At 36.6% G+C, this 72089-nt stretch overlaps 1 protein-coding gene across 1 annotated transcript; it reads left to right on the forward strand.

Moving 5' to 3' along the window:
• Positions 1-14488: 14488 nt before the first annotated feature.
• lrrc4cb (leucine rich repeat containing 4C, genome duplicate b) lies at positions 14489-45095 on the forward strand. The gene is made up of 2 exons (XM_051900917.1): positions 14489-16212; positions 40656-45095. Exon 2 carries the CDS (start codon positions 40706-40708, stop codon positions 42599-42601), a length of 1896 nt encoding a protein of 631 aa, XP_051756877.1. The 5' UTR covers positions 14489-16212; positions 40656-40705; the 3' UTR covers positions 42602-45095.
• The last annotated feature ends 26994 nt before the right edge of the window (positions 45096-72089 follow it).

Below are 72089 nucleotides of genomic sequence, written 5' to 3' on the forward strand. Positions count from 1 at the left end.
ATACTGTTAAATTTACAGTTTTTGGAAGTGAAAAAATAACAAGTCATTGTATAATTTACAGTGAAAAACCGTAAATTGACATTCCCACTTCTTAGTTTTTTCTAATCAGTACATTGGGGTTTTATGTTACATCTAATGTTGTTAAATTAATGTTTATTGCATTGTTGTGTGTTATGTGTGTTACCATGAGGGTGTTTAGTGTTTGTGTAAATGACACTGTGTGCACCTTCTGTATATTAGTATATATTAGTATATTAGTATAGCATATATTAGTCCTTCTCAGCTTGTGGAAAAGCTGCTTGTGATTAACTTTGATTCATCATGTGACTCTCACCACCACTGTGTTTGGTGGTTGTCAGTGTATTACAAAGGTACAAAACACATATTAGTACTTCAAAAGGTTGGTAAATTAACATTATATTAGTTAATGAAATACATTTTTTTTACTGTAAATTTAACAGAATTTTTTTACAGTGAAATAAACAGTTATGAACCGTAATTAATACAATATAAATCTTTAAATTATATGGTTTTGTACTGTAAAACAGACAGTAAACTAAGTGCTGTCCCGTAAAACCTAATGCGTTGCTACCGTATTTTTTATGGTAAAGTTCTGGCAATCACAGATGCTGTTTTTTTACCGTAAATTTTACGGGATTTTCTTTACAGTGCTCTGTTACTTTTACAAAAGCATGCACTGTATAAAGGTCCTAGATCACATGTAATTTTCACAACAACATTCAAAACTGTTTTATTGAGTTTTTGGCTACAAAAAGTTTTTGTGGAAAGATTGTTCATCAGCTGAACAATCAGCATGTTGTTAAACAACAGTACAATACAGTGAACACTGTACTTCTCTCCCTCACAGCGTTGTTTTCATTTCTAATTAAATATGGTACTGCACTGACTAAAAGTCTATTCAATATTACATGCAAAAGTATGTTCATTGTTCATGAGAACTTTTGCATACGCATTGAAAATGTACATAAACCGGAAACGATAATGTGTGAGCATACGTATGCTGTGCATTTCATCTAATTTTGAAAACTCAAAATAACATGCAGAGCCATCAGAAACAAGGCCAGTTAATAGAAGTCAAACAAAAGCAGTAATTGAGCCCTGTGCTGTGATTCTATGAAACGCTAAGATGCTAGAACAGGCCAGGCTGTTTATGTTGTGTGCTGAATGATAAGACAGAGATTGCTTGGCTAAATTAGTCTATGAATTTCTTATAACTTTAGGAAATTGTTCTGCAGGCATTTTTCTTCATTCTGTGGCTTTGTGCAACCCGCTTAACAAGTGCAATAAAATGGTGCATTTCCACAACTAATATTGAATTACTTCTGAATTTGCAGTTACTTGTTCCAACATAGGCCACAGTAAATCATTTTGCACTGTGGTGTGTTTAGAATAACGCTTCATGATTCATATTCAAGAATAAACTGAGGGGCACACATTTTTCAGTACCTAGTGGTAAAAAAAAATGACATTAAGTGAAAATGTCATGGACATACAATATACAATAACCATATATTTTTGGTTGTAGTGATACTTCCCTCCACAAAGTCTAAGTGCTCCATGGGCAACTCTCAAACTCTCTCTTAAAATATAACTTGTTATATGCCATTTGAAGTTCAAAAGTAATTTTTATGAAGATTGATGTAAAAATGTACGCTGTTCTGAGATGTTGAAGGCACGCTACTGGTTCGATTTCACTGTTGTACATCTGTCGTTTTCCAACCTGCTGGGCTGATTTTGAAACTTGCTGTCAGTTTATGCCCATGTCATTTATCTTGAACTGTGTCACCATCAGGTCTGATCAAACTGATGAAAGAGTCTTCCGTCACCAGTCCGTCCTTCCCTGTCCAGACTGAGGGGAAATGGGGGAAGAATGGGTGCCTGTATCTTGATTTAGGCATGATGGCAGTGGGAGGACCTGACTGAGTCTCTGGGCTTTCAAGAGGCCAAGGAGGAGGACATTTATCATCTAGCACTGAGCTCAGCCGGGGAGTCTCTCCTCCAGCCACTCCATGCTGTGATGGATGAGCATATCACATAGGATTCTTATTATTTCAAAAGAGGCCAAAGGAAAGGCCAGTGAGTTCAAATACTGAGCGATCAGTCGCAGTGGTGGATCAGAGTTTTATCTCAGAATCTAATCCATTTATGGGCCACTTACACATTCTTGTAGTGGTAGTTGGTTAAGGACAGATATTGTGTGCCGAGGGGAGTGAGAGAAGTACAGTATTCTTCTGAGAAGAGGAACAGTGTCAGGTATGGGCCAATGCTCCCTATAACACCACTGTGTATGGGCTGGGACTGTGTTATTATAGGTTGAATGTAGTTTTTATTTCTAATTTAGTTTGTCTTTCCATTTTTTTTTATTCTATGACTACGAAATGTATTTCTGTCATGACAACTCTCTGAGAGATTGGCATGGTAATGGATATGGCAATGTAATGTATTTGGTCTTGGCGGAATCGATCTGCTTCACTGCCGTTGATTATTGTTGCTGCTACTGCAGAGCAAGTAAGACTTGCTACTGCCAATACATACACAGACATTGCTGTGAGCATGTAAGACATGCTGCTGCTGCACATATAACATATATGAAATAAACCCCATAGCAGATCTATACAGGTGGAGCTGGGGAAGGTGAAGAGTTTCTGAAAGCGCACTGCAGACTGCTAACAGCAAACAATGCCAAGTATTTGAATGACGTACATTTTTATGGACGTACTTCATATTATTTGGCGCCGTGATGAACATCACAATGCTGGGTTTGCTGACACTGCCGTCGCATTCTTCGCAGCGTCTGGATGAAGAAACAGAGCAGAGACTGTGCAGCGAGTTGTGTCGACAGAGTTTAGCAATTTGGTGAAGAGAAAACTTCAGAATCATGTCACGGAGTTCATTCATAAAGTTGTGTAATCAACACACGGCATCCGTGTGTACGTCCGAGCACATGTGCACTTTTGAAATAATGCGATTAAGGTGTTTACATGCCTGTATTGTGATTAAAATAGACGTACACCACCTAGTTTAATGCAATTATGCTTACTACGATTATGAGCTTAATCGCATTTCTTTAATGGAAGTATTGCATTTACATGAGGTAAACTTTAATCGTAATATTGCCAAAATCCCATTATAATCACATTATGAGGGTGCATGTAAAAGCACTGAATGAAATGAGTTAAGGACCTATCAGCCAGCGCCATCTAGAGTTTCATGCCAGAACTTTGTATTTTCCCCCTAGTTTTTAGTTTTTGTTCATTTAGTTTTTATTTTAATTTTTCAGTATTTTTGTGCTGCTAGAGTTAAATATCTTTTGAATAGTTGCATTGTATTTCTAAGAGCCATATATTGTTATTGAGAGTGTTATTTAGTGACATTTTCATGTTTAGCAAAGGTTTTGGTAACACTTTATTTCGATGGTCCACTTCAGATATTCTACTAACTATAAGTAACTTTGCAACTACATGTCATCTAACTCTCATTAGAGTATTGGTAGACTGTCTGCTTCATATCTGCTAATACTTTATTTTGACAGACCTCCAAAAGACATTCTACTGACTGTAAGTAACTTAACTACATGTCAGTGTCAACTTATTCTACTAACTCGAACCAGAACACCTAACCCAACAGTCTGATAATACTGAGAGTAAGTTGACATGTAGTTGCAAAGTTACTTAGTAGAATGTCTAAAATGGACCATCAAAATAAAGTGTAACCAAGGTTTTTTATTTGTAAAGGTTTCTCTTTTTTTCCAATATATTCAGTATATGTAACATGTATGTTCTGTTTAGGTTTAGTTTTCTCTCTGTTTCCATTTGCCTGTGTAGTTAATTAATCCCACACCTGTTTCTGTTTTTCCACATATCTCCCTGTTATTTAAACCCTGAGTGGTTGGGTTTGCTTTATCTCCTGTGTTTCCCCACTGTGGATTTAATAAAGACTGTGTGTGTTTGGATACTCCTTCATTGTGTGCTTATTACAGCCACAACTTGACAGTATAGGAAACCTAAATTTATGTGTGGCTGTTTTTTTTTTTTTATTATTTGACTTAGTTTTGGGACTCATGAAAATATATGAACATATCTGAGGGTAGCTGAAGTCCAGTGGACTAATTAGCACTTACACTATGTGGCATCAGTACTATAAAAATAGACTATATGTGCTCTAAATGAGGCTCTTTATATTATTCTCCTGAGTCTGTTAAACAAAACAAAATAATAAAATATCCTAATTGAATTTTGTTTGCAAATATTGTTCTTATTTTTCTGACATAACACAACATGGCTGGGAGAAAACAAGCCGTAATTGTGTTTGAGACACATGGGCCACGGATCTGATTTGTAGTCTAGACTGTCCCCTCGTGTCCTCATATGTTCTTGATGAGAGAGCGAGCAGCATAGAGAGATAGAAGGGAGGTGATGGAGAAGGTTGGGGGTTTGGGGCACAATCCAATGCAGCACTATGTCATTTATCTGTGAAGTGCTTGACAGAGAGCTGTGGCATTCTTTACTGCCACAGTACTCGGGTAATATTATCCCATAGATCGGACTACTCCACGGTTCAGTTTGGCGAGTACAATGTTCCTTTCTTTCACATCTCATTTAGTCTCTTCACATGCTCAAATGGGAATATCTTAGGACAAGTGTAATTCTGAGCAGCAGCAGTTCTTGTTATCTTGAGTTGTAAGGCTGTGTCACCAGAGGACTGCTTTTTTGGGGGAAGTGTTCTTTGATTCTAGTCACCATCTGGTATGCCTTCATAGCCTGGGGATAAAACTGATAAAAGGCACCATCCCAGATGAAAGTTTCATGGGCTACTGTACCTGGACGGGTGAGACAGAGAAAGAAAAAGAGAAGAGTCCAGAGAATGATCCATGCCCTGAGGTAAAGATTTGAATGATTTATTTTGCCAGTCTATTTAGTGGAGCGGAGAGGCCTCATGGATTTCTTCAGGGTCTTTGTTGTGTTATTGTATGTCCTTTGCTGATGAAATTATATTTGAAAGAACATGTTCAGGACTTACTAACTTTTGTTTTTGAACATAGATATGCTTTTGATTTGGAAAAGAAAAAAAAAGTTACCTCATCCAATTCTGTTGAGAATTTTTAAAGTCTTTTAAAGAATTGTATGCTTTCAAGATATTGTGATTTTTTTTTTTTTTTTTTTTTTTTTTTTGTTGAATATTTAAAGCTACACTATGCAACTCCAGCAGTTGAGGAATGAAACTACAAGTTACTTGCAGAGGAACATGCATGGGTGATGTCCGCTGTGCCCATGGTTACAGGTAGATGCAGCACTTTATCAGCGAGAATTACATCAAAACTCCCCCATTAACGAAAGAAAGTCAGATATCTTAAAAAAAAATTTATGAGTATGTAGGAAAGTAGCTTATATGACGCTGTTGTTTTGACTTGTTGTTTAAAAATAACATTACAAAAGTTTGGCAAAGCTGACATTAGACAAAATAATTGATATTCATATCAGATACTGTAAAACAGTCAAAACTATTATAATTTGGCTAATAGACTATAAGGCAAATAAACAAAAGTAGTAACTAGTTTAGTGACTGGCATTGTTACCAACATAAACACTTTTGCGAACCTTGTCATTGCATAGCAAATGTGATGCTATGTAAACAATCTGAAAAACCAAGCCAGTGATGAATTGTGTTTTGTTATGGACCATGTTTATTATTCTTATTAATAATAATATTATTATTTACTCCTTTCACTTTGAGGTTAAAGGGTTAGTTCAACCAAAAATGAAAATTATCACATGATTTACTCACCCTCAAGCCATCCTAGGTGTATATATGACTATCTTCTTTCAGACGAACACAGTCGGAGATATATTTAAAAATATCCTTGCTCCTCCAAGCTTTATAATGGTAGTGAGGGGAGGGGGGGCACATTTTGAAGCCAAAAAAAAAAAAAAACTGCATCCATCTATAATAAAAGTAATCCATACGACTCCAGAGGGTTAAAAAAAAGCCTTCAGAAGCAAAGCGATAGGTTTTTGTAAGAAAAATATCCACATTTAAAACTTTATTAACTATTATAACTTAATAACTATATATAAAAACTTAATAACTAGCTTTCGGCAGACGGCCGTAAGCATCGATTTGCGGCAGAAGAGCAACCTCCGACCCGACGCAATGATAGAGCAAAACAAAACACCGGTCACGAATTCTAAAAGTCTAAAGCAAGAAATTTTAAAGAGAAATGTCGGATGATTTTGATATAAGAGAAGAAGAGCTTGAGATTGCTGCCCAGCCCTATTTGTTTGAACCGCAAGAGGCGTCTAAGCTTACGATACTCCTACATCCTGCGTCATACTTAAAGTTTTATACATTTTTATTACAAAAACACATCGCTTCACTTCAAAAGGCCTTTATTAACCCCCGGAGCCATATGGATTGCTTTTATTATGGATGGATGCTTTTTTTATTTTCCTTCAAAATGTGGCCATTATAAAGCTTGGAGGAGCAAGGATATTTTTAAATATATCTCTGATTGTGTTCGTCTGAAGGAAGATAGTCATATACATCTAGGATGGCTTGAGGGTGAGTAAATCATGAGATCATTTTTCATTTTTCAATTCATTTTTGGGTAAACTATCCCTTTAATTTGTTGTGACTTCAAGCTAAATTTCCACCCCATATAGTAGTAGTCTGCACATCTTTAATTAATTTATGGATATGATGTAACCACGCCTGGATGAATTACATTTTGTTCATTTTGAATAAAAATGTTACATAATGTAGCTTTAAAAAACATAACCTATTTGTGAAAATAATAAATGAACACTGATGTTGTTTTCAGTTCTATCAGTTCCATTTATCCATTCATTGTTGTTGTCTAACTGTCTTTGGATTCTTGAAATCTCATTTTAATGTTTTACCTGACTTTACCTGAATTAATACATTACATCATTTTGGTAAAACTTTACTTAAAGCCTTTATGTATAATGCAGTATACAGTAAAAATATTTTTTAATGCATTAATTATGCCTTGTAATGCATCCCTTGTATGGTCTCATGAATAACTGTAACCACAGTTATAATACATTATAATATGTATGTATTAATTGAACACACCTTTAGAAAGTATAAGGCATTAAAACACATTACAAACAACCAATTTCACATCTAACAAGGATCATCTGAAAATATTACAATGCATTTTAACTTTGGTTACAATTATTTATGAAAAAATATAATGCATTATAACGTACATTGTGAATACCCTTACAATGCATTATACATAAAGGATTTAAGTAAAGTGTTACCATAATTTTTAACCCAACAAGAAATTAATACCAATCAAGCTAATTTGGATAGGCTCCAAAGCTTAACAGCAATTACTGTAAGCATCAGAAATCCATAGATACAAAACATACCTGGGTTAAGATCAATCAAACTTTTCCTGCATGTATTACGAACACAGGCTAGAATAATTCCAGACGATGACCAGAGAGCGGCTCACATGTGTGAAACATCGGTTTCACAGCCCGCTTGTTCCATAATACATTGGGCACCTTTTTGAATTGGAAGGCTGATTGTGTGGTACTTCTCAAGGCAAACAGAATAAATCAAGTACTGAGAGATGGAAGGTTTGCATTTCTTTTTAATGTTGCTTTAATTTCATGACGCATGATCTCTGGGGATGGCAAGAAGTTTTACTGCAATATAGAGCAGTCTAAACCCTAGCTGGTGACTGAAGACAAGAAGCTAATGCTCTTTTCTTTGCTTCTTTTCTTGTTATTTCGTTTTGTTCATTTTGTCTCTATGCTCCAGTAGAGAGGTCACAGCTGCTGTAACTCTGATAAGACAGAACGATCAAAAAAGGCGACACAGACAACATTAAATCTGCTCAGTACTAGCATGATGCAGTTATTTTTAGGACAAATCCACTAGAAACTTAGTTTCAGCTCAGATAAACCAAAATAGATTGTCCAAACAGCACAAGCATTGCTTTAGAAAATACCAAAGGAAACACAATGTGATGATGTTCAATACAATAAAACAGTTGACCGATTAGATGAGATGTACAATGCATTGAAACCTTAAAGTCCCCCTGTAGTCAATAATTTTATTCCTAAAAACTCATCTTTGATCACCAAAATGACATTTAAACATTTTTTTCTGTGGAAAAAAAAATCCTCATGCCTTAAAATAGCTTGAATGTAACTCTACACCCTTGCTTCATTTAGTATATGCAGATTGCAAATTAGCCCCACCTCCACTAGCTCACGCCAGCTCGGAGATCCACTCTGTCAACTTACTGAGGTAAATGCTGCACAATGATAACGCTCTTTACAACTTCGGACACATAACGGTAATTAATGTGATTAGCCTTTTGCTTGACTACGTTATCAAACGGCTGCTAATAATGTGTTGCTAATGTTACACAAACCATATTCCCATTCAGCATCCTTAGAGTCAGCTGCTGCCGTCTAAAAATCAGCATCCTTAGAAATGCTTTGAACAACGCAGAACGTCAGTGGAGAAAGTTCATCGTAACATTGTAATATACACCATACACCCGCTATATTGCTAAATCTACCTAACAGAAAAATATACTGGGATAACCTGGCTTTTCTTGAGACTCTCTTGCTTCAGAGCGGTCATTAATGAATGATATGCTAAAGCCCGCCGGCACATTGATGTTTTTGGATACAAGGTAGTTTGCGGTCTTTTTTTTTACTACAGTTTTAAAGAGAAAATACTGGTGTTGACTTATGAATTTGCACATGGTTTGTCTTAAAAGACATATAAACAACATTAAAAACTTGATTTTCACCACAGGGAGACTTCAAATTTGAACCTTACAATACACATTATGTAATACAAACATGAAGATTAAATCTAAACCATTTTTTTTTCTTTTCTTTTTTTCAGTTTTTGTAATTCCAACAGAAGATGATTTATATAAAATTCTAAAAGGAGCAACATCAAACTTCAAAATCTCTTAAAATTTATTATGCAATGTATGCAGTGAATATGCAAAAGACCCCGGTTCAGCAAAATGAACAGAAAGGCCCTCTAGGGTCCGTAGTCTGTTAGATCCAGTTCTCCATCACGATATGATTAGAGCAAAAAGCCCTGCGCTTAAAATTCCATACTGGTTTTATTTTGGAAAGTCTTTGGATTTTAATCAAGTTGCTAAATATTTGCAATGTTTGATAAAGCCACAACATATCATTGGCATTCCTCTTCCACCTTAGCACAACTTTACCCTGAACTTGTTGAGAAGGATGTACTTTGCCTTTGAATGAATTATAGATGAAGTGTTTGGTTCTTTTGATTTGCTGCACCCCTCAGTGCTAATATGCTGAATGAGGCTGCTGTTTTCATTTGGTTCAGTGCTGTACCGCTTTGTGCCTTTGCTTTCCTCCTATCGCTAAACTCAGACTAGACCCCAAAAGAGCAACTTATACCTTATAGTGTGACTATATTAAATTACATCACCACCATTATGCAATCTGTGATTTCCTTAATTATCTCAAACTCTTAGTGGGATCTACTTTATCATTAGAGACTAAAGATTTCTTTCTAAACGCCAAAAAATGGCTGACATATTAGTGTTGCATAATCATGAAAGCCCATCTGAAGAGTTAATGGCTTATTACAGGAGGAGACATATAAAGAGAAAAGGGTTTCATTCTCCACTGAAAAGTCAGTCAAGTCTAGTAGGGATATAATTAATTTCGGGCTTATCCACTTCAACCAACTTCAGCTTAACATCACAGCTAATTACCAAAGTAACTCCTATGAAGCATCACATCCAAACTTTTGTTTAAAAAAAAAAAAGGTAAAACAGCTGAAACTCTTATAGTTTTACTCAGCATAAATGATTTTTACTTAGATGAGTACAGTATTAGAGTATCTGCAGTGGATTGAGACATTTCTCTGTTACCCAAGTGATTATTTTAATGTCAGGGCAATCTTTCATTGCACAATTACTGAAAGTGAAATGTCTATGCCAGTGCTGCAGTATTATTTTTATGTGGCATATTTTCAAAGCCCATTTTTATGTTACTTATAAATCAATGTGATTATGATAACGGAATTAGTGAATATAAATAGCATTTTTAAAACGGTGAATGGTAGAGCTCAGTTGTTTATTGCTAAAAAGCTCATACAGGCACTACAGACAGAAACAGAAAAAGACACTTTTTCTGGTATAGCAGTGGGAACTGAATCAATTTACTGACTGAAGTACCTGCATTCAACTCAAAGATGTGCACTATTTAATTGTTTGGTTCCTTGTTTGGGTGTATTAGTGCACTGATTTAAACCCATATGCCTCAGAGGCAAGAAAAATCTTTGAGCCAAAGCTACAGTAAAAAAAAAATGAAAGAAATTTTAATAAATTATTAAATTTATCACACTTAAAATAAATTCATTTATCGCAAAAAGAGAAGCAATGATTTAAACTACGTCCTAAAGCAATATTTTAATGACACATTGAACAATTCATTGTTTCTTTTTGGAGCAGGGTTATAAACTTGACTTTGTATTTCAGAACATGCGAGCATGCTAATTATAAAAGGCAGGGAACTCCAAGTGAGAGACTCTTTTCAAGTTTAAGGGCTATACAATAAGTACAAAGACAGTTGTTCATCATGGTTAAATTGCTGCTTCTTTGTTTTTTTGTTTTTTTTGTTTTTTTTTCTTAATTGTCATGAGGTATCTGAGTGCACAAAACTAAAATTATTTTAACTTTGCTCACTCGCAAATCCCTGCTGGTGTAGGTAAGTGACCTGCTCATTATTTGGCCTTTTAGGCTCCTGGCCAAAACTGCACAGTGTCATTAAGCATTGAATGAAGTCCTATCATTTCCCACAGGAGAAACGTTTTCTTATATAACCAAAAGAATTATTACACCAATCGTAATTTTATGCAATTAGATTAAGAATAAAACTAAACACATCATCTTTTAATGGCCTCTTCCTCTTTTTTCATTTGTATACATTTATTTGGTGGAGAAAGGTGCTCCTCACAAATATATTCTTCAAGTTTGTATAGCTAGGTGATATGTTTTGGTATATGTATGGTGTAAATAAAGTTGGCAGCCTTGTCTCTGATGCGTGGTCCTTATTATATGGATATTCTGTTGAAGTATAAGTCATTTAATATTAAAGTGAGACAGGAAAAAACAAGAGCAGTGGGACAGCAGTATTAATGATTTAAAGCTATAGCCTTAGTATCCTTCGAAAGTCTCTCCTCGTGTCTTTCTTTCTACTTTTTTGAAGTCTGTCCCAGAGAGATGACAGGTTTCTGAATGCAAGCTCTGAACTGCAGATGTGTGGGATGTAGTGAAAAAGAGTAAAGAATTAATTCCTGAGGTACAAAAATGCTACAATCAAACAAGCAACTGCTGGAAAATGACAGATTTTACAATCCATCCATCCGTGCAGCTGTTCATCCACATCTGACAAACTGCACTGCACCACATAGCAAACTAAAATCATAAACATAGCCTACCTGCTATAGCATTTTCTCACACTATAAAGTTTTATCAGGAAATTAATTCATTCATTCTGTCAACATATGCATAAACTGCTGAGCTTCAGAAAACAGAATCAAAGAAAGCAAAATAACTCTGCATTTTGAATATGAAGTGTTATCAATTCAAAGTACAGTCTTATTGATGAATTTCATTCAACAGTTTGCTTTATGCGGTATGTCTTCTCCCTCTACTACAGGTATTAGAGCCCACCTCCCACCCCCACAAAGATTAAAAAAAATACAAATCTGTTTATTTGCAAAGCAGATGAACCATAATAGTTGAGGCAGTATTTTCCCACCATCTTTGCTGGCAGCAGAACCAGCAGAAAGGGAACATGCCTTATAGCTTTTCCTATCTATGAAATCATTATCAGCAAATGAAAGAGCAACAGGCGCATAAGACAGTAGGGGGTAATGAGGCTTGATGTATTATGACTGTCACCCACTGGCCTTCACTTAGTGTGGGGGCTGGGGGCAGAAAAAATCTACCCCCGACTTCATGAAATCATTGAAGAGCTAGTTACAAACACAATATTAAAATAGTTTGTTTCAATATAAGCTGCAAATACCTGAAGCTTCATACCTGAAGCATTCAAAAGACTTATTGCAGGGATTTGCTAATTAACTTTAATTTCTTTGTAATTTGAGGTGTACCATAAATCGTACATGTATTTACACAACAACATTTTGGAAATATGTATGTCACTGTCCAGAATTGATTCCTCAGTCTGTTGTAATTACGAGGTGATTCAGGCAAATATATCAAACAGCTTTGGCGTCTACGCTCTATGGCTACAAATCATCATCATTATTATGCATTCTCGTTGGTTGTTCACACAACTATTCATATGACGGACAGTTGCCTGATATTGTTTAAAATCACCTAAATGCATCTGATGCCAAATTAACTCAATTAAACCAAATTAACACACAGTAAACAATAACTGTATACTATTATCATGTTTTCTCTAACTTTGAAAATCCACTGAAAACATATTTGACATACGTATAGTACACATTATCTGGACATGGATTAAAACCATATAGCTAACGTAACTGTTCAACATAATGACAGTTTAAGCAGAGCTCTTAGTGGAGTTCAATCACAAAGAATGATCAGAGGATGAATTTTGTCTACAAATAAGGTAGAAGTATCTGTATAATTTTAAATTTACACCTGCTATGGTGTTTCATCTGTGATTTTTATCTGTTGAATGAGTTTGTTCTAAGCTGACGCACTGCACCTCATTACAGTTAACTATCTGCATTTGTTTGCATCATGGACAAGGCAAGTGGGCCATTGGGACATTATAGCACACCCAGATGAAAAAGTTACCACTCAGCACTGGTTGTGTACCTATGCTGGAATACAAAATGTACTAGAAATATATACCAACAACGCAAGGTTGTTGTAAAAGTTTGGAGTGGTTGTATTGCTTTTTCTTTTCTTTTTTTATTGTGATTTTTCTATTTACATTAACTGCAGTGACAGTCCCCCCCAGTTAGCTATGGTTGAGTGCCTTACTCTAAGCCATAATGGTGATAAAGAGAGTGCTATCAGTAACTCTCCTTTCATTAGATCACAGAATAGTGGAATAGGGTGAACAGTATATTGCACTGATTAGACTGCAGGCTCATCAAATGGACCATGTCACTACAAAAGACTGCTGTTACAATTTAAAATGAGGTGAACTATGCAAAAGAACAGTTTCAGGTAGATTTGCAAAAGAGCACTAAAACCAAGCACTATATTCTCAGCCTATAAAGTTTACATATGATGCCACATCCCTCCTAAAATAAAAGTCTCAAACCAATATAATGAGGCCTGACAGGGCTAACAGTGCTTGACCTGGTATGATAGACTCTACCACACCGGGTTAATGTCTGTCCCAGTAGCCTATAGAAGCCCAACTGATCAATAATCTAGACCAGCAAATCACTGGCTTGGTCGAAGTCAAACCAGCTGCCATCATAAGCTGCATTTTCCAGAAGGGAACATGAGTGTGTTTTAGCACTGCTACAATTAGGCTATAATAGCATATTTGGAATCTTCAAGCTATATGACATGCTATCTCCTATTAGCATGATAATTATCAGAACAATTATACAAAGCGTTCCACTTTGTATTCTTTATATATTTTTTAAGTCCTGTAAGTTGAGAGGTGGGGCCACCATGGATCAGGGTTGTTTGTTCAGCACATCCCACAGATGCTCTATTGGATTGAGATCTGGGGAATTTGGAGGCCAAGTCAACACCTCAAACTTGTTGTTGTGCTCCTCAAACTATTCCTGAACCATTTTTGCTTTGTGGCAGAGCGCATTATCCTGCTGAAAGAGGCCACAGCCACCAGGGAATACCGTTTCCATGAAAGGGTGTACATGGTCTGCAACAATGCTTAGGTAGGTGGTACGTGTCAAAGTAACATCCACATGCATGGCAGGACCCAAGGTTTCCCAGCAGAACATTGTCCAAAGCATCACACTGCCTCCGCCGGCTTGCCTTCTTCCCATAGTGCATCCTGGTGCCTTGGCCGCCCATGACCCTGTCGCCAGTTCACCACTGTTCCTTCCTTGGACCACTTTTGATAGATACTGACCACTACAGACTGGGAACACCCCACAACAGCTGCAGTTTTGGAGATGCTCCGACCCAGTTGTCTAGCCATCACAATTTGGCCCTTGTCAAACTCGCTCAAATCCTTACGCTTGCCCATTTTCCTGCTTCTAACACATCAGCTTTGAGGACAAAACATTCACTTGCTGCCTAATATATCCTACCCACTAACAGGTGCCGTGATGAAGAGATAATCAGTGTTATTCACTTCACCTTTCAGTGGTCATAGCGTTATGCCATAATGTTATGGTGTATAATGTGAGGGAAATTTTTTTTTTTAAAGAACTTTAGGATACTTCTTTAGCATACCTTTTCCTAGTTACTTTCGATCACTTTTGTCATTTCATTATATTTCAATATAGACCCAGAAAAAAAAAAAAAATCCAATCCCTACTTATTCAAAAATTATTTGGAAAGAGCTGTAGTAGTTTTTGTTGCCATGCAGTGTTTTAGGAGAAAATTACATCCAAGGTGCCTTTTATCCCAATGGGCCTTTAGTCATTCATTCTACCCCATCGAAAAGAGTATGTGTGAGGGACTAAATCTTATAGAAAATAAAGTAAAATAAATTGTCAAATATGATTAATGGATTCACAAACAATTAATTAAAGCTGCATACAGTACCTTGGTAAAAAAAAAAAAAAAAAAAAAAAAAAAAAATCTTTAAAAATTCATTTTTGTAAAAAAAAAAAAAAAAAAAAAGATAAAAACCTAATTATTTGTGTTTATAATAGTAGGAAGGGAAGAATGATACCTACAACGCCTCTCTGCATATAATATTTAGAGATGTGTTTTTGGTGATGGTTGGCAACTTGGCAGTGAACAGAAATATCGAGAGGGCGATGAATGCCGGTAGGTGGCAATCCCACATCAATTTGTGCCAAAAAAGAGGGGGAAAAAATCACTACGGAGAAAATCCACACATATTAATAAAGCCAAGTTTAAATAAAGATATCACGCTGTTCTTTTGGCTTTGGACGAAAAGAGCAAGTAAAGACTACGCGCGCGCGCGCGCACACACACACACACACACACACACACACAATGATGCGCATCATTCAGCAACAGATGCGTTTCAAACGCGCAGTGTCAGGTTTAATACATCATCCGTCAATCGCTGCAAATATTCCGTTCTCCTGAGCCACATTTTCACAGACGGTGCCTCTTTCCGTGTGCTTACACTTTCTATTTACATTTTCTGACGAAACATTGAGCTGGCCGGCGCAACAACGATTTGTAAGCAACACGAAAGAAGGGGAAAACTGCAGCGCTAAACAAACGTCGCTTTAAATGAGCCCAGACGTTGTGAGCTGAGATTCACGTAGGGACCGTATTAAGTTTAATACGCTGACATTAAACGACAGAATTAGCTAGAAGATCCCTTACCAACACGAATTAAAATGTTATTGTTGGATGTTGAGTCTCATGGATTCAGTCGAGCCGATTGTTCAACTTTGAGGAGGCTCTGCAGTGGACATCGCTCACGAGAAATGAAGGCGAGAGGAAGGAGTGCAGACTCAAGGAAGCTGTGAGGTGATGCTGTAACACATTCAACAGCATTCAGCGGACTCAGCACGTTATGTTACATCTATGGACTGCGGTGGTGGATGTGGGCATGATCTGAGGAGCGTGGGGCCAGTATGAGTTGAAGAACGGCGGTATATGGCAGTGGTTTTAAAGGGCACATCTCGATCAGAGAAACCTACCAAGTACTAACTCTACTGGATTTTACCCAAAGGGAGGCTGTTGAAAACCCATGTGGTTTAGACATTTCTTTCCCGGATGTGGATACTGGGCTTATTTATGTGTCCAGCAAAGAATACCATCGGTGGTAGATTTATTGCCCTTTTTCTTTACAGATTTTGTAGAAGATCTTCCAGCCCCCCTCCCCCTTTTTTGCACCTGCTTTGCTTTGTCAAAGCTCACCGAGCGCTTTAGAGCGCGCTGCTCTTACTTGCATCTCCGTACATCGTGCATGGATTCTACATGAACTGGGGTTTTGTGAGGGCTGCAGTGATGCTCCCATTTACTGATATCGCCTCACAGCTCGCATTTCTTGACAAAAATGGGTAAGGAACTGTAGCCTAATCTAACCGATCTGTGTAAATCTATTTTAAAGGGAACCTGATTTTTTATTATTAAGTTGACGCTGAATGGATGCATATATTTTTGAGCATCTATCTATCTATCTGTCTATCTATCTATCTATCTAGGCTGCAGGGAGTAATTGTTTGCATTATTTCTATGGCTGTAATATGGTAGATTGTGTAATATTCATGCATCTGTCTTATGCTTTTCTGTTGCTCTACTTACCATTACTTTTGCTAGAATATGGCGTTGGGTCATTCATATTCTGTTCACATGTGCATTGCTATGCTCTAAAGAGACAAGGGGAAAGAGGCAGCGTATCCATGATGGTCGACACAATGTTTCTCATTGCTTCTAATAGACCCCAGTGACTTTTGAGGCTTCCTGAAGCTTAGTAGTTAACACATTGCATCATAACCCATTTTATAATGAATTTGTGATTTAAAAAAAAAACTCCCAGCAGTGTAGTTCCAGAAAGGCTGGCATCTCGCACTGGTGCTAATCTGCATTTAACATTCAACCCTCACAAGGCTTTAGAACTTCACTAGGTAGAGACTGAGGTGCTGTAATGGACACTATAAGCAAGTCTGATTCATTGGAAAAGCTTCTGAGCCATGTATTGGTTTTTGAGAGAGCTTACGTAATTTATGATGGATGATTCATGGGTTCGTGGGTTGTTGCTTCACCAGAGATGTTGAGGATTGAGGAGCTGTCTTTTTTGGGGAAGGTGCTGAAAACCATTGCTAGTTATGGCAGAAAAGAACATTATGAGATGACTACCTCAGAGTAGCTCAATTACAGTATTTTAGAGAAAATTCATTCTCTAAAATTAAAAAAAAAAAAAAAAACAACCTTTTGGGGTCACTTAAAATAAATCATTATATTAATTTGTAGTTTGCAAGGATGGAGTGATACTGTTTCCAGTAAAGTATCTTCTGATAACCATACCTTTCTGTTGTGAAAACATTCTTATTCAGTTGGTACTTATCAGTGTAATCAAACAAATTGGTAAATTTAGTTCTATGAAAAGTCCTGTTAAATAAGTCTCAGGCAAATAGGCCATTTCGGAGAGGCTAGCAATAGCAAGCTATAGCTTTGAAAGCATGAGGTCCCACCTTCCCTTCAGAGCGCTCTCTCCAAAGCCACACCTCCTCTAAAACACATGAACGCACACAGCCAGAGCAGAGTCTGCGAAGCGTCATGAGAGATTACGTTTATGTCTCAAAGTCACATAACATTACAATAATAATGACCGTAAACAACTTAAAGGGTTAGTTCACCCAAAAATGAAATTTCTGTCACTAAGTACTCATCCTCATGTTGTCTCAAACCCATAAGACCTTCGTTTGTCTTCAGAACACAAATTAAGATATTTTTGATGAAATCTGAGAGGTATATAATTCACACATAGGCAGCAACGACATTGCACCTTTTGAGGTCCAGAAAGGTACTAAAGACATTGTTAAAAACTTTTTGTGTGCAAAAATAAAACAAAAAATAACTTTATTTAACAAATACTGCTACGCAATTTTCGTTGCAAAGCTTCAGTGTTTACGTCCGAACGCACATAAAGTATTCTCGTCGCTTCGTAATATTAAGGTCCATCAAAAATATCTTAATTTGTGTTCCAAATCAAACAAAGGTCTTACGGGTTTGGGACGACATGAGGGTGAGTACTTAATGACAGAAATTTCATTTTTGGGTGAACTAACCCTTTAAAGAGCTCTGACTTGTACCACCCGACTGCTGCAGATTCATTTCGGCATTGACAGTGTTGCGATAGAAACGCATAAAAACGAGTCTGTGGACATGAACCGCTCCAGGTAGAATGCCACGAGTTGACATCTCTTCATTACAATTACAACATGGCGTGAAAGCAGCATAAGCTCGCTCGCTGAACGCACTGATGACGTGTGATGTCTGCGCAAGCAGGGTGCAAGGTATGGAAATACATACAGTATGTTGACAGGCAAGTAGGACATCATAGCATTGCATTCAGACTGAATGCAATGATTGGACAAACATTTTTTTTTTTTTTGGTCCTGAGACTTTCACAGAAGAAATATGTATATGTTTTAATAATTAGACCACTTCTATTACTGATTGCTATCAGGAGAGTTTTAACCTGTAAAAAAACAGTGTTTATGAAAAACATTGCCTACCCTACCTTTAAACAAATGAGCTAATTCATGCTTTTTGTTTTTATGGGTGTCTTTAATACTTTTCTCCAAGCATTTTTGTTCTCCACCTAAGCTCCTAAAGAGTAACAAATAATAACAGAACAGCAACAATATTTGACAAGTTAATGCTTGCAGATATAAAAATGATTCTCAGTGTTTTAGATAAATATACTAGATGGGCTTTAACTTTGCCTTTCACTGCAAATAATCCATGACAGATGTTCTGAGCATTTTCAGTCCACTGTGGACCATAATCATCTTAGCCAGCTTAAATGAAAGCATCAAATAGCTTAATTACAATATTTTAGAGAAAATGAATTCTCTAAAATTAAATGTGTGATTAAAATCGCATATCCATTGGGGTCACTATTTAAAAATTTATGAATATTAATTTGCAGTTTGAAAGAATGGAGTTATACTTTTTCCAGGAAAAAATATCACCTGATAATCACACCTTTGCATTGTGAAAACATTTTTCTTTTCTAAAAGATTGTGGCCTGAAATTAATTCCTGGGCTGGACATTCCTTATCCCCTCTTTTTTGATTGATAATATGTCAGCAGTTCAAAGAAACAAGGTTCGATGCGTGATGCAGACACTGACGTGCTGTCATGAGGTTGAGTGTTAATGTATTGAATGTGTCTGCTGGGCCAAAAAAATGCCAGATACCATTCAGTTCCCCCAAGGCAAGGAGAAGCCTGTAAACGAGAGCATTTAGCCAATATCACACATATTAACCTCAGTAATCTCTGCCATTTAGAGAAAAATGAAGCAGTTCAAATGCTTCTGCTCAACTTGGTGCTTCATAAAGACCATCTCTGATGTGGGTCAGGCTTTGCAAAATTAAAAAGTTTAATGACACATACTGAAGGGATTGTGTGGACTAGCTTCTTCAAAAATGCAAAATATGTGCTAAAAACAAGGACGATTGTGCTCTAGCGAAATTTGTAAATGCTTTTTTTTTCTCATTGCTGGAGCGTTAATGCAGTGAGGTTGAATGAATGACCGCACCGTACTGTTCTCGGGTCAGAGGAAGTGATGTTAGACAAGATATAATCCAGCCAACAGTGAGCCCTGCTTCTGCCAAGCACAGAGCCTCACCGGCTTTCTCTTTAAAAAAGGTGTTTTATTAATCGTGTGGTGTCCCTATTACTCCATCCCAGCAGAATTTAAAGTAACAATAATAATAGAATATTAAGTAGGATAAATGTCTGACTTCCTCTTTAGCTAAAATGACCTTTCCTTTGGACCATTACTGTAGAATCGATAGCGCTTGTTAGATGCATTCATGTTTATGTCAGCCATTGTGAAATGTACAACAACAAACATTCAATTATTTTGTGGTTATAGATGAAATCTATCTGTTGTGTTTGAAGACAATATCAGCTTACGCTATACATCACTAATTCCAGAATAGCAAATATAGTCACTCAATTTAATGCAATATCTTTTGAATTATGCATTTCCGTTGAAATGATTTGTGTATTAGTACTGCCAATAAATTAAAGAATCATTGTGCTAAAATACTAGATACAAGATTACAAGGCACAAGCTTGTACAGCTTTGTTTATCCTGTAACTTTTTAACAATCCTCATATCTGATCTAGTGCCCAAGATGACTGAGCTACGAAAACCCCTCTGGTTTTTATGTGTTTTATTCAGGCTTTATGTTTATGTTTAATAAGGTCTCCAGTGGCAGATTCTTGCTGATGATAATTCTGGAATCACCAAAGGCTGTTGCTGGGTCATGTGGCCTCTGTGAATGCCTGTTCACATTACTCTTCTGTGAATTTGTACTGGAGTGAAGATACCGTGGTTTATTACCTGCAGTATGTTGGATGTCACAGTAGATCTCCCTTAACAATTTCGATTGCACTGAGGTGAATCTGCTCCTGGCCTAACCTGGTTTCCTAGCTCATTGCCTACTTGCCTGCCGAGCAATATTGGGGTCATGGGTTCAAATCCCACTTTGAGCCATAGTAAAATTCATCAAGAATATATGTAATGAGCTACCCTGCATAGTGACACAAGCTTACAATTAGACCCATCCAAAATGGCTTCATTTATAGTCCTGTGAAGCTGTGTGAACTGATATATAAGCACACCCCATTGATGTTTTTAGCTCAAACACGTTTTAGATTCTTTATTGTCTCTTTTATTATGCAATGAATCAGTTGCTGATGTAGACATATCAGTCTGATTTATAATTAGAATGCCTGTGGCCATTGCAAGGAGCAGATCGCCTAATGTGAATTACACAAGCAAAAGATGTGGGTCTTGGGGAACAGGATGCAGCCCAAATGGCTTCAGATAAATGATGGAGCGAACATGCTGCACTGGTTTTAGTTCTGCAGCAGATGTCTAATGCCATACACGGACACAAAAACCCTTTCTGAGAGACATTTGGCGCACTGGAGAGGAGCCAGGGCGTTGCACAGATGCATAGGCACAGAGAGGTTAACGTTCATGCATTTTAAATCTATAGAAATAGGTCCTTTGAGTAGCTTATTAAGCAAACCTCTCATTTCAGTGAGAATGAAAATTGACTCCCTTACCCTCAGGCCTCAGTAACTGTAATAAATGTCTGTGAATTTGAAATACTCAGCCTTTGCAGCTCAGTCAGAGCTGCCATAGAGATTGTGCTGTCACACAATAGCGACAGCTTCTGTTGATTGTTAATTCAGAAATCCTATGTCAACACTATATCCTACAGATGAGCCAAATGGCATAAATTGTATTGTTCAGTGAGATTAGTCAGTGGAGACAGAGAGGGAGGTGTTCTCAGCTCAGCTCAGCTTATAAATATCACTTTGCCTTGATTGCACTGTATGTTTGTCATCACCACCGTGGAAGGCACAGTACAAATCTGGGTTGCTCATTATATTGGAACCCCTTTTCAAACAGCCACCCTCCCCTCCCCAGGAGGATGTCTTCTCCCACTCTCAGCATATTTCGGATATGGGAGAGGAACTTGAAGGCAGTTGACTTTTTCAAGCCTCTCAGATCAGTTGGCCTGGATTCACAAACACAAGGGTGTCAGAGAGATCCATGTCTTTGAGGCTTATAAATCACAGACTTCCTAGAATACATACTGTTGTGACAGGGTCCGGGATCGAAGCTGTTCCACAATAAAACATTTGCCAACTAACAGACTCTCCTAATATGATGGCAGAGGCGGATGTAGATCGACACAGCTTGGCATCTCAGCAGACACATCATTCTGGGGCATTCCGCTATACATGAGCTAGTGTCTGAACAGAGCGCTTGAGTAGCAAATGCTGTAATGAATACATTCCCATTCTGTGTTCACACCTTTGGTTTAGGTGATCATGCTGGCATTCATTTTCATTTTATTTTAAACAAATCTATCTATCTATCTATCTAGTCTGTCTGTTGTTCTATCTTTGTCATTCTATCATTCGCTCTGTTGTACTATCGTTCTATCATTTTTTTTTTGTCTGTAAGGCCTATAAAACTTTAAATGTTTAAAGGTTTTTAAGTGTTTCAAAAGTTTTAAACAAGTTTTTTGTCAAATATGTTTAGTAAATAATTGAAAGGTAAAAAAAAAAAAAAGAAAGAAAGAATTTGCCACAATTCTTTTTTTATCTGGAAACAATAAGTTCTGATCTATGAACAGTTAGTTTCTTGTTCACACCAGATCTTAATTTCTTTATTCATTTAATCAGATTGCATGTGTTTTTGGCATGTGTGCAATAGTGTGAAGAGTGAAATAGTCATACTCTTTGAAACTTCTAAACGTTTTTTCATCTTGTGAGCCATCACATGCAAAACTATCCATTCAGTTGTCATGTATATTACATAAATATCTATGACATGGAATGTTTTCTGTTTACATGAAGCATATTGCAAAAAAAAAAAAAAAAAAAAAAAACTTTTCATTTTTACAGAGCCCCGGACATGACATGCAGGAAAAAAATAGTAGGCTAAATCGTGCACACGATTTACTAATTCGTTCCCTCGATTTACTAAAACGTGCGCACGATTTACTATTTCATTCACTCGATTTACTAAAACGTGCGCACGATTTACTTTTTCGTTCCCTCGATTTATAAATCATGCACGATTTATAAATCGAGGGAACAAAATAGTAAATCGTGCGCACGTTTTAGTAAATCGTGTCCATGATTTAGTAAATCGAGGGAACGAATTGTGTGCACGATTACATTTTTTTTCTTGCATGTCATGTGCGGGGCTCCGTACATTTTGGCTGCTTTGGCTAATTTGGTGACACAATAACTATGTTTTGAAGCATGAAGTAAATGTTTTGTGAGAATGACTATATTTTGCAGCAATGGAGTTGTGATGTCCCATAAAACAGCTGTGACAATTGCACTTACAGTTCTTAAAACTGTTTCAAAAATATGTTTGAGAAAACTGCAATATAGAATGCAGTGTAATCATAGGCTTCAAATGTCACTCATCTAGTCAGATTTTAGAGGCATGATCTGTTTTAAAATTGTTCTTAATTTTTTTTTTTTTTGTGAAGGTTAAAAGTATTTGGGGGAAGCCAGAAGATTTTTTTTTTTTTCTGTTTTATCAATCTGTTTTTGAGAGCTTGATAAGATATGGTATTACAGTATGATATGGCACCTTGAGTGTTCAATCGAAAGGAGTCTATTTTAAAACAAGCTAAAAAAAATTGCTGCTGACGACACACATCTCTTACATGAGAATTTTAACATGTTTCCCTTAGGGGGATGATTTAGGATTTTGATGTGTAAATAATATAATTATCAAAAAAATAAATAAAAAATTCCCAAAAATGGGACAACAAAGTTATATTCTATTAAAAAATATTCCTAAAAAAAGGAAGAAAATACTTGCATCATAATTGATTTCATCCCAAGCCACTCTGGTGTGTTTCTGTAGGAGAGTCTATCACACACAATCCAAATATTCCAGTTGTTCTATGAAATTGAAAACCAGAATGAATTGAGGTAATGTGCCGGCCTCCTCGGAGAGCCACTCAGGGGCTTGAAACACACTGGATTTATGTGTGCCGGCATGCTTGCAGCTGAGTGCTTCAATTGGCCAGGCTTCATGCAGAGTCACTACTAATGACGGAGGAGACTATACGGCCACAGTCAGATTATAGCTTGGAGGCCCTCAGCTGCTCCTATTGTCATCTCAAGCAGAGAAAGTAATGGTTACCACTGTTTGCCTCCCCTGTTCTCTTCAGCATTGTCTGTGTTGTGCAGTCATTAAGGTTAATGACTAGGCGGATGTATTTGTTTTGAACAGTGAAAAACGTAGCTCACAGGAATATGTAGGTGTGCTGAATGAGATTTGGGGCAGTGTACTTTCACACCATGTTCCTTCACCAGAAGTAAATTGTTGGTCTGCTGTAGCGCATTCCCTTCACTTTAGTGGAGTGAGCTCTGCCGCTCGAACGCACATGCAGCAGAAGCTCGCATTGTAATTCATGTTTTTTGTATGTGACAGCACCGTGTCGGTGTGATAGATACCTCGGCAGAGGCGGCACTTCAGCCACATTTCATTCCCGCAAATGGATGCCAAGTGTCCAGCCGGATAATCCCTCTGCTGACAGGAGTGCAAACAAATGAGGGCGTTCCATACGTTGCCAAGTTAATCAAGATTGTCATCACCAACAGCCCATCTCATTTGAAGACTTAAACACAGGCCTCGGTTCATCCACCGCAAGTGAACAGAAGAACAGTCAGCCCCTATATGTCCTACTTTTCAGAGAGGAACAGTGGTAGGTGTGATAATGACAACGGCTAGTGTCTCGATAACGGGGCCTTCATCGATATTGAGCAAGGTGGTTGATGAGTAAAACAGTCTCCCTTGTATTAATCGACCATGGGGGACCACTTAACTGAGTGAAACTGCCCGCTTCCACACACTAAAGCATGTCAGTGCATTAGAGGAGCAAAGGCTCTTTGAGTGGATTGGCTGTGTAATGCAATCTGTATGCACGGGATGAGCACCATGCTAGCTGTGGCTCCTTCATTTGTGCTCAACCAGCAGGGTCAGGCTGTTGTTGTCTTTTTCCCCACTCTTCTTGCCTGTTCTATTTTTGCCTTCCACAATCATCAATTTTAATTTAAGCACATGCACAAAGCCAAACACCAAGTTCTCATGGCAACACTGAATCTGCCATATCTGTAGTATCCGTACAGTGACACATCACCATCGAATGATTCTTTTGATGCAATAAAAACACTGTTGTACATTCAGACAACCTACCAACCTATGAATCTAACTGCAGAAATGGCAGCGTAGAATCATCTACTAAAGCAATTTCTGTTTTAGACAAAGATTTTGTGTTTTAATTACTACACATGGTAACTTAGCTAATGAATAATGAATGTGGTTCTGCACTGTATGTGCTCTGCCTTTTAATGCAGCACTATCACTCTTTGCCTCAGTCTCCTGACTCTCTCTATTCTGCTCTATCTTCGTCTGTCTCTTGAGTTCAGTTTAAGAGGAAGACAGAATGGATATGTCTTCACATCTGCTTCACAGAAAAATGTGGATTTAGGACAAATTGAAAGGAAAGTGAAGCAAAGTTAATGACTCTTTCAGATTGTGGGTAGAGTAACATGGTCTCATTAGGAAATGTCACTCTATAGAGATTTTATGTTACACCACCAAAATGTCGCTCTTTTGTTTCAAATACACTCCCATTCCAAAGTCTGGGGACAGTATGAATTCTTAAAATGCTCACCAAGGCTGCATTTATTTGGTCAAAAATTCAGTAAAACAGTAATATTCTGAAATATTATTATAATTTAAAGTAAATGATTTCTATTTTAGTATGTTTTAAAATGTAATTTATTCCTGTGATGGCAAAGCTGAATTTTCAGCAGTCATTGCTCCAGTCTTCAGTGTTAAATGATCCTTCAGAAATCATTCTGATATGCTGATTTGCTGCTTAAGAAACATTTCTTATGATTTTTTTTCAGTCAAAAACAGAAAAACAAAAGTATTTAATTGAAATAGAAATCTTTTGATACAATGAAAAAGACTTTACTGTCATTGTTGCTCAATTTAATGTACCATTTCTGATTATCACTTTAAACAATAACTTCGGAACGGATGTGTAGATTCAATTTGTTTTGGAGGATTTTATTACTTTATCCAAGGCTGAACTGGTAAAAAGTTCATTTAAAAATGAATCAATGATAATTATGTCATTGTTTAATTACTTTATCATACTTTTTATTTTCTGTTTTGTGTGCGACACATCATAAAGTAGGCTGTTCTCTTTATGTGTGATTGTAGTCTGTGGAGCACAAAAGAAGATATTTTTAAAGAAAGTGGGGTCCAAAAAACACTGCACCCCTTTAACTTTCATTGTATTGTGTGGTGACCGGGAGGGGACATGTTCGGTTTACTTAATTTTGTCGTGGCCACAACATATTAACTCGTGGGAACGACATATTAACTTGTGGGAACGACATATTAACTTTTGGGAACGTGATAAGTCGTGTAACGACCAACGATATGCTTATGCCGTGGCCACGCAATGTAGTCGTGACCTCGAGATCCTATGTTGAGGGAACAACATATTTTTCTCGCAGCCATGACTTCTTTATTTTGAGGGAACGGCTCATTTCTCGTGGCCACCAGTTAAATGTGCAAACAACCTGCGTTACCATAGCAACCTGGAATTATCAGAAATGAATATTCCTAATATTTATTTTTAATGAATGACAAAATAAGGGCAGAATTTAGAAAAGATTATATTAATATATAAAATATAAATAATATAAAACCATTATATTGTGCACAATGTTGCCTATAGACAGCATTCAAATGAAGTTTATTATCAATCCATGATAAAAGAATAGGCCTGTAAGAACATAAAATACAATACAATAAAACATTTTTATTCATTCCATCTCACAGCCTTTTAAATCCATTCACTAATCGTGTCTTTATTTATTTATTTATTTGTTTTTCTTTATTTATTATACCTATTCCCCATAAAGTGAATATATATATATATTCTATTAGAATATTATATATATATATATACACAAACAAAATTAAGATAGCCTACACATCATGAATGGATTTAAAAGACTTTGGAATGAGATTAATAGCTTAAATATTCTTTTAACTTATAGCCTTCATTCGAATGCTGTCACGGGTACGAGAAATACAGTCATAAAGTCATAAAGTCAAAACTTTATTGCCATGATCGGCCATTTACAGTATTTACAAAATATATAGGCCTACTTTAAGTAACATAATATACAGAAAGGTAAAGAGATAGCCTACGGGAAATGAAGGGGAAAATAAAGCAAATACATAACAACTAATAAAAAATGAAACCAATAATAATAATATAAAAATATTAAATAAAAAAACTGATCAGTGAGAGGATTTAAAAGACTGTTGGATGGGATAAATAAAAATGTACATGGCAAACTTTTTTTGATAAACTTCATTCGAATGCTACTAGGCACCATCGCACGCAATACAATAGGCAATATGTTAATATAATAATTTCTTAGTTCCACACTTTTTCTTAATTAAAAATAAATATTAGGCCTATCTATTACTAATAATTCTAGGTTGCTATGGTAGCTCAGGTTGTTTATACATTTAACTCGCGGCCACGAGAAAAATATGTCGTTCCCTCAACATAGAATCTCGACATCGCATGGCCATGACATAAGGATGTCATTACCTCGAAAAAATGATCTTATGCCCACAACTTATTATCACGTTCCCATGAGTTAATATGATGTTCCCACGAATTAATATGTCGTGGCCACGACAAAACTAAGTGAACCGAACATGTCCCCTTCTGGTCACCGTAGTATTGGACCGAAAAAGACATTCTTCAAAAATATCTTGTTTTGTGTTCCACAGAAGAAACAAAGTCATGGTTTGAAATAACATGAAGGTGAGTAAATGATGAGAGCATTTTCATTTTTTGCTGAACTGTCCCTTTAAGTTGTTATTCAGTGAAAATCTTTCCCTCCACCATAACAGTCAAATCTCACACTCATTTAAACATTCAGAAGTAGCTGCTTCAAGAAGTGTTACAACAAAATTTTATAAGCGTTACTAGAGTCACATTTCCTTTACGAGATTCCCTAGACAGTGAACATGTTGAAGTTTAGCCCTAATGACAGCTAAGTTTTGTGACTCTCAAGATCCACCTGTTTACATGTCCACAGAGACAGTATAGGAGATAGAGATGGACCATTCATAGAAATATAGCAGCTATAGGGATGGAAAGTCCTGCCGAGTTTGTTCTCTCTAGCTTTCAGTGGTATAGCCAGATAAATATCTTTAAATACATATATAAATAAATATATTGTGTTTATATTTTTTAGAGATTTCAGTCTTTCCCCATTCAAGTAGATAGAAGCTGTAGTTGTATGCCAATCACCCGCATTTAAAATAGCTCCCCAGGGGTGACACCATGATGGTCACAGAGTGAATTGCCTTAAAGGGACACTGAATATATGAGAGATTTCTTGCATAAATGAAGAAGAGCCCCAGATGTTTACATAACAGTGTGTGCCATGCAGCATTGTAAATTTCCATTCCTTTTGATGTGAGATGAAAACAGTCATGCTGTATACTCTTGACAGTGTCTCTCGTTGCCAGCGCAATGCTTTATGGACTGGCTGTGCAAAATATTTAACAGGAAACAATGACAAGCACTTCAAAGTGGAATTGAACTTGGTTGATCTCAGCTAGGGTTGTGCCGATGGACGATATCATCGTCCACCGTGATGGCTGACCAACATCACGATGGAGAGACACCCGCCCCCGCCCTGCTCCGCCCCCACCCCGCCCCGCTCCTCTGCGAGTCTTGCGAGTCGACACCATAGACTGTAAAAGAATACACACACTAATCCTAGTCTTTTCTATAGACTATAGTTAACCTAACATCTTTGCAGGAATTGCTCTGTAAATTAAATTGAGAATATAACTAATGCATATATGCTATTTTAAATACTGTAGTCTATGCCAGAGACGTGACGTGTGTTAGTCTGTGAAAATACTGTGTCAGGCATTTGATCTTGACATTGTTAGAATCTTGTCTTTTTTACATGTCTAACACTGTACATTTAACTTAAAGTATTTAATTTTGAAAGAAGGAAAGAAGAAAGCAGCCCTTATTAATGAATTATTAGTAGCCTATTGTAGTGTCTCGGGAGATCGTGCTCATTGTTACATAGCTCTGTGGTTATACTGCACTGAAGCGGCAGTTTAAGATATAAACCCAGAATCCAGCGAACGTCAATTAACTTTTGTCTGGTTAATAAATACCTTTAAAGACAATTTTCCTTGGCCATAATGTCAAATCAAATGAAAGAATGAAGGCGATTCTGCTAACACAAATTTATTAAAACACAGAAGAACAACAAAGAACAAGAACGCCATTGTATCAACTCTTTAAGTGGAAGGACGCTACTTTTTTTTCCCCTCACGTGCAACCTTTCGGAAAGCGCGGATGAGTCATTAGTTGGGTTAGTAAAATAACGAAATTATAGGTTTTAAGTAGAAAAAAAAAATTATGTAAAGAGATATATTAAAATAAAAAGTGCTTAAAAGTGCACAACTCTTTTTAAGTGGAAGAAAGCTACTTTTTTTTCCCTTACAAGCAACTTATTGGAAAGCCCGGATGAGTCATTAGTTGGAAATAAAATAAATAAAGTAATAAAGTAAAATAACGAAATTATAGGTTTTAAGTAGAAAAAAAAAAATTATGTAAAGAGATATATTAAAATAAAAAGTGCTTAAAAGTGCACAACTCTTTTTAAGTGGAAGAAAGCTACTTTTTTTCCCCTTACATGCAACTTATTGGAAAGCCCGGATGAGTCATTAGTTGGGAAATATAATAAATAAAGTAATAAAGTAAAATAACGAAATTATAGGTTTTAAGTAGAAAATAGTATTTATGTAAAGAGATATATTAAAATTAAAAATGCACAACTCTTCTTAAGTGGAAGGAAGCTACTTTTTTCCCCCCTCACGTGCAACCTATTGGAAATCCCAGATGAGTCATTAGTTGGGAAATAAAATAAATAAAGTAATAAAGTAAAATAACGAATAATAATTATATAATAACGAAAAATTTAGCGACGATATCATCGTCCATCGCGATGTTTTACTGTAAACATCGTCAACTGCCAATTAAGGGACATCGACCAATCCTAATCTCAGCCATTATTAAAACACCCATTTCGAAGATATAGACCATAAAAACTGTAAACAACTGTATCAATTTGCTTTCGCAATTGTTTAGTAGAGACTGTGGAGGCTCTAATGCAAAGCCATGAATTATTCCTAAGCAAGCTGTCTGTGTGAGAGAAAGGGACACGGAAAGAAGTAGACAGACAGAGAGACGAGAGAGAGAGTGAGTGTACGCTCTGACTCACAACTGCTGTGCAACAGCCTGGACACAATGTGGGGTCCAGTCGTTGAATTAAAATCACAGCAACTTGAAAGAGGAAAGCCTGCGTTCATTGCAAAACATGGAACAGTTCTCTGAAAAACAATAATAGATAGTGTGTTTCACTCTATCTGCCCACTTTTTCTTAAATCATACTAGCGTCAAACAGAGGCCACCGCAGAGCAGAGCTGGTCATGCATTTAGCCCTGGTTTTAGATCTTTAGTCTTTTTTAGATTTTTAGCATGACTTTGCACTATGGGACTGGTTGAGGAGAGTAATTGTAAACAGACTTTATTTTAGTGGTCACAAAAGAGTAAAAGACAGATTTTTGCATATTATGAACATATTTCGGTCCCGCTTTATAATAGGTGAAACAATGTACTTATTATGTTCATATTGTATTGCAAAACACTTTTGCTGCTATTGAGATGGGATACAGGTAAGGTTAGGTACAGGTTTGGTGGTATGGGTAGGTTTAAGGTGTAAGGGATGGATCAACAGTGTAATTATGTGAAATGTAATTACAGCAATTAATTACAGATGTAATTACATGCAGGTATTTTTAAAAATATAAGTACAATGTAAAAACATGTATGTACACAATAAGTGCATTGTATTAAATGATTAATTTAAATGTAAGTACATAGTAGTTAAGGCCACCTAATATAAGTGGGACCCTATTTCATATTTTAGCATATTTTAATAGTGAGATACAAAATGCTAGGCTAACTATGCATACAACATTTTTGTCTTAGAGTTCAGAATGACATTTACCTTTGCAAATGACTTCAGTGCAGGCTGCTCAGAATACATGACACTTGCTAAGCTAGGTCTATTTATTTGGTTGATGTTTTCTAATTTCTAGTCAGGAATCAAGATGCTGTTAAAGGTAGGGTAGGCAATTTCAGAGTGGCTAGCAATAGCAAGTTAGCTTTGAAAGCATGAGATCCCACCAAAGCCACGTCTCCTTCAAAACAAACGAACGCGCACAGCAGATTCTGCAAAGTATCACGAGATAAGAGACGGCGTTAAATTACCTTTTGTCTCAAAGCACATAACATTACAATAATAATGAATGTAAACAACTTACAGAGCTTTTACTTGTACCACTGCTGCAGATTCACTTTGGCGTTGAAAAGCATAAATCTCAGTCTGAGGACGTGAACAACTCCGTCACAGGTTGCCATCTCTTTACTATGGTTACGACATGGTGTGAACGCAGCATAAGCTCGTTGTTTTGGTTCAGGAGGAACTGTAAAAGGTGGCTGCTGTTTGTTTGTGGTGCTCAATGACTTTCTACATATCTGCATAGCCTTATGGAACACGCTGATGACGTGCGATGTCTGCGTGAGCAGGGTGTGCTGAGGTATGGAAATACATATGTTGACAGGCAGGTAGGACACTGGACCGAATGCAATGATTGGACAAACTTTTTTTTTTTTTTTTTTGGTCCTGGGACTTCTACAGAAGATAAATGTACGTTTAAATATTTTGACCATGTCTATTGTTGATTGCTATCAGGATGTGAAGAGAGTTTCAACCAGTATAACAAAGAATGTTTATAAAACAAATTGCCTACCCTACTTTTAAACATACTTAGTTAAATCTCTAAATCAGGGCTGGGCAGCTCTGGCCCCTGAGATCCACTGTCCTGCAGTTTAGCTCCAACCCTAATCAAACACCTGAAAAAGCTAATTAAGGTCTTCAGGATAATTAGAAACAAAGCTGCTTGAGGGCTAGCCTGCAAAGTTAGCAAAAAAAAAAAAAAAAAAAAAGTGTAACACTTTGGTACACAGTAAACAACTGCTTTTGTTCACGAAACTGCTGTTGCTTTAATTGGAACTATTATTTCGGTACAAAATAGAGCAAAACAATACTGACAATACTGTGTTAAATGTGCATCACTTAATATTACCCTTTTGTTTGTTGAACTGTTGTATAAAATCAATGTCACATTTGTCATGTGGATATTTGGGAAAAAATTATCCTCATATCATATATATTATCAACATTAAGAACAACTCACACAGGGTATGTTATTTTTGTACTGAAGAGAGTTTGAGTCTTAAATTGATCTCTATGCACTGTCTATATTTGTTCTTCATGCTAGTAAGTGCTAAAACCCTACTTTTACAAAGGTACATTGTCGAGCATGGCAGTAATTTGATTAAGGCAGCAATTTGCTAAGGCAGCATACTCTGCACGCAACCTATCATATGCACGCTGCTTGTGTAGATGCAGTCAGGTTTGACCGCAAAAGATGAGGTAATTTGATTAGATGCCATGTATTTGGCCTTTTCCAGCATTTTGCCTTTTAGAAATACATGCTTGGTTTTAATGTTAATTTAAGGTGGGGTAAAATTAATTGAACGGCAAAACTCAGCATTTTGTTTGCGTGCCACCTCTGTCACCAATGTACAATTTTTAAGAAGAATGTAAAAATGAAGGTCCACCCCTGAGATCAAATGAATTCACACAAATTTGCCAAAACATAGTTTTGAATTGTCATGAGATTGTTTTGGAAGTTTTTAGAAAGTTTAGAAAGTTTAGGGTCTTGGGGTTGTCAAGTAAGTTTCATTCATATTTTTTCCCCCTTTAAACTGGTATAAAATCTCATACCAGTATCATCCCTTATACAGAGTAAGACAGGTATACTGTGGCAGGTACTGAAAATAAACTTTTTGAATTTTCTAACGTAATCCTTTTTTATAATTAAAAAAATAAATTAACTGTGTAACAAACACAATTAAAATTTAAATTAAACATGAATTTCCTAATGTCTTATTTGGTTTAAAAAATAGTTAAAGCATGGAAGAACTTTTTTGACAGCATCACTCAAGCTGCATTAAACATTTTGTGTAAAATCTGATGATCATGTTCTCCATCATGATTTGAGATTATCCAAAGACCATCTTGAGCTTTAATTTACTTCAGTTCAATTCAATTCAAATTTATTTGTATAGCGCTTCCCACAATACATATCAATTTCAAAGCTGCTTTACAGAAAATGAATGTCAACATTACAATTTAGAGTAATCTGTTATCAGAGGTGACTATGACCAAATTATGTAATTTCAGAAATGTACATATACAAATAACACATTTAGCTACCAACGGTCATTACTTATTGTCATAAACTTATTTAGTGGCCTACCAAGCTTTAAAGGGTTATTTCACCCAAAAATGAAAATTCTGTCGTTAATTACTCACCCTCCTTTCGTTTCACACCCGTAAGACCGTCTTTCATCTTCATAACACAAATTAAGATATTTTTGATAAAATCCGATGGCTCAGTGAGTCCTCCATTGACAGCAAGTTAATTTACACTTTCAAACGCCCAGAAAGCTACTAAAGACATATTTCAGACAGTTCATGTGACTACAGTGGTTCAACCTTAATGTTATGAAGCGACAAGAATACTTTTTGTTCAGCAATATCTAGTGATGTGCGATTTCAAAACACTGCTTCATGAAGCTTTGAAGTTTTACGAATCTTTTGTTTCGAATCAGTGGTTCGGAGTGTGTATCAAACTGCAAAAGTCATGTGAACCATTGAAAAATTTCTAAACACTTATGACGTAACGAAGCCTCGTTTACTGAAATCACATGATTTTCACACTTCAAACCACTGATTCGAAACAAAAGATTCGTAAAGCTTCGAAGCATCTTGAAGCAGTGTTTTGAAATCGCCCATCACTAGATATTGTTGAATAAAGTTGTCATTGGCGCACAAAAAGCATTCTTGTCGCTTAAGGGTTCTGGGCATTGAAAGTGTAAATTAACTTGCTGTCAATGCAGGCCTCACTGAGCCATCAGATTTTATCAAAAATGTCTTAATTTGTGTTACGAAGATGAAAGAAGGTCTTACAGGTGTGGAACGACATGAGGGTGAGTAATTAATGACAGAATTTTCATTTTGGGGTGAACTAACCCTTTAACATTTTTTATACATTTTATAAAAAGTTATTTTGGTTTGAAACTTTTCAGTGCAAAAAACTTTCCAGCTTTAAATAAAAACTTTCAGGTACAGTAAATATGATTCTCATTGCACAGCATATTTTGTGTACATGGGCACAGTGTGAGGTTTAAAATACTGTAGGTACATGCTGAAAGGTGACTCTTGATTTTGCATTTCATATTTCATGAGGTACTGTCCCTGTGATTCTGGATTCGTTTATATTGCATTCAGGGGTCAGAGCGGTGCGCTTTTAAAGATTGCTGTCTGCTGTGTTTTTGCATGGTCAGCACTCTGCCACCCTGATTTTCAATTTGAACACTGAAGTAAACTGAAGGGGCCAGGCCCAGGAGTAATCGCTCTACTCGCATAGTCTGGAAGAAAAGCGTCTTGTGCTGTGTCACTACAGATATTACAAATACTTTGCCTTAACAGCAGGGGGAAACAGCAGGGACAATAAGTGTTTTAACTATCCTAATTTTTCCTCAACCTTTCTCTGTACTTTTTTTTTTTTAAATGTATTCGCTTTTTTATTGCACACACAGACAGTTGAGTTGTGAACGACTCATAAAAATTTTCCACAATGAGAATATGCAAGATCCCCATCCCTCCAGCTGTGTGTTTCCAGCAAGGCCGTCTCCTGCCAAGACTCTCTTTGTCTTGTAATTGTATTCTTACTCAACAACTTAGCCCATTACAATATGGATTTTCTCCCAGGGATGTGGTTGGAGTGCCACACTTCGAACACTTCGAGAGTCGTTCGAACATTTCCGCTCTAAAAGATTATCTGCTAGTTTCTATTGTGTTGAAGATGACTAATATCATTAAATGGGCAAATCTGATAAAGCCCTGATGTTTCTCAAGTAGTGTGCTCAGAATAGCTAGACAGAAATGTTCGGATGCAGCTATATGCAGCAATGACATCAATTTTTCGAGAGCTGCTTTCAGTAACCACTTTCACTGGTACAACAGTACTATGCATGCTTTAGCTTCATTTCCTATGCCGTTACGGTTTCAGCACAAGAAATGTGATAAAGATGGAGATTAAATCTTCCCTAACCAGCTTTTTTTTTTCCACTAACCCGCTGCAGTGCTGTAGGATGTGGTTTTGGCAGAAGTCCTGACATTTTTAAAAGTGCACCAATATTTTTGCTAACAAGGTCCTCACGACATCAGGAAACATGGGGGTGCACCATCCCACAGCCAATGAATTACCCCCCACGGCTCCTGCCTCTGCCTGAAATTTTGCAGTCACATGCTTACATGCCATATCTCATGGTTAAATTATTCCAGTCAATATTTAAGGCCATCGCTAGACCATAAAACTGACTATCGACATGAGGTCCTCTAATGATTTAGCAAATGGCCATAAATATAGACAGTGGATTTGATTTGATTTAAGTCAATATCTGTAACTAATCTATAACTCTTGAGTTTCCCTGTAGTATTGTGCAGCTGAGTGTTCTTCATTAGAGAATGCAAGTTCTCTTTTTGCTGTGAATACGAATAGGTGACTAAATTAACTGCGGAAGGTCATAATTTCCCAAGCGAGGGTTGCTAACATGCTTGCAAGTAATGATTGCAATTTCATTTTCTTGATTTAATAGGCCAGGAAAACAATTAAATTGCAAGTGATTCTCTCTGTTTGGGCCTGTGTTTATCTCCGTAAATTCAAACTCTTGAAAGTTGCTCTCAGCTGAAAGCCCAAGGGAATCTGGGCTGAGCTAATGATAAATTTTCCTTAACAAGTTCATCAGACTAATATCACTAGTGATATTAAAAGCTGCAAGACTAATGAAATGATCAAATATCAATAATAATTACATGAATGTATTAAGATAATTGTAGATAAATGTAAGCAGGATACCTTAAGGAGATCCTAATACTAACATTATGAAGTTTCAGCTTTAGATATATTTGGTGGGAACATTAGATCCATGGACAAGATCTCCCTGCAGCCTGATCCACCCACACAGCCAGAGAAGAGCGAGAGGGGGAAAAAAGTGATTACGGCCATTTCATCTGATTATTCATCAGTGTCATTATGATAATGGAGGCAGCATAAGTTATTTTGGCACAATCCAATGATTGTGGCGATTATACCTGGCCATAGACGCTTCAATCTAAATTACTTTACAGACTAAGACTCCTACTGGATGCGCAAGGGACGCAGAGGAGCTGAGGAAGATCTATGTGGGAGTAATTTGCATTACTCCCTCGTTTTGTATCTATTTTCTCTGGCTAAACTGCTTGAAAAGTCCTTCTAAGAGGCAAGTAAGGTATTGATTTTTTTACTTGTTTAAACACCAGTAGGATAGGGCTTCGATCATTTGAAAGATGTGCATCACTCTCTTTAGAATATACTGAAGCTCAGATGCTGAATTAAATGGTATTATACACCCTACTGTTTAATGCAGTGTATTTTGGTTGTATTTGGTTGAGCTGGAACATTGCAAGAATTTAGTGTGTGTGAAATAAATTGCAGAAGGATCATACTTTTCGAAATGACTTTGAAATCGCACTCTTTCAGAATAAAACGTCATTGTTTAATGTTATTGTCTACTCAAGGTGAACATGACATGTACTTATAGTGCACTTCAGTCTTTGTAAATTTAAATGGAGGGCATCCATTTGTAAAGCCTCTTCTTTGGCTTCAACACAGTCTCCCCATTTAAGTAAAGGCTTTGGCAGGCATCCCATAAGCAAAATCCTTTCTGTAAGCCATTGTTTCCAGGTCCCGAGGAGTCAACCCAATGTCTCCAGAGAACTCACTTGAGTGTGTTGTTTTGGTTTGTCCTTTTATACTTCTAGGGCAAATAAGCAGAGCACATTGCAGAGCATTGTACTGTGTATGTAAGAGATTTTACATAAAATTTAGATTTAGTTAATAACTGATTATGCAATTTTATGTTGCCTCTAACCTAACAGTGAAAATGTGAAAAGGAAATGATGCATATACTATTTACCTTTTTTATACTATTTACCTTTGACATTCAGTATACATTTTATCAGGTGCACATTTGTTTACAGTGTGAGATGTTCACTGCTTGTACCCACAACACAACCATGACAGCATTTCGATGTTCATTCTTCCATAACACTGAATTGATTGCTGTCCTTGTGGAGACCCTTGGTGTCCTAAATGTAGGAAACAGAGATTTACTGGAATAACAAAGAGAGGAGCAAAGAGTATACCGAAGGATTTCTTCCCAAGAATAAGCTATAAGATTCTGTGAATATTACTTGGCTGATTTACCACCAAATAGATAACCCTGCTATAAAAAAAAAAAATAAAAAAAAAAGATCTTAGTTAATCATTCAGATCATTTTGAACTATGTTTTATAATTATTAAATTATATTTACATATTTTTTTAACTGAAGATAACATAAAATGATCAATAGTGGATGAATAGATGACTTTTAGTGGATGATATAATGACTTTAATCAGTGTCCTGCAGGAGCTCTTATAAAAGAGACCTTCATCATACGCCTTCTCTCTGATGTCTTAGAAAGCTTTTGAAAGAGTTATCAGATATTGGTTGTGAAGTAAAATGCAGAGGATGACAGAGAGCATGTTATAGCCACCAGTGAACCTACAGGACAAGTTATTGAATGAGTCTAGACTGTAGCACTCATGTGAATATAATATTTGAGCAAGGGTAGGGTGTCTGTTTGAGACAAGATTAAAATGAATTAGTCTAAAAGCTGGGGGGGAAAACTCTGTTTTCAACAGCTCTCTGAAGGAGGTTAATGTTTATTAGATTTTCACACTGATGTCCCTTGATTATATTCATCTTGAACTTTACAAAGAAGCTTATTTTAATTTGTTTACTCAAAGAACCTGTTTCTTCAAACCTCATCTTTATCTTTATTTTTGTTTGTGTGTTATACATGTGTTAAAGCTTTCCCTGTGAAACACAGGTCATTAATTTGATTGGCATAAGAGACCTCAATGAATATGCAGGCTTTGGAAAGAGCACTGCAGGAAAAAAAACAAAAATTCAGTCAAACTGCATTAAATTAGCACATCACTCTCAAGATTCATCATCATCAACAACGAGCAAGGACAAGCCTTGCATATGCATTTGAATGATTATTAAATGGTTGATGATTATTAAACTGTTGTTATTTCTTATGTGACTCAAAAAGTGTTTGTATATCATCACATTATTTTTAATATTTCACTACAGCATATTTATGTCTTGACTCTTGATGATAGAATTGCTTCTAAAAAATCCTCAGGAAATAACAGCATATAATGAGGCCTTTGCCCAGTCTGGTTTGAGATACAGTATGTCAAATACATGAGTTTGAATGTGACAATTGTAAAAATGTCATCTCTAAGTGTGTGTCAGAAAACTTACTGTCTAGGACTTACTGTCACTTTCAGATGTAGGAAGGATGTGTGGATTGCTATTATGTAATTAATGAGATAAAAATGGGTTTTAAAGTAATTCTCGTGTCTCCCATTTTTGATAAAGGCCTCAAGCTAATCGCTCAATCAATACCTGAGAGATTAGTGTGCTTTCTCCGTAAATTCCTTGGTTATTTTTGGTAATGAAAAAGAGACTCCTGCCAGGACATGCCCTGATTATCTCACGCATCCCATTAAATGTGCGTCCATTGAAAGTTCTCTCAGCTTCTCACAGTAAGGTGTCAATTACACTGCTGCTAACTAACATTCATCGCCTACCAATGAGATTAACATCTCACTGTGACTAAATCAATCACAGTCCTCAGTTTTAACAATTTTATAAGATGATCAGCAGCACAGATGAACAGTGAGACCATCTGAGACATTATATACATCGTATAATGGGATGTCAAAGACAAGAAAGACGGTTAATTCAAAATGAATTATTTATTTTATTCTAAGAAGACTGAGATATGTGAAAGACACATACAATTTAGACTTGATCATCACTGACAAAGCATGTGATATTTCCAGTCTGGTTTCAGACTGCTTCTAACAACAGACTGTAATATAATACTCATGACAAAAGTCAAGCTCACAGTCATCTGGAATGTATATTTACTGTATAATACCATCTATCAACCAACATGCAGCCCACTCATTCATTGAGGTTGTTGAGGAGGTGTTATTGGTGTCATGCGACTTCAGCTCCTGTTGCCATTTTGATCGGAAAAATGCTCTTTGTCTCATACTTTATTTACTTTCCTACTGTGGTGGGAGATTCTGAGAGTAACATTATATAATTATGACAGAGCTTGCTTGATCTTGTAAATGAAAACATTTCTATGTATTTCTACTTGATTGCCTTACTTTCAGTTTCATAATACACTGAAATTAAATTTTGCTTGTCAAAGTGAGTTTGTAAGAGACTTGTGTCGTCCTAATTTCTAACTCCTTTTATTTCCCTCTCATTATTAATGAGAATACTGATTATAGTAAGCTATTTGCAAACAGCATAGGTAATAAGACATCTTATTTTTCATAAGAACACTTGAGCAGATAATGAGAGCAGAGACTTGTGGGGTGAAGGAATTTTAAATTTAGGTTGTGCTGTAGCACTGGCACATTTCTTGTGGGCTTTGACAATTCGGTTTCTATGTATCTTCATAGTATGTGAAAGCATATAGTGCTGAATATACAAGCCAAACACACATCCTTATCTCCTAGATATGATGGACCTGTCTGCAGCTTAATCCATCCCTCTGACAGTTTGCTGTAACAGGATTTTAATATACCTTATTTTATGGCATAGCATAAAAGATTCAGGAGTTTTTTTTTTTTTTTTACACTCAAGGTACGTAATAATATTATAGTAAAACAAATGCACAATATTATATATATATATATATATATATATATATTAGTGCTGTCAAAATTAGCGCGTTAACGCAGGCGATTAATTTTTTCAGTTTAATGCGTTAAAGATTTTTTAACACAATTAATGCGGCATCCATTTTTCCGGTCATGATTTGTCTAGCGTTACATTATATGATCACGCTCTTATTCACGCGAAAGCTTTTAAACCATTCATGCGCCACAAGACAAACGAGAACGCGGTCTTTGAATGTCGAATGTCATATACAGGTAAATATGACATTTATTATAATGGGTTTATGGGAAGATTGTTTTAAGTTCACTTAAATCAAAAGTTATTTTTTTAAAACCTAATAAATGTTGTTAGCTTTTAGTTATACTGTAATGTTGAATGTCTATAATTAATGTTTTTAAAAACATTTTTCAGCTCTATTTCATAGAGACATCAGTACCAGTATTAGTATCAGTGATACTGGCCTTCTTTCATAAAAAGATGCCATTAAACAAGTATTTAAAACATACTGTGTTTTGTTTAATTTGGAGAGTAACTGTGAAATTATGTGTGTGTGTGTGTGTGTATATATATATATATATATATATATATACACACACACACACACACACACACACACATACATACATACATACACATTTTTTTTCCTGTATTGATGGAACTCCCGATTAGGTCAAGAAAGTGGGGACAGAAACTTAGATTAGGTCAAAGGGAAATACTTGACAGATACAGTGATACAGTGCAAAAACAAAAAAAGAAAATGACATCTTTCCGTCACTTATTCTTTGAAATCTTTGTGTGTGCAGACTCATTAAACAATTGTGACAGTAATGACGCTCAATTTATCAGCCATATTTTGCATGTACATTGCCAAAACAGCAATATTTTTTTTGTTCGACATCATCAGAATATCTGAAATGTATACGCAGCGCCATTTGACAGAACAATGTTCTTATTGTTATGATAAATTGCCAAACATCAGCAGAATTTGATGTTCTGTTTGACTGCCATCATGCTTCGCTGACATTTCAACATGACACATTTTGCTAACAGATTTATTTTCCTCTTTCTCTTTTTCAGACTGCCTATAAATGTTTGGGGAGAGAATATCAGCGGGCATTAAATTATGAATGTTGAACAAGATGACCTCTTACCATCAGCGCCAGATGTTGAGAGGTCCTAGATGGAAAGGGGCTTGGTTTGACCCCTTGTTTCTCCTGCTTTTAGCCCTGCAGTTGCTTGTTGTTGCCGGACTGGTGCGAGCCCAGACCTGTCCCTCTGTGTGTTCCTGCAGTAATCAATTTAGTAAGGTCATCTGCACACGCAGAGGGCTAAAGGATGTCCCTGATGGCATCTCCACCAATACACGGTATCTTAACCTTCAGGACAATCAAATCCAGGTCATCAAAGTAGACAGTTTCAAGCATCTACGACACCTTGAGATTCTTCAGCTTAGCAGAAACCACATCCGCAACATTGAGATTGGCGCCTTTAACGGCTTAACCAGCCTTAACACTCTAGAGCTTTTTGACAATCGCCTCACGACCATCCCAAATGGCGCCTTTGAGTATCTATCAAAACTGAAAGAGCTGTGGCTTAGGAATAACCCAATTGAGAGCATACCGTCTGATGCCTTCAGTCGCTTGCCCTCCCTGCGGCGGTTGGACTTGGGAGAGCTGAAGCGTCTCTCCTACATCTCAAGTGGAGCATTTCAGGGCTTGAGTAACCTTCGCTACCTGAATCTGGGCATGTGTAACCTCAAAGAGGTCCCCAACATTCAGCCCTTGATTCGCCTGGATGAGCTGGAGATGTCCGGGAACCAGCTCACCGTCATCCAACCCAGTTCTTTTAAGGGTCTTGTCCATCTTCAGAAGCTGTGGATGATGCACGCCCAAGTCCAAACCATAGAGCGGAACTCCTTCGATGACCTGCACTCTTTGCGAGAGCTCAACCTGGCTCACAACAACCTTACCTTTTTGCCCCATGATCTCTTCACACCTTTGCACCACCTGCAGCGAGTGCATTTGCATCACAATCCCTGGAACTGTAATTGTGATATTCTTTGGCTGAGCTGGTGGCTGAGAGAGACCGTACCAACGAACACCAGCTGCTGCGCACGCTGTAATTCCCCTCCCAGCCTCAAGGGGCGCTACATAGGTGAGCTGGACCAGAGCTACTTTCAGTGCTACGCCCCCATTATTGTCGAACCACCTGTCGACCTCAATTTGACTGAAGGAATGGCAGCAGAACTCAAATGTCGGACAAATTCAGTGACCTCGGTCAGCTGGCTAACACCAAATGGCTCCATCATAACACATGGGGCGCTAAAAATGCGCATTTCCGTCCAAAACGACGGAACGCTAAATTTCACCAATGTCACCATCCAGGACACAGGAACCTACACTTGCATCGTAAGCAACATGCTAGGCAACATTTCAGCCTCTGCTGTCCTCAATGTGACATCTGTTGACAACAGTGGCTTTAGTTACTTCACTACGGTCACTGTAGAGACGATTGAAACTCCTATCGATGGGGAGAGTAGGACACCGGTGCAGCCTTCTTTCGGCTGGGCATCATCCTCAACCACAAGGGGAACACCCATTGCCACTGAGAGAGCGTACACTATTCCTGTGACTGACATAGACATTGATGGCGCTCTCAATGGTTTGGAGGAGGTGATGAAAACCACCAAGATTATTATCGGCTGTTTTGTGGCCATCACGCTCATGGCTGCCGTCATGCTTATAATATTCTACAAGATGCGCAAGCAGCACCACCAGCAGGATCATGATGGGCCGAGCCGCACCATTGAGATCATCAACGTCCACGAGGAGCTGGCGAGGGTTCCGGCCATGGAGAGTCACCTGACTCTTCCGCCCCTGGAGCATAATCATTACAACCATTATAACTCCTACAAAACTACTTATAACCATGTGTCCACTCTCAGCTCGCTGCATAGTTCAGTGCATGAACCTTTACTAATCCAAGCCAGCTCAAAGGATAACGTACAGGAGACGCAAATTTGACCATGTTGGACGAACTGAATTCTACTAATGCTGTTTAAATTTTGGTTGCGGACACGCTGTCGTCATGAAGATTACAGTGCGCATTTAGGCGTTCAGCAATGTCAATGAGAGCCAGGGTGTATGTATCATTATTTTAACAAGTGTCTTTACAAATCTTATTTATTTAAAGATATGTGAAGTGACTGAATCATCAAATCATAAGACAAAAAAAGTTAATGTCTTCTTTTTTTCTTCTTCTTTTCATTTCTATATTTTGTAAACTGAGAGAACGAATGGTTTACTTTTGTGTGCTGGTTGAATTAAGGTCAACTCCTGCACTTATGAGAGAAATGAGACGACCGTTGTTGTTTTTGTTTTTTTAGTTGTGGCATTTTACATCCCATTGCTCCAGTGTGTTTTCGTTTTTTGAGACAGTAAAAAACAAAGAAAAAACTGGCTACTGAAAACAGCAGACTTTAAATCGCATGGAGCACTTAGGTATGAATGGTGGGCCTGATGGATGCAGCGACTCTAGAGAGGTGTATAAATGGTTACATTTCCCCATGAAAAAATCCTGTTATTAAAGAAAAAAGGGAAAGCTTTCATTATCAGGGCCTGGATTATTCTGCGAATGCAGCTAGTGTCAAAGGAAACATTTCTAGTATTTATAGAAGCCACCGTTCTGAACAAACATCAATTTACTTCAATTCAGAAATTAGGTTTGCATAATTGCCTTGAATTACAGTTCTTAAGTCATGTTATTATCTAAAACGTGGCATTGGAAATTCAGCATTTAGTTTTTCCCCCTCCTAAATCTGTAAATATATTTATAACTGTAAATGCCACAAACCTATAAATATAAATATGAATTTCTATACATTATTAAACATCAGGGTAGTCAAATTATAGCCCCAATTCCACATGTGTGTGGGATATAATAGTATGATCATGGAAACAACCCTGAGTAGCTGAGGACAAGGGAATATGATTCTAAGATTATGTAGGTTTCAGACAAAAATGGCTACAAGGAAATAAATGACGAAATAAAAAGTAGCCACTATGTTTCTATGGAAACCAATAACCTTGTGAAAAACACACTGGACAAAATCAGAGTGCACCCAGTGCATAAAACATGTATTGTTTATTTCAGAACTGCATTATTTTCTATAAAAGTGATTTTTTTAAGCATAGGTTTTTTACTGTGACTGTGTGCTTTTGTATGTTTGTGAGTTGTATCTGCCATATACTGTACCATCAATTATTATTTTACCATTGTGTATAGAATTTCATGTTCATTCTATTTTAAATTAATAGTTTTTTCTGGAATGGTTTATTCGACTGGCAACTGCATACCTCGCCTAACATGATGATGATGATGATAATAATGAGTGTGTGAATGTGTCTGTAAGTCCATATGTGCAAAGAGTTGTTTCTTTGTATGCTCTACCATGAAACTGTTTTTCACCAGCTTGTGTATTGCTTTCTCAAAACATTGTTAAAAGCTTATGTGTGATGTCTCTCTCCCCCCTTTTAATCATTTTGGACGGCATGATAAGAAGATGTGATACTGGTCTCACCAGTCAACCGCTGAAGTAAACCTAATAGGTTCATATTTCAAAGGCATCAGAAAGGTACATGAAGAATATACCTCTAATTCATCACATGTGTTTGCCAGCAAGGAATTTATCACTCAGCATTTTGTATGTAAAGTTGTACTCTTACATTTTAGCATTGAATTAACAGAGTCATCTACTGAATGTGACAAATTTCAAGAAAACAGATTTCATCGTACATGATTCCTTTTATATATAACTCTACATGTTTATTTTTTGGTGGCCCCAGTCTTTTAATTTCACCCTCATTGCCATTAATAAATGGAAGATGAATTGTAACCAAGCATTTCATAAAGGATAAACTGTTGCTTCCCAGCATATGTGTTTTTTTAATCAATTATTTTTTGTAACCAATTAAAAAATGTTCCTACCATTTTTATTGTACATAATAGGTGGGATAAATTGGGACACTAGAAAAAAACAGCACTGTGCTGTTGAAAAAAAGAAGAAAATGTCTCTGTTTTCAGAGGGTCTGTACATGAATGCTAGCTTGCTCCTATCTGCTTCAGTGTTCTTGAGCACTGCATCAGTTACAGAAGCTACAATGACTAGATCATTGAAACCTACATGGCCTACATAGAAAATCTGTGGTGTTGGACTAAGCGGATTCTCTTTTGTTTTCTTCTTGTGATTTGTTTGTTATTGGTAACTCATTTTAGATTTCTATGCTGAACTGAAGTGATTTTTTTGGCAAGAGAATGTCTCTTTATTGACATATTTCTACAAGAACTGTTATTGAAAATAACCAATAATATTTCTGTCAAACTACATATTTGCTGATCAATTCATAATGCTATGGGGATACAGCTAACTAAGCGTTAACCATGAAAAAATATAAAATACCAGAGATTGTAGTTCATACGGTACATGCTGTAAATGTAAATAAAATGTTTTTTTCTAAAGTGTGGGGACTATCTATTTTAAATTATTTGCTTTGGTTGTTTATGCTCATTTCTACAAAACCTATAATTCCTGTATTTCTTTATTTCTCTGTCTATTACAAAAAGAAAAAAATAATTCCTGGAAATCACAGAACAGTCATACTATACAATGCCATTTGGTCTCAGGGGTCAATTTTAACCTTGTCTAAGCTTTGATTTGCATTTTAATAATAAGATGTTTCTGAGGTGGAATAGTATGTTAGATAAATGGAAATATTTCTGACTTGTGGCCCAAGCCTTGATTGGTAGTGTGCATAAGCTTAAACTAAATGTTAAGTTCAATATTTTGTTCATATTACACTAGTATTAAGTAGTATTAAGAAGTTAAAGGGTTAGCTCACCCAAAAATGAAAATTCTGTCATTTATTTCTCACTCTTGTGTCGTTTCACATCCGTAAGACCTTCGTTCATCTTCAGAACACAAATTAAGATCTTTTTGTTTAAGTCGGAGAGGTTTCTGTCCCTCCATAGGGATCCAACGCAATTACCACTTTCAAGGTCCATAAAGGTAGGAAAGACATCATTAAAGTACTCCATGTGACTCCAGTGGCTTAAACTCGATTTTATAAAGTGACATGAGTGCTTTTTTTACCACTTTATTTACAAAATAATATTATCTGAAGCATGTTCACGCAACAATGTCGGCTCTCGCATGAACACAAAGCTCACGCATTGTGATGCTCTCGTGAACTAGAGCATGTGCGTTGAGTTGACACGCTAGTCTGAACACAACACATGTGTCATGAAGCTCTCTTTGCAGATCAGTATTTTTGTAAATAAAGTGGTAAATTATGTTTGTTTGCGCAAACAAAGCACTTGCGTCGCTTCATAAAATTGAGGTTAAAACACTGGAGTCACATGGAGTACTTTAATGATGTCTTTACTACCTTTCTGGACCTTGAAAGTGGTAGTCACGTTGGATATCTATGGAGGGACAGAAACCTCTTGGATTTCATCAAAAAGATCTTAATTTGTGTTCCGAAGATGAACGAAGGTCTTATGGATGTGGAACTACACAAGGGTGAGTAATAAATGACAGAATTTTCATTTTTGGGTGAACTAACCCCTTTAATATTCATTGATCATTGATGTTGTAATAAATAGGTGTCAAATCACATAATAACTTTTAAACTAGTAACATAATTCAAGCATATGATGACCCTGTCTGTTTGAGAAAGCACATGCTAAAGAGACAGTCCACTTGTCCAGTACATACAGTATATGAATGAAATCATAAGCACATTTTATGTTGTTGTCAGATTTGAAATATGTAATTTCAACAAACTGCAACAGATTTCTCTCTTTCACAATTCAAGTAAATAAGAGAAAATAGAAAATAGCTGCCTGTGGGCTGAAAATAGCTGCCTGTGGGCGTTAAGAATATGGCTGAATAAGTGAACTGACTTGCCTTAACAGGACTTTGGAGAAAGCCACACGTTTGTCATTTCCTATGTGAATCCAAAAACTATTTATATATTATTTAGAAGTCCTCCACAATAAGTTCACTATAGCTGACATCTGGTCACCTATTATTACTCTATAAATGGGATTTCATCCTAAAAAATTATAGACACACAGGTCAGAAACTATAGTAGTATTACAGTATGTGGGTGGAATGTCAAAGATGTTGATAATGAAACCTTAGCATATGTCCTATGGTAAAGATGTGTGTTCTGTTGAACCTTCAACATGATGAAGGCAGTTGGGAGTCCACTTTAGGATACTACCACAGTTAGGATAACATATGTGCAAAATATTTAGGTTATTATTACCGCACATATAGGATGATTCTGAAAGCAAGCTAGGACTTTTTGTACCACCTGTGTAAACCCATTGAGGCTTCATTTTCCATAGCAAGAAGAGGCTGTCTTCATGCGTTAATTCATTTAAATGAGGCAGCCTCAGGTTCACACCGAACATTTTATAGCACTGACATCAAATTGAGAGACGGGTGACCCCTAGACATCCAAAGGCATATTTTGGTTTAAAGATAGACTTGATTTTACAGCACCTTCTGTTGAGTTATGAGCCACTTGACATCTAATCCATAGGGCTTAGACTGAGGTCTTCACAGAGCTACAAACTTGTGAATTGAATTTATAGGTGCCCTGCATTGTCTCGTTCCCCACGTGATTAATTGTGCAGGGCCTCCTGACAGACGGAAGTACATCAGTTAATTAATTTTGCCAGGACAACGCCATTAGCCTCACAGGAAGAGGACGGGTGCGCGTTGGAATAGAATACAGGTGCAGTCTGTGTGTCTGCCTGTCCCAACCCACAGCGCCGCCTGTAATAATTAATCTCTTCAATGATTCACACAAGCTGTCAGCAGCCCTCGTCACATTTACAGGTAGCAGTATCTCCCATCACTGCAATTACTGTGATATGGAAGGGATCAGTTACAACAACATACCACTTGAGCGATGACTGGTTCCTCTACAAAGAAACTGCAGACTTTGGCATCTTTATCTTTTAAATATCGCTGATGTAGTTATCTGCCGTTATGATCTATTCTGGTGTATTGGCAGCGATGAGGCGATGAAATACGGAAAGCTTTGCCTCTGCCAGGAAGTCCACTTACTTCTCCCTCTGCAGAAACATTTAGGCATCATATCAATTCATCTTCATCTCATATTCTAAGGCTGCTGGAGGAGAAAATACGAATAGAAGAATCTGAACAAATTACACATGTAAAAATAAAAATAATGTTTTCTTGTGAATTATGATAATACAGTCATTACAGATAATACAGTCAGTACATTCATTACTGCAAATCCCTGAGAAAGTGATCATTCAGGACTCACCAAATGAACAAACAAAAAGATAATTAAATATCTTAACTTAAAATCAGCATGAAACAGAACTTGCAATAGTTTTTTTACTCCCTATTGTGACGTATATCCGAGTGAAAAAGCTTCTCAAACAAGAAAAAATGTAGGGCGGGATTTTGTCCATCGGGAATTGACTGGTTCATTGGATTGTTGTGGTTTGCCATTGCTGTGATCTCATGTGAGTGGCAGGTTGTCCCGCCCTCACGCCAAAAGAGAAGAGAAGAGAAGAGAAGAGAAGAGAAGAGAAGAGAAGAGAAGAGAAGAGAAGAGAAGAGAAGAGAAGAGAAGTGCATGGTCCGGATAAATCATTTATAATAAATGCTGCAATATTCCTTAAAAAATAACAATTTGAATTTTGATTTCATGGTGACTTTAAATATTGATTTGAGCTGAAATTATTTCACAATTTTACCTGTAAATTATCTTTAAGCTTCCTCTACAAAAAAAATAATCCAAAGCAACATTACTAACACAGCAACAATAATATTAATACTGAAGTCCTCTGTGGCCATTTTCTCTACAGTCTAATTGAGTCGCAAGATGGAAGTTAAATTAAGAGGGAGAGAGCAAGTCCATATAGTGTGAAGTGTGAGGAGTGAAAGTAGATCCGGTTTCGGTTACCCGAAGTGTTGTCTGATATACAGCATTGAAGATGAATATTAGAAAATATCAGACTACAGAATGCAACGATTGACCAATCAGAATCAAGCATTCCAGAGAACCACAGAATGGGTAAATAAATTGATTTACTGGCTGAAATACCACAGAACTCCATGCTGATGTTTGCTGTAGGCAACTTTCTGACTGTTTTGTTTTTATTCATTTGACATTATTATTTCATGAGGAAAAGCTGTCTCAATGCCAGAGAACCAACCCAACTCACAGCGTTAAAGCTGCATAAATTCCAAGGTCTGTTTTCCACCTCTTTTATTAATGGGAAAACACTTTAGAATACTGTTCCATCATTAATGAATAACTACACAGGAATAAATGAGGAACGCAATATTAACATTCTAAACTAACAAGAAACTCTGATTAACAAATTAGTTAATGGTGCTGAGTTGAAGGAGGTAGTTCACTATTAGTTCATTATTTTTTATACCTCCCAGACGACTACTAAGAACTACTATATACAGGTTCATAATTAATGTGAATAATGCATAATGTATAATTAATTCTAAAATGAAAATCATGGTAACCCACTAGTAATGACTCAAATATTACGAAATCCTTCAGAAGAAATTACTAATTATTTGACTAAAGTGAAAGGCGTGATAACTCCCTAGTAATGACTGAAGTCATTGTAAGCTTTTGAGGTTTTTGTAAGGTTTTGGATAGTAATGTCTCGTGTTACTACATCCTTCTAAAGGAACTACAAATTATTTGGATCAGATTCTAAAGTGAAGATCATGGTAACTCACTAGTAATAACTCAAGTCTTACCAAATCCATCAGAAGAAATTGTTAATCAGAGTTTCTTGTTAGTTACTAGAATGTTAATATTGAGTTACTCATTTGTTCCTGTGTAGTTATTCATTAATGATGGAACAGTATTGTAAAGTGTTACCGATTAAGAAACTGACATGGCAATTTGTGCATTATTTGATGTGACAAATTTGTATATGTCCCATGCTGAGCAGCTTCTAGTTGAGCGTATGGGTTTTTGAGGCCAGGGTCACCCTGGAACATCCACAGAGATTGCTCTGTGACCCGGGGGGCAGACATTTTGGGCAACTGATGTTCCCTGCTCTCTGAAGTCACAACATCCTTCTTCAAACAGCGGCTGTGATTATAATGCTTATCTTCAGTCTCTTCATCTTTAGCAAAGAGTAATTAACAGCTAGCACGAAGAGTCTGTCTGCTGCTAAACCGTAATTACAAGTCCCATTACTCCAAGGGGGCGTTCAAAGCAATTAGCATTTCTCATACAGTGGTTTGAAAAGTAAGATGAGAGCATTTCATTCAATTTGATGGCGTTACATTCTGAAGATGTACGCAAACTATTGCACCACCAAGAACTTAAGCGGAGATTTGCTTGATGTTTACCCTCTTTGATCCAAACTGAATTACACACTGATGCCACTCCTACAGTACATAAAATTATAGTCCTTTCATTGATATTATGCATCTTTAGCCGATGGTTCAAATTTTGGTATAAAAGCTACAGTAAATGGACAACAATCACAGTTTTCATAGCTTAGTCATCTTGCAGAGCCATTGACAGTCTTAGAATCCTAAGGGTTAAGTGCTTTGGTTTGAAGAAGATAAAACCATCTTCAAAAAATGGATAACTCTACTTTTGAAAACAGCACATCAACCAGTCATTACCATAATTTGTGGTTCTTTATAAAAGCTGTGAAAAATCTGTATTGGTATCTTCTTACATGGTTCCTTTTAATGTAATTTTATTCAGAATGTGTAATATTTGTTATTTAAAAGTGGCTTTGTTCTTCAGTAATACTGAAAAAGTCTTTGTTTTCTTATTCATGAATCCCTTCTCAGACCAATGCAATACTGACTGATATGTTTCTCTCTGTTTACCTGTTTTGTATTCTGCATAGATCTGTGTCCTTGCTTAATTCATTGTTTCACTCCTCTAATTGTGTCTAAGCGCAATCACTTTTTCTTGGTCACAGATGGGAAACATCAGCATACAGCCACAGTTCAGCGTGTATTTGGGACTTTGAAGAAATGGAATAACGAGTATAGCTTTGTGCTATATTTGGGTTGATGTTTTAAGACAGAGAGTTGGGGGGACTAACATGTGGCTACACAAAGAGTGCTAGCACTGCTGGGACACTTTTGACTATCTGGCACATATAGTGCTGTCTTTAAGCATTCTTGATGATGTGTTGCCTCCGGAATTGGCATTCTTTGTGAGTGATTTTGTTCCAGACTTACTACGGAGACAACAGTGGGTGTTTGCCATCTGTGTAGATAGAAACACCTGCTGTGCACTCCAGATTACAGAGGAACTTCTCCATTGCATTCATTTGTAAATGTCAGGTATGAATATAATATAATTTAAGCTTCCATTTCTGCCTCTGATTGCCTCATCCTCTTTGTTGGGAACATCACACTGTGAACTTATGAGAACATGTGAAGACTGGGGTGGCTGTAGGAAAACTTCTTTATTTAATAAAAGTGTGTACTACATGCTTTAGTTCAGGGTTTTTTTTTTTCTGAAATAATGAAGTATTTATTATAAACCAACATTTATGTGGAACAGATATTTAGTTAAGTGCACAGTCTTGGCACTTTACTTCTATAAATGAATAATGCTAACATGAAAAAAGAAGTATGCAGGAAAAAATGTGCCAATGCTGCAACAACACAAATGCTATATAAAAGACTCTATTACTTTATGTCTTGCATGCTGATCTGTTTCAGATGGACTGTAATGCTACAATCACTATATATTTTCAGTATATCTGCACATTTATATAGCTATAAATGAATGCAGATCAAAAGTAATATTTAGACTGCAACTAAATTGATATTATCATGTATCTATTATCATATTAATATTTACATATAATAATAATAATATCTAATAACTCATAAACAGAGCAAATTATTTTGCAAGTGTGTGGTTTGATTTAAGTTCAATCATAAAGAATCAATTTTTTTGGAACCGTTTTTTTTATTATTATTATTATTACTACTAGTTTATATAAAAACAATGTCACACTAGCAATAGTCTCGCATAGCCAGACCTTCAGACTGATGGCATAAGACTCTATCGCAGCTTTCATTGGCCAAGGACCACCCAAGAGGACGTTTGACTGACATGTAACACAACCAATCACAGTTCGTTTTGTTCCGCTTTAGCTTTAGGGACGTGAAAATGTAATGTCGATGTCTCTACAATAACAGACCTGCATGCATCTACCAAATTATTCATTCAAGAACGTTGTGCAAGTTTACTGCAACAATGGAGCTGCAAACTTCACATACTTTTGAAAATCCAGCGTTAAGTTGATCCTGGTAAGCATTCGTTGCAACATGTCCTCCAACCAATACGCTCATATAGGTAGTTTGTCACTTCCCTGAAATACGACTCATAGGAGCGTTTACTGAAGTTGTGCCCCTATCGACAACAGGACACTTTCATTTTAAACCATTGTACCCTTTTATCTGCGTCACATTTCGGGTTTTGCGTAGCTCAATTGGTAGAGCATTGCAACATACAACAATATGCAATATGCAATCCCAGGGGACGAATGTGCTCAAAAAGTATATATGCACTATAAATCACTAAGGGTAGGTTTAGGGTTGGGGTAGGTGTAGTCGTTAAAAAAAAAAAAAAAAGAGTTTTGCTAAATGAAAATAGGACAAATGGCGGGTAAGGGACCGTGTAAAAAGTCCCCACATTGCATTTAAATGAACCCGCATTTTGATTGGTAAAGACGGGTCGTTTTTTGGAGGAGGACAGTCTTACTCATTGTCACAGTTCTGAACAAGACGGCGTTCTTCTTCTACGAGGGGTTTTGGCGTCACGCCATTTGTTTCCAGGCGGACCGTTAAAGAATGCGACACACGTCTCCCGGATATCCTGTAGAATTCAACCAACCAGATAACGACTTCGAAACTCCTGAAGTGTTTCCAGATAAGTGAGCCATATGCATCAGACGTGCAGCCAACGGTCCGTGGGCGTGACGTCTGAGGCTGAGACTACACTCGCATTAGTGCTGCTGTACTGAATATATCAGCATGGCTAAATCAAGAGCATATGCAGTTTTCCAGAATAAAAACAGCACTCTTGCTTATGTGATATTGTTTAATTCTATTCAGTTCTATTCTACTATTCTGTGAAAAACCCAGTCTCTATGTGACATTTCCAAATGAGGAGCTAAACACATGTGCTACAAAAAAAAATATGTAAGAGGCCAGAATTGTAGAGCTCCTTAAGCACTAAGTGCCCTGATACAGAACAGAAATGTATGTATCATGCAACAAAACAGCTTCCATCGTAAATCCTTGCAAATGGCAGGGTGTAAAAGCTCCGCTGACAAGGAATTTATTTCAACAGCAGGCCTGAGATCTGACATCAACCCCTGTAGCTTAAATAGGAACAAAGAGGGGGAAGAAATCTAATTTGAACAAGAGAGGAGTGGGACAGATCAACCTCAGCACTAAAATTCTACAGTTCAAAGAAAGGTGTCTGACACAGACAATGGTGGCACTGTCACTGTGACATCTCTCACTGTGGAAGAGATGGACATGTGATACTGGAATGAGTAATGGAGGTTTGTGCTCAGAGCATTTGTTACCCATGCTTGTTCGTGAAGTACAGAGCGAGGCTGATATTACAAACTGCATGTCATTAATCTCTGTGCAAACAGTATTTTTACACTGCTGAGATTCTGGCACCTGCTACTGCCATTTACATTTATGTTGTGAACCATAATGAATCACAGCATAAATGGAAATGAAAAAAATTCACCTCTCCACAGTAGCTGTCATATCTCATTCACCTGTCTCATGACATGAAAGAACCAATAATGTTTGTTACCGTTGACATCTAAGCTGCATTACCCTTTGCATTTCCTCATCTTTTGGCAAATCTTGTTTTCATATTTGTTGGCTGATATTTTTTTTTTTTTTTTTTTGGATTCCATGTTGAAAGATTATTAATATCTACACTCAGGTTCACAGTTCAACTCACCTGAAGCTACATGTTACAAAAAGAGAACATACAAATGCCCTCTGAGATCTGAGAAAAACCCATTTTACAGAGTGAAACGATTCTCAAGCCTCAGGCAGTCGGTTGTTGGCTTCAGCCTTTTATAGAAATGTGCTTACTCTCACAGTGCATGGCTATCACTATGATATTCAAATCAACAGCCTTGACCAACACTCTTTTGTTAAATGAAATATAAATCAAGGTTACTTGCACCCTATGAGAAACAACAGCTGTCTCAATATATTGTCGATATGCTCATTTGGAAGGAGAAAAGTCTGTTTTCTTTAATCTGCATAAAAATATTGCTTTGCAATTAAGTTTTAGGATTCCCCAAGTAGCATAAATTCAGTCAGCTCAACCAATATATTTTGCTTTAGAGCTGCAGACAAAAATTATAGTTATACTCCAAAATATGCACTGTGCAGTGCAGACAGACGTTATTTGTTTTTTGGAATAAATCTTTGATTTCCTTCCAGTTATTTGGCACTAGCTCATTGAGTGGGTGATTGTTCTGCTTTATCAAGCGAGTATAGCACTAGTAGAGAGCACTTGTACACCTGCACATGGGCTTAATTGCTTCTGTTTTCACAGGAGCATAGCAAAACTATGTTCAGTTGTCCGAATTCAGTTGTGGACAGTGGTTACACATGTAGAAAGTCCCATGTAAATTCAATTACTTTGTGTAGAAGAAACTTACTGTAAATGAACTGAGTAGAGTCCAATAAAATAAGAAATGATAAAGTAACAAATAATAATCTTTCATTTTTCAAGAAAGAGACTTATCATTGTACTAGCATTTGCACAGTAATTGCTCACTGAGCAAATCATCATACACTTCAGCCCTTAGCCACTCTTAACCTTACTCAAGATCCACCTTACTTAGTGTAATGGTAATCCTCAAAATGCCAACATAACAGAAAAGTTCTCAAACCCAACATAACTAGGACATTAAAGTCACCATGAAATTAACCATTCTTATTTTGGTTGCATTTTTTTTAACAGTACATGCTCTTATGTGTACTTACAGTGTAATTACCTAAGAAAGAACTGGTGGTAACACTTTATTTTAGTGTCCTTGTTACATATGTTACATGCACTTACCATAGTAATAACAGTAAAATATGCATAATTACATGCTACTAACCCTCAACCGAACACTTATCCTACCCTAACCCTATCGTAAGTACATGTTGTTAATTAATATTACTCTGTACTTAAATATATAATTACACTGTAACAAAGACACCTTAAAATAAAGTGTAACCGAACTGGTTAATATAAGGTAACTGCTCATTTGCAAAAACCGATAAATGCCACTTTAAAAAAAATATTCTGAACCCTAAATACGTTTTGTCAGAAAAGCCGGTATTTTCCACTGTCCACTGTCAAGGCATCACGAGTTGTTTGTGTACAAAAACAGTTACGTTCGTTAGCGAATCAGTGCGCAGTATTCAAGTCAGGTGACAAGGCTGCTAGTCACTTCAAAAAGATGCGCTAGCTGAGGGGAGTTTCATCAAAGTTGACTAAAAGTGATCGAGGATTTATAATTTCGACTCCTGCAACTCCTTGTACACCATACACGTCTTACATACTGAACCCTTGGTTGTCCTTTTTGCGTTTGTGTTTGTGTGTGTCTATGTGTGTGTGTGTGTGTGTGTGTGTGTGTGTGTGTGTGTGTGTGTGTGTGTGTGTGTGTGTGTGTGTGTGTGTTTTAAATGCAATTACAAAGCAATTACTTGGTTTGGTTTAACTCTGAAACAGGAAATGTGGAGTTATCTGCTTTTGCTAAAAACAACCTTTTAATATATAAAAAAACATACCTCCAATGAACTTTAATTTTGTAAGTTATTTGTATTTTTTGGAGTTATTATTACTTAATCAAAACAACCCAACTGCAGTTTGATTTGATATTACTTGGAATGCACAATAAAAAATATGGTTTGTGAGAATTAATAAAAACGAAAAATGAACTCTTCAGTTATTACCCAGTTATTGTAATTACTATAATAAGTACACAGTATCTACATAGGGGACCTGACTTACCCTTAATTTTTATGGAATATTGTGATTATTATAAATGATTTATCCATGCACATCATTATTTTTCAAATTCATGTGCATTCATAATCTTTAATCAGAAACCTTAACTTCATTCTCATTAACATCAATGCAACAACATCTCTTCTCTGATGACTTGTTCAAAGATACAAGGGCAGACCAATAATCCATCCCCTCCAGCAACCTCTCTCACACATGAGATCAAGTAAATTAGTAAACAACAACAATCCAATCAATTCCTGATGGACAAAAACAAGTCCCGCTCTTTCTTGTTTGAGAAGCTGTTTCACTTGTATATAAGTCACAATAAGGAAGAAAAGACAAATCACAATTACCGTTTTTAATACCGATTTTAAACACTAACAAGTTGCTCAAAATTATTTCAAACATTTACCTCATCCATTCCCATGCAAAGCATGCTGGGAACAGGAAACACAATGCACTTTCACTTAATGACAAGAAAAATTATTCATGTAGTCTCAACACAAAAGGATAAAGTAAGCATTTATTTTACATATTTAACTGAATTCCACACAGGCAAAATGTTCAAATATTATGCTGCATTACCTCTTTTCATTTAGGTAGATTGAACAAGCAGCAAAAATCATTTTTTGAGTGAGGGCCAGTATTAATAAGTTATATTTATCTTTGGCTACCTTACACATAATTCACTGTCTACAGTATTTTTTTTTTTTATCTCTCTTTGATTTACTGAGTAGAAATCTTTTAGACAAACTCTGCATGTCATTGTAAACGTGACAAGTGAAAAGTGAGTCTATAAATGACTCGTCCAATTTGCTGCACAGCAGTCAGTGGCGGCAGTCAATTGACAAAGCTGCTATCCACTTCAATACTGGACATTTGATGATTAAACAGTAATAAGTGAGTGATAGAACATAATTAGATGTCTGCAAAGTGTCAGATGCTGCTAGATGCAACAACAGAGATTTGTCGCATTACTGCTTTAGTTAGAAAAGAGTTTTACAGTTACTGCATGGCATGAATTTCAAAATAACTACTACTGAAAATAATAGCATCTGGATACCATCAATTGAAGGTAAATATGTAATTGGTGATTTGTAGTATGTACAGCTGCCCATCGGTCCTGTAACATACTTTCATACATCTTATAACATCAGCCGAATTGTAGCTGATGTGATTCAAAGGTTGTCCAAGTTTATGTAAAAAGCACAGCAGTTTCTTGCACAGTAGAAGAGAACTAGATCTGCCAGTGGCTTGGTGGCCTGTCCAAAAAATAAACACACACAAAAAAAAACAACAACACAAAAACAGTCTCAACATGACAGCCACTCGAGCGGGTCACATCGAAAGAGCTCTTGAAATGGTTCCTTTAAATACATATGGCCATTTTCTTCTTTTGAACCTTTTGCCCTCATCACACTCTCCCTCGACAAACCTCTCAAGGGTTTTTGGCATTAATGTGTGAACATCCACATTGCGAGCCAAGACACTCAGGCCTCGTTCCACAGTGGGCTCAATGGACATATGGAAGCGGCAGTTTTAGACAGTATTGTCAACACTGGGGAGTGAGTCGCCTGCAGCGCCACACACTGCCTGTCAGGCAAAGATATCTGGGACATGTCAAGAGGTGTCATTGGTGCTTTCATTTCTTTTGATAGAGATGTGTGTGTGAGAGAGAAAGAAAAAAAAAAGGCTTCATGAAAGAATAATATTAAAGTGACATCTATTCATAGTTTTTATAAATGCAGAGGCCCAAGAGGAAGAGCATTTGTCTGTATCAAACGAATTACTTTATCTTTTATCAATTATCTTTTTAGAATAAACACCCTTGGAGAAGCCTCAAAGAGTCGCAAAGCTTATTAGCAAACTAATTTCGACCTATCAATCATGTCACTCCTTTCTATAAATGATTAATCTAAAGAGATTTCATTTTTCAAAGACCTTTTGAAGGATGAAACAGAGATTCAATAACGCTTCAGAATAATGCTTCTAATGTAAAACTGTCAAACTGTATATCTTTTAACGGCAACTCTAAACCATTCAGAATGGAGAAAAGTTATGTTTACCTTGGTTGCTTGACAGAAGCTTACAGTTGTTTATGATCCTTGGCTCATGAAATATTATCACTGAGGAGTGTAACAGCTAGTCGCTCATGGTGACGGCCAGCAATAGCCTGACAGCTCCTTTTGAAGCTGGGTCAAAAATGTGCCCGCAAACTGTGCGGCTGCAACCCACTGACCAGAGGCCACTGCTGAATTCTTTATTATTTTCACCCTTCATTGGTTTGCAGAGGCTAGAAGAAAATTAAAGGACCCTTCAGAGCGTGCAGTGTTGTCATTTGAAATGGATATCTCAATTGTGAAATTCTGCACACTCATCACTCTCCATTTATATGAAATATGAACCAGAGCAAAACAAATGAACAAGCAAAGACGATGCTCCGTTGTAGGTGTCATGATGATTCATAATCCAGTTATGAAAAACAGAGAATAGACATGTATCACTTACCAGCCTGATACAACCCTACATCATTTTATGCCTGCATAATATGCATTGAGCAAATTTTCTTTTGCTTTTGGGTGAAATAAACAAGAATTAATTCAATAGGACATGAATCCAATAGGGCAGACGTTGTATTCATTGTGCAATGTTTATGTGTACAGATGTCACTTTTCCATATTAGCTTAATAGAAAAAGAGAAAAGGTACTGAAACGTATTATCTGTGTTCAGCGGAGTGCTGGGTGGAATGAGTCTCTTACTCAGCAGGAAATCCAGGTCACAAATGATAAACAGCACCCAAGTCTTCCGTCATCAATAAGACTATGCAGTTTGGGAAGGAAGGAACGGTTCGCTTTTATGACTTGTCAGCTGCTAGTATTGCTCTCATTTACAAATGAGGTTCTTTGTGTTTTGAAAGGCTAAAGACTATGATATGTAAAAACATGGTAAGGTGACCAAAAAAAAAAAAAAAAAGGTGACTGCAATGGCATGAAATCCTCTACTAGCTGAAATGAAGGGGCTGGAAATTATGAGGGGAATCGGTATGATAAAGCAATTATCTTGGAATTGTTTGGAACTGAATACAACCACTGGACTGTTTCCCTGCCTGTAATTAAATTCATTTTCATGCTAATCTGCATTAGAATACACAACATATGCACTATCTGTAGACATAGGCTATTCAATTTCAGTTTACTCTAGAACTGGAATATTTAAGGTCCATTCCAATGCACAGACCAATATCTTTAGATGTCACACCCCAGAGCTGTTTTGAAAGGCTGAGTAAAACGAGATATTCAGTGCTTATCCAATAACTGCATGTCTGTGAGGAGGAGATGCGATTATAAAAATGGTTGCACTTTAAAATTCATACTAGTAGCCTTGCCTTGAGTCTTAATATAAATAGTGCTGTAGTGACTCATAGAATGATGAATATTTTACTTTTTCCTTTTGAATGTGCACGTTTATTGGATTAGTCAATTGTACTTTACAAATTAAACTCATATGACTTAAAAGCTACAAACAACCATCTTGATTTGGCCCCCAAATGTAAAACTAATTTGAAAAACTTCATTGGCAAATGTAACCTTCTGAGACATTGCTTTCTTATCTAATATAATGATTTTGTTGGCACACAATTGCACACTTTATCAAATTTATTGTCTCTCGCAAACACTAAAGCAGGCCCTGTTTGGTACTTTTAAATCTTGGAATATTTCATGGTTTGAAAATCCTGCATCACCAGATACAATCAGCAGCAATCCTCAGGCTCTCATATTGTCAGGCTCTGATGCCCAAATATAGCTAAGCATTTCATCAGCTCAATCTGTTTTCCATCCACTAAAGACAACTCATTTTATTACAAGAAAAACTATTTCACTTGATAGTGACACTTAATTCATGCTCCACATGACAGTAGTACGTTTCCAAGACGCAATGATGGTAAATAACAGCTCTTGCTGTAACAACCAACTGTCACTACTACAAGGATTTGCAAAAGCTCTTGTTTGGCAGAAATGACCATAAGAGACTGTTCCGCTGTAACACACAACATGTGAGGAAAACTTCCAACTGCTAGGTCATATTTTGAGGGACAAAATAATTGATTCCAGCTGCTTCTTGTCACCTTGGCATCTGTCTGCTCAACATGATTTTAAAAATTTAAATATGTTTAACAGCATCACATTTATTTAACACACTTAATTTGACATCATAACAGTTTGATTCTGTGATTTGTACAGACTAGTTGAACTATTGTGACAGCACACACACAAATCAATAAATGAGTAAAACACACCACCATAACATCCACGATTTCAAATCCTCAGGAGATCAGAAACGATTTGTACATATCTAAAGTTGTACATATATAAAAGGGTTCAATATGTTGTCATTACATTGCGTACACTTCACACATGAGCACCTTTGAATACGAATCAGATCACCATGGTCCGCTACACACCCTGTAGATGTCCCTTCCTCGTTTTGTAAAAGCCCTATTTATTGAGCTTACTGTGCTCAATAAATGATGTCCCTGAGTTTCCAATAACAGGCAGTAAAAAGGCTGACAGGCTGACTTTTGTAAGATGGCAAGTGATGCAAAAACTGCAAATGAAGTAGTGTCACTTTGTATATTCTGCACACTTAAATTTGCTTTCAAAACAATGACCTTTATTTTATTTTATCGTCATCATGCAAATGGTAAAACCGAGCAACTACTGTTTATTTGCTCTCGCTCAGTGTGGTGCCAGTGAAGATGTGGGTCTTTTCCCTCGGACAGAGAAAAGTCATTCAGAAAGATGTGACAGTTTAATGGAATTGTGCACGGTTAGCGCTGGGAGACAGCAATTGTGCCCTGAGATGAGCAGAGAAAACCCAAGGGTATTACTGTAGCTGCCACTCTTCTGCCTGTTACCAGCCTGATGAAACCTGGAGCTGAGGACATACACAGATTTTGACCATGCAAAGAACTCGGAGCTGATCGCAAATTAAGCTGACTGACATTTCATTAAGTTTTGCAGAAGTTTGAGTCATATTTTTGCCATGTAATATTGGCATGTAAAGCATACTTACTTTACCTAACTACCATACTTACTGCAGTTATTGCTATAAAACTATTAAATTTGGTAACACTTTAGAATAATGTTCCTTTATTAATGAATAACTACACCGGAAAAAAATGAATAACGCACTATTAACATTCTAGTAACTACTATTAACTAACAAGAAACTCTTTTCATACCTCACAGAGGACTATTAAAAACTACTATACAGGTTCATAATTAATGTGACTAATGTAAAATCAATTCTAAAGTGAAGATCATGGTAACCCACTAGTAATGATTTGAGTATTACCAAATACTTCAGATGAAATTACTAATTATTTGGTTACTAATTATTCATTGAAATCATTGTAAGCTTTGGAGGGTTTTGTAAAGTTGCATCTTTTAGAAGGAACTACTAACTATTTGGATCAGATTCTAAAGTGAAAATCATGGTAACCCACTAGTAATAACTCAAGTGTTACCAAATCCATCAAAAGAAATTACTATCCAAAATCTTACAACGAGTTTCTTGTTAGTTAATAGTAGTTACTAGAGTGTTAATATTGCGTTACTCATTCGTTCCTGTGTAGTTATTCATTAACAATGGAACTGTATTCTGAAGTGTTACAAGGGTTTACAAAGTAACAAAGTTTTATTGCAGATCAATCTGGTTCCAGTTTAATGCTTTTTAGACCCATGAAAAATTTCTATATTGCAAATAAATTTAATCCAAAAAGCAAAGAAGTTCACTTACAGTACATGAAAAGTGTAGCTTATTATACAGTTCTGTAATTGTGGCTCCCAGGTAAAGATAAAATGTCTTATTTGTGTCATGGACAGAGAAAGTTTAAAAACCCCTGGATTAGAGGATCTGAAACTGTTCTAAAAAAGCAGTTTAGCTACAGCTAGCTAAGCAGCCTTATAGAGAATAACATGGACATTAACTGTTTCCTTTTTGTAATCCCTTGAAATATCTGTCTTTTAACTGTTCAATACTATTTAATATGAGCAACAAAGGTAAAAGCTTATGATGCTTAATCCTTTAAAAGCTTGTAAGCCTTAATGCTTTATTTTCTGCTTTTTACAACAAGCGGGAGGCAGGACCTTGTGCTCCAGTGAGATCAATTAGGTCCAACCTTTTTGCCAAATGGGAGAATCATAATAAATACAGAAGCAGGATTGTGAAATGGCCATGTTTAGAAAGCAAAAAAGATACTTGGGCCAATTAGCAGCCGTCCCAATGAGCATGTCCCTGGTAAAAAAAAAAAAAAAAAAAGTAATCTTTTTGTTGTTGTTGTTGTCAGGAATTGGTTATGTCGAGTAAATGATAATAAACTGGAATTATAGTCTGAAAACCTAACTCAGCATATTAGTCTCCTTTAAACTTGGCTAAGGTACAGGTTTCAGTCTGATTAAAACTTTGACCGTTTGGTTTTTAATTACATCAGCAAACAGAGACTGACATTTGGGATCAGTCCTGGATTTAAAATCATTTTAGGGTAAATTAACAAAACTCTACACATCAACAACAAGAACATCATAGCAACGTTTTTCCTCTATGATTAATTACGCCCCACTTTCTCGATGGAGTTCCCATCAAATCAGCTCATTAGTGGTCATACAAACTCCCCCTTAGTTTTTTTCCCTATGTTGCAAAGACATTTATTTAAAAATTAAATTCATATTCACTCCCTTTCACTGGGTTTTAATAGCTCAGTGAGATCGGTCAACCACATTTAGGGCCCAAGGCAATGGCCTTGCCTGAACTGTGGGTGTTAAATTGCGCTGTCGAGAGAAATCACAAACATTACAGCCTTATGCTGAGAGGCAGAAGGGGTGATTTGGAAGACTAATGCTGGTGTCAAAAGAGCTTTTGTTATTGCCATTGCTCAGTATTGATATTGATGTACCTTGCACAGCCTCCATTGGGTTCTAGAAAAAGGGTGCCGGTGGGCACTCTAATGATGGCAGCTCTGCATGGACAGTAGTGCAGAAACAGACATTTGTGTGATAGCAAGACATGTGGTGTTTTCTGTGGCCCTGTATCAATCAACTACGACACATGGTGACAGCTTAGTGCAACTACCACTTACAGGCTCAATGGCTACAATAAAACTACATACTGGACCTTCCACCTACATCTGATAAGATTTAGTTTCTGAGCAGTTTTCAAAACAATACAAAAAACAAAAAAAAATTAGACCTTTACTGATTTGAGCCAGTAATTATGACACTCTAAAAAAAATGGTGCTATATAGTACTAAAAGTGGTTCTTTGTCTCGTAATCATTGGGGAACCACTTTAAGTGCTGTATAGCACCAAATCTTGGTGCTTCAGTGGTTCTTCCGCAGTTCTTCACTGGTTCTTTGGGATGACTGAGGTGCTACATAACACCGCTACCGTATACAGAACCTGTTAAGCCCCTGTATGGTTCTTCAGAGGTTCTTCAGTGGTTCTTTGGGGTGGTTAAGGTGCTATATAGCACCACTGCCATACAAAGAGCCTGTTAAACCCCTTTAAAGGTTCTTTACGAGCCAAAGAACCACTGTTGGTGCTGTTTAGCACCATTTTTATTGAAGAAATAAAATGCGATATCGCACCTCTTATGGGTTCTACATAGTACCATTTGACAAAGGTGCTGTAGAGCACCTTTAAAGATATGTTCCTACATAGCATCAAAAATGGTTCCCCTATGATTACGAGCCAAGAACCACTTTTAGTGCTGTATTTCACTTTTTTTTTGTTATCTGTAGAGCTGATTTGACTTTAAGCTGATTTGTTTCATAATTTACAAATTTTGCAATGAAATGAATCAACATTGAACTTATTTGAACTAAATAATGACAATATTGTCTTCTGTAGAGCTGCTTTACAGCCAAATTTAATGTCTTATATCTGATGTCTTATATCTGAAGTTTGCATCACTAATCGTTATTTTCCTATTTCTGCGAAGCTGCTTTGAAACAGTGTGTATTTTATAAAGCGCTATAGAAATAAAGGTGAATTTATCCTGACACATCTGAGCTTTATAATGGCAGTGAGTGGGATCAATGAGTATGAGCTGAAGAAAGTGCCTCCATCCATATTCATCCATCATAAACATGCTCCACACGGCTCCGGTAGGTTAATAAAGCCCTTCTGAAGAGAAGCGATGCATTTGTGTAAAAAAATAACCATATTTAACAAGTTATGAAGTAAAATATCTAGCTTCCGCCAAACCGCCTTCCATATTCATCGTACGTAGTGTAAAACTCTCGCAGTTCAAAAAGCTTACACTATACATCCTACACCTTCCCTATTCAACTTATGGAAAAAGATTAACTGATGCGACGCCAGTTCCGTTTTTTTGTAATTTGAATATGGAAGGCGGTCAGACAGAAGCTAGATATTTTACTTCATAATTTGTTAAATATGGACATTTTTTACACAAACGCATTGCTTCGCTTCAGAAGGCTTATAGCAGGAGCCGTGTGGAGTACGTTTATGATGGATGGATGTGGATGGATGCACTTTCTTCAGCACATATTTGTGACCCCTGTCCACTGCCATTATAAAGCTTAGATGCGTTAGGATATTTATATCTCAGATTGTGTTCATCAGAAAGAAGAAAGTCATATACACCTAGGATGGCTTGAGGGTGAGTAAAGCTTGGGGTAATTTTCATTTGAAAGTGAACTAATCCTTTAAGTGTAAGAAAAAAAGATTTGCAGCATTTTACTGTTTTTTGTAAGTGTAGTTCGTGTATTGTGAAACTGCAGCTTCATGCCAACGCAAAATAAATATGATCTGTATTCTTCTGACTTCTGACACATACACTTTTGGCAAAAATTTTTCCCCCCGCCAAAATACGGCCAAAAGCACTGCAAGCCTGTGAACAGCAAATTGCAAGTGAAAACAACAGTGTCAAGAACTGCAAAACAGATTGACCACGTAAAACCAGTCTTTGTGTATAAAAAACTGTTGCAAATGTCTAAATTAATTCTTGTGTATGTTCCATCTTTCTTTTAGCTGCCCTTACAGTTTTGGCACGATTCTCCCACTCATTGGAGTTTTCCCAAGCATGAGAAGGAAGGCAGGTCCACCTTCTTCTTGTAGCCAATCAACTACAAATTATCTGATTGGTTCAATAAACATGCCAGATGCCAGAACACATCTTTATCTTCATTTGGCTCAGAATCCTTCTCGTTGCCAGAATGGTAGCCTACTTTTAACACACACATACATGTTAAAAAAAAAAAGCATGATTGCTTAATAAACTGTGTACCATTAGGCTGACTACCATGTGTTCATACTGAATTTCGAGCTGGTTGGATTGGTTTGGTTTGGTATTGCATTGAAATTTTATATATTATATAATCTGCTAACACCAATCTTTTTGGCATCCTTTTACCTTCATACAGCTACACAAATTATTTTCCATTTGCTTTTCTGTTATAACTCAGGACCATTTTCTGTAAAGCTGCTTTGGAACGATATGTATTGTGAAAAATGCTATACAAATAAATGTGAATTGAATTGAATCTGTGTTATTTGCCAGATGAATTTGAAGTGAAATTATTTTGAATAAGTAATCAAACATTTCATTATGAGGTATTAATACTTCCTAAGCAAAGCTGTCTTTTTGTTATTCTCCTTTTAATACCCTAATCTGTATCCTTCTTGTGTTTGTCTCTGACCTCCTAACAATAGTGCACTTGTTGCCATAGAAACATAATTTTCATCTCACTCACAGGCCATGCAATACAACTTCACAAACTGCACCCACATTCACTCTCACCATGACATAGTATACGGACTGAGGCTCATTCTTACATAATGGCACTCACATATAACAGTGGTAGATGTAAAACATTACTACAGTCTTGTTAAAATGATTGTATTTCTGACCGTTACTCGGCTTGGAGAGAGAGAAAGAGTGAGATTGTGTTAAAATCAAAATGAAGTGATGGGTGCAATGTGTGAGAAGGGTAGAACAGAACAGTCAGAGATGTAGGCTAAAAGGCAGATGGATGGGTGACCGAAGAACTGCCAGATAAAGCATGTGTGTGTGTGTTGGGGGGTTAGTTGTTTGCATAGGGCTCAGAATTTGGCATGTTAACAAACATTTCTAGATAACACTCAAAGTCAAATCTGCTGTTAGTTACACAATATACTGCATGCAGTATAATGTAGACTTCATCATCATTTCTATTTTACATGGTTCCTCAGGTCAACAATGATTTTTTCTTTTCTTAAATAAACAATTGTGTTCTTAATACTAAGGGTTAGTTCACCCAAAAATGAAAAATTCAGTCATTAATTACCCTCATGTTGTTCCAAACTCGTAAGACTTTCGTTCATCTTCAGAACAAAGATATTTTTAATGAAAGCTGAGAGCTTTCTGTCCATCCATTGACAGTCTACGCAACTACCATTTTCAAGCCTCAGAAAGGTAGTAAAGACATCATTAAAGTAATCCATGTGACTCCATTGGTTTAACCTCAGTTTTATGAAGAGATGCATGTCAAGTCTAGTTTTTGTTTTGTTTCATGTCTTATTTTGAAGTTTAGGTTTCATGTTCCTGCTTCCCTTGTTTGTGTCATGTTATAGTCATGTGATCCTGCAATGTTCTTCAGTCATATGTCCTATGTTGTCATTGGTTGGTTAGATTGTGCACAGGTGTGTCTTATTTAGTCATTAGTCCTTGTGTATTTAAGCCCTCATGTTTGCCTTTGTTCCTTGTCTAGTTCCCTGTAACCACAGTTGGTGAGTGCTATGTTCATGTTTAAAGTCAAGTCTTTGTTTCTTTTTTGTTTTGTTCATGTTGGAAATTAATAAACTGCATTTGGATTCTTCAAGCTTGCCTCCTGTGGATCTTATTACAATGCAAGTGCTTTGTTTGAGCCAAAAAAAAAAAAAAAATTTAACACTTTATTTACAAAATATTAATCTCCACGAGAGCATTCACGTCTCTTCATAAAATTGAGGTTAAAACACTGGAGTCACATGGATTACTTTAATGATGTCTTCACCACCTTTCTGGGGCTTGAAAGTGGTAGTTGCGTAGGCTGTCAATAGCCGCGTTTCCACTGTCAGGCCTAAAGCGGGCGTGCTAGTGCGTGCCAGGGCCAGTCGCGTTTTCACTGTCACTTCCGGGGCGTGATCGTGCCTCGTCGGGGCTTCCTCTGGGCCGACGGCCAGGGTTTACCTTGGTCCAAAGCGGGCCAGCTCGGACTTGAGGGAGTGGTTACGAACAAAGGCAGAGTTTATCTGTGTGTGGAGACGGAGGCGCCATGGATGATTACATAGGTTACCAGCTAACATCAGCATTAAAGACTTTTAAAAACATTTTAGCTCAAAACTCACTTTCAGACAGCAGCAAGTGTTTGAAACAACTTCTGTTTGTGATCCAATGTGGATTCTGATCACCAAGACTATGCGCTCTATTACCATAGTAAACATGGTAAATACGACGGCTTGAAATCAGACAAATCATATACGTAGGCTATCACAATCATGTATTTATTTTATCTGTCAGCACGTCTCGTCTCTTAACGGACTGTCTGATATCCATATTTAGCTCCGCATATTTCATAAAATAAAGCAAATTTTCGGGGTTCCTCTGTTTCTCAGACTGAAAATATAACTGTTGGGACTGTCACTGGAAAGAGTGCTAAAGCTCCTCAGGTCGTATTTTTGGTGGAAAATTTGTAGAAATTATCATTCTTAGTAAATGTGATGTAAACATATTACTACAAATAACATGACTTCAAATAAACAGAAACAGACGCAACTGAATAAGTGCGTGTGCCCTCTTTCTTTTGTGAAATAACAGTAAATACCACTTTATTTCTGTGACTAATGTTTAATCTTGACACAAATTAATTAATTATGATCAATTTGTTTGGTAAAACATTGATGCTTAGGTTTTTAAATCTTTAAGTAAACAACAAAATGCCAACAAACGCCTGCTTTTATCATGTTCACTTTACGATCTCGCTAGTTTCCACTTTCCAGTGATTTCTTTCTGATTATTTTTCTGATAAAACTTCCATTTGTTTGTGAAATGACGGGTTTTCTGTGACGTTGTTCCAGAGAGGCGTGTTACGGGCGGGTTTTAGTGAAGCGCTGCTGAGCTTCTGGCCTGACGGTGGAAATGCAGCGTGATTTTGGGCTCGGTGCTACAAGTCTGGGGCTATTAGCCTAGCCATGAAAGCCCTGGCTCGCACTGGCTCGACAGTGGAAAAGCGGCTAATAGAGGAACATAAAGCTCTCAGATTTCATTAAAAAGATCTTAATTTGTGGTCCGAAGATGAACAAAAGTCTTACGGGTTTGCAACGACATAAGATTGAAATAACCCTTTAATATTTAGCATTTCATTTTATAAACACTGAACTGAAGTGTGTGCTGTACAAGTGTCTGCCTAACAATGTCTTTTAGCCATGACTATGTTCAAAATGTAGCACAAACTCTCATAACTTATTGCTTAATTGTGTTCATGTGAACATATGTTGAATGACAGAACTTTCATCTACGTATTTAAAAAAAAAAAAAAAACAAAGAAAGAAAACCCAGGAATATAATGGTTGTAATACTTTGTATTGCACTTCCACTGGATTCTGGACAGTATATAAGCCACATTTTCCACAATTGTGAGAGTGATTATACCTTTTTGAATTAAAATGCTTCAATCGGTGATAAGGAATGGCATAGCAATTATTTTGAACAAGTAAATTTGATTAGCACAATCAATTCATTCACAAACAGTATGTATTATAACCCAACCCACCTACTGTTACAACCTACAAAGACTCAGTGAAAGATTTGACATGCTGTTCAAGTACTTTAAAACTCCTAAAAGCTTCATCAAGAACTGTATAGAAGTATAAATATACTGAATATATTCTACAAATCTTTGTATTTATCTTTGCCCATATACAGTGCCCTCTAAATGTCTGGAAATGTCCTACAGTAAGTTTGGGAAAATATCATCATAAATCCTTATAATTTATTGTCTTAAATGCAATAAAGGGGTCATGAACTGCATTATTTTATTATTTTATAATGTTTCCTGGGGTGCACTTATAATTTGAGTATGCTTTTTACATCAAAAATTGTCATAATTGTCACAAAAACCTACCCTGAATTTAGCCCTCTGATTTGAACGCCCTGTTTTAAGGGGCGTGTCTGCTGTGAGACTTCAGTGTAAACGCCCACTGCTGTGATTGGCTAACATCTTTGCATATGGAAATAGATACATGTGGAATTCTCTCGAAAACTTTTAGCACAGTTTTACTATTACAGTTCTCAAGGTTTACTAATTGTGAAAAGTGTTGATTATAGCATATATTTAGATTGTGGCATGAAAAGTTGCAGCGATGAGCATGTAGCTGATCACAGACATGTTGAGTGCATGAATGTAGTGATCTTGTCATTGTAATGCGATTTCTGCAAACACTAAGGAATGCTTTCATCATAACTAACAGTGCAAACACAATGTAAATAAGAGATTCGTTGATTCTAACTGGAGTTTTGGGGAGAGTCCAGAACACTCACACTGTTTGATTGACAGTTCCAGCGATTGTAAAGGAAGCGTTCTTTGATCACTTTCTATGTATAATTTAATCAGAGTTTAAATAACAGATTATTTTCATCCAACTAAGAGAAACAATGTGAAGTTGACAATTTAGTCACTGGTTTGTTTTACTGACTTAACGATTTTGAGACAAAAACATCTGGCTGTAGGCCTACATGAATCATTACATATCAGAAATCACTGGTCACTGGTGATTTTAATTAGACATGTACACATAATTTGTACATATCAAACGATCTGTAACAAAGCAATAGTGACACAGTAAAACTTTTTTACTCACATAAGTGTGTTGCGCCGTTCCTGTTGGAAACAATATAGACACAGCATAGTTTTTTTAATTTCAGGCTCTCTGCAAATCCAATGCAGCTACTGTGTTTTTCCACAACCTGGCACTGCACAACATTTTGCACTCTCGATCCAGTGTTAGCGCCACGTCTGTTATTTACCTACTACTACTTGTCGTGCCTGAATCAGTGGGCAGGGCTACTGAACTTTACTACTGCTGAACCAGGAAGAAGCTTGTTGTAGTCCCTAACAGCCGTTTGTTAGTCCTTAAAAAGCGATACTGTAAAAGAAAATATCTCCCTTTGCATCGAACTTTGAGCGTCGTAACTTTGCAGATGTTGTTTATGCTCAAACAGCAACATTACACACTAACTAAAGTTAAAAAAGTGAAATCATAATCAAGGACCCCTTTATAGTAATTTGCAATTATCATTGAAGACTGGCAATAATGACGTGACTCTTTTCTTTCCAACCAAAAAATATTGGAATATAAGGGAAAAATATAATGCAATATATTACATAATACATTTCCATATATGGGAAACTAGTTCTTATATTTTTCAATATATTGCAATTGTATGCATGGACCATGTATGGCTATACTGTATATTGATACATTTAAAAAAATATAGCAATGAAGACAAAAACTGCACTACATTTTTACATGTAATAGCTTTACTAAAACAGACTCTTTCATGAGTTAATGCATGGGTTAACATAAAGCTGAACACATATTCACTTTATTGTTTGCATAGTTACACAATGGGATTGCAAAATGTTAGTAGTTGCAAAATGGGATTTTACAAAAATATATGGATATATATCCCAATGTATTTTTTCCATTGTGTGCATACATTGCACATACATGTTATTGTATAAATGTGAATTATAGTCAATATAGAACATATATGTTCACATTTATACACACATACAAAACCATATTTTATCACATGGCAATCTATATATTATGAAGTGTATTATTGAATATAAAATTACATACATTACAACATTTAAGTAAATATAGTCACATATAACCCTAACCTAACAGTCAACTAATAAGAGTTAGTTGACATGTAGTTGCCAAGTTACTTATAGTTTTATAATTTTTTTAAAAAATTTTCATAGTTTGTGTTGTCCCTTATCAATGCAAACTCATAACAAACTGATAACGATTTATGCTGATGTTGTCCAAAACTCTACGTGGTTTAAGCGGTTCCTAACTTTTGAAGGACACTGTGTCTCTTTGTGTGTGTGTGTGTGTGTGTGTGTGTGTGTGTGTGTGTGTGTGTGTGTGTGTGTGTGTGTGTGTGTGTGTGTTTTAATGAACATAACACTCAAAGAATAATGCATCTGATCTGTCATTGGAAGATGAAGCAAAAATCAAAGTGTGTTAGCATACAGGTTTATAGCTCCATGAGCATTTTCAGTGGCAATAAGCCAGAAATCTAATAGTTTCATACATAAATGCAAGAGTGTCTCTTTGCATTTAAGACCAATGGCATTCATCATCTACTCATATTCTAAATAAATAATAAACTTAAGAGTGAGCTCAACAAAAGTGGTTGTAAGAGACCTGGACAGCACCATTATAGATGAAAGCACTTCATGAATAACAAACTCCTGGCAGAAGCTTGTTTTGAATCTCAGTTTAGAAGATGTTACATGTTATACGTTCTTGTTGCCCCCCATAAATGATAATGCAGTGAAGCGAAATTTGAAGCCCTGATAAGTTGTTTCCAGACAAAAGCAAACCTCTGACAGGCCTTTGTGTGATGTGGGCCCCCTTCTCATGCATAGTAATGGTTCTGAGCTCTGGGCTCTGGGCTTGATTTCCTTATCTGCCTTCCTAATTATCAAGGCATGAGAAAGGTCATTTTGCTGCTAAATTATCTGCTATGCATGTGATTACCTAGCAATCATAGTGTATGTAGAACTGGAGTAACCTTGGCTTTTAGAAGTAACAACAATGCTTAAAACTACGGGTGTAACGGTACACAAAAATTATGGTTCGGTACGTACTTTGGTTTTGAAGTCACGGTTCGGTAAGGGTTCGGTAGAGCAGGGGGGAGAAAACTACACTTTTTTTTTTTCTTTTTTTATTAAACAGTGGTTTACTGAACAAACTGTCTCTCTGTCTTTAAATTCATTCAATTATAATTAAACTTTTCTTAAGGATAATAACATCTAACATCTATTTTTGCATTAACTTCTATACCTAATTATAAAATTATGTTTCTCCAGTTTGTTGAAATATAATCATTTACACAGTGGTTGTCTTGTTTTCATGTCAGATTTATTTAAACATACATTAAACAAAATAATTAAGACATGACTAACAGGTTAAGTAAAATATAATTAATATAGGCTAATAGTGCATATATTTAGCGAAAGAGTTCATTTCTCTAGAAAACTAACAAGCTGCAGACAGACACTGCATGGCTTTTCTAAGGTAGCATAAATAATGCTTGACATTGTTTACAAGTGGTTTTATT

The sequence above is a fragment of the Ctenopharyngodon idella genome, chromosome 7 (genome assembly GCF_019924925.1).
Source record: "Ctenopharyngodon idella isolate HZGC_01 chromosome 7, HZGC01, whole genome shotgun sequence".
In the NCBI taxonomy this organism is placed as follows: Eukaryota; Metazoa; Chordata; class Actinopteri; order Cypriniformes; family Xenocyprididae; genus Ctenopharyngodon; species Ctenopharyngodon idella.

Bases quoted from the DNA above. Each gene is read 5' to 3' on its own strand.
- lrrc4cb (XM_051900917.1), top strand. From the start codon at position 40,706: ATGTTGAACAAGATGACCTCTTACCATCAGCGCCAGATGTTGAGAGGT.